The sequence below is a fragment of the Malus domestica genome, chromosome 10 (assembly GCF_042453785.1).
Source record: "Malus domestica chromosome 10, GDT2T_hap1".
NCBI lineage: Eukaryota > Viridiplantae > Streptophyta > Magnoliopsida > Rosales > Rosaceae > Malus > Malus domestica.
In genome coordinates this window covers 8,311,858-8,382,184 of record NC_091670.1, presented here as the reverse complement: position 1 = coordinate 8,382,184, position 70,327 = coordinate 8,311,858, and the positions used below count along the sequence as shown (strand labels likewise).

At 37.5% G+C, this 70,327-nt stretch overlaps 8 protein-coding genes and 1 long non-coding RNA gene across 12 annotated transcripts in view; 5 read left to right on the top strand and 4 right to left on the bottom strand.

Annotated features, from left to right (window-relative positions):
• The window catches only part of LOC103453786 (uncharacterized), a 3,374-nt gene extending 175 nt beyond the window's left edge, over positions 1-3,199 (bottom strand). The window contains exons 1-5 of the mRNA XM_008393364.4: positions 2,716-3,199; positions 2,221-2,390; positions 1,909-1,972; positions 320-392; positions 1-178 (exon numbers count right to left, since the gene is read on the bottom strand). The exon at positions 1-178 is cut by the window's left edge and continues 175 nt beyond it. Coding sequence (XP_008391586.1) covers positions 58-178; positions 320-392; positions 1,909-1,972; positions 2,221-2,390; positions 2,716-2,929 — 642 coding nt within the window. The 5' untranslated portion in view covers positions 2,930-3,199 and the 3' untranslated portion in view covers positions 1-57. The remainder of the gene's footprint in view (positions 179-319; positions 393-1,908; positions 1,973-2,220; positions 2,391-2,715) is intronic.
• A 506-nt stretch (positions 3,200-3,705) lies between these two features.
• LOC103453785 (zinc finger CCCH domain-containing protein 19-like) lies at positions 3,706-16,145 on the bottom strand. The gene is made up of 10 exons (XM_008393363.4): positions 14,535-16,145; positions 14,375-14,454; positions 12,876-13,063; positions 10,081-11,002; positions 9,849-9,976; positions 9,447-9,506; positions 9,319-9,369; positions 7,195-7,265; positions 6,327-6,481; positions 3,706-6,172 (listed from the first exon to the last, which is right to left on the bottom strand). Exons 1-10 carry the CDS (start codon positions 15,836-15,838, stop codon positions 4,014-4,016), a joined length of 5,118 nt encoding a protein of 1,705 aa, XP_008391585.2. The 5' UTR covers positions 15,839-16,145; the 3' UTR covers positions 3,706-4,013.
• Positions 16,146-17,366: 1,221 nt separating this feature from the next.
• LOC103453784 (zinc finger protein GIS2) lies at positions 17,367-24,752 on the bottom strand. Its single transcript, XM_008393362.4, has 4 exons — positions 24,506-24,752; positions 20,486-20,699; positions 19,779-19,871; positions 17,367-18,149 (listed from the first exon to the last, which is right to left on the bottom strand). The coding sequence occupies exons 2-4, from the start codon at positions 20,611-20,613 to the stop codon at positions 17,588-17,590; spliced, it is 783 nt and encodes a 260-aa protein (XP_008391584.3). The 5' UTR covers positions 20,614-20,699; positions 24,506-24,752; the 3' UTR covers positions 17,367-17,587.
• An 8,351-nt stretch (positions 24,753-33,103) lies between these two features.
• LOC139188539 (uncharacterized) lies at positions 33,104-34,000 on the top strand. The gene has a single exon (XM_070806130.1). It carries the CDS (start codon positions 33,104-33,106, stop codon positions 33,998-34,000), a length of 897 nt encoding a protein of 298 aa, XP_070662231.1.
• A 5,241-nt stretch (positions 34,001-39,241) lies between these two features.
• LOC103453816 (endoglucanase 24-like) lies at positions 39,242-43,095 on the top strand. The gene is made up of 4 exons (XM_008393397.4): positions 39,242-39,949; positions 41,496-41,795; positions 41,955-42,116; positions 42,303-43,095. Exons 1-4 carry the CDS (start codon positions 39,521-39,523, stop codon positions 42,909-42,911), a joined length of 1,500 nt encoding a protein of 499 aa, XP_008391619.3. The 5' UTR covers positions 39,242-39,520; the 3' UTR covers positions 42,912-43,095.
• A 2,038-nt stretch (positions 43,096-45,133) lies between these two features.
• LOC139188905 (uncharacterized) lies at positions 45,134-48,166 on the top strand. Its single transcript, XR_011572312.1, has 2 exons — positions 45,134-45,373; positions 47,511-48,166. It is a non-coding gene; the product is annotated as an uncharacterized lncRNA (long non-coding RNA).
• Positions 48,167-53,529: 5,363 nt separating this feature from the next.
• Positions 53,530-58,751, top strand: LOC103453790 (fructose-bisphosphate aldolase 1, chloroplastic). Its single transcript, XM_008393369.4, has 7 exons — positions 53,530-53,893; positions 55,173-56,786; positions 57,097-57,366; positions 57,479-57,588; positions 57,699-57,789; positions 57,937-58,206; positions 58,297-58,751. The coding sequence occupies exons 2-7, from the start codon at positions 56,613-56,615 to the stop codon at positions 58,573-58,575; spliced, it is 1,194 nt and encodes a 397-aa protein (XP_008391591.1). The 5' UTR covers positions 53,530-53,893; positions 55,173-56,612; the 3' UTR covers positions 58,576-58,751.
• Positions 55,175-55,915, top strand: LOC103453791 (uncharacterized). Its single transcript, XM_070806129.1, has one exon. It carries the CDS (start codon positions 55,175-55,177, stop codon positions 55,913-55,915), a length of 741 nt encoding a protein of 246 aa, XP_070662230.1.
• Positions 58,752-59,320: 569 nt separating the features above from the next.
• Positions 59,321-62,962, bottom strand: LOC103453788 (B-box zinc finger protein 18). 4 transcript variants are annotated; one of them, XM_008393366.4, is made up of 6 exons: positions 62,723-62,962; positions 61,861-61,957; positions 61,640-61,755; positions 61,305-61,547; positions 60,987-61,081; positions 59,321-59,572 (listed from the first exon to the last, which is right to left on the bottom strand). In XM_008393366.4, exons 1-5 carry the CDS (start codon positions 62,813-62,815, stop codon positions 61,004-61,006), a joined length of 627 nt encoding a protein of 208 aa, XP_008391588.1. In that variant the 5' UTR covers positions 62,816-62,962; the 3' UTR covers positions 59,321-59,572; positions 60,987-61,003. The 4 variants fall into 4 exon arrangements, with proteins under 4 accessions (XP_008391588.1, XP_008391589.1, XP_008391590.1 ...); XM_008393367.4 differs by having other exon boundaries at positions 60,996-61,081; positions 62,723-62,922; XM_008393368.4 differs by having other exon boundaries at positions 60,987-61,075; positions 62,723-62,922.
• Positions 62,963-70,327: the final 7,365 nt, after the last annotated feature.

The following is a 70,327-nucleotide window of genomic DNA, read 5'->3' as shown; positions in this document are numbered from 1 at the left end:
AAGAGAGCGAGGGAATGAAGGGTATAGAAATTATTTCTGCAATAAAAGGAAGAGTTGTTACTTGGGCCTTCTACGGTAAGGGTATAGAATGTCATCCACACTCTGTTTCACGTAGTTGCCCGCTCTATTCACATTTCTAGCAACACCTGATGCTACTAGTACTGCATTCCTCTTAAACCTGCACATATAAATATAAAGTTTTTGAACTATAAGGTGAAAGATAATAAACAAGACCGGAAATTAAATTAATAAACCATGTGAAAAAAGTCATTGACAAGTGATAACTCATATTCACTGCTAAGTCGAGTTTCTGCCTTACCTGCGGAGGTATTCATCTCCTGCTGAGTGTGCTGGTTTGTAGGTTCGAGGTTGAGGAATAGGCCGACTGTTTTCTGGAGAGGAGACACAAAAAGTTATCAACAAGATTGCTGTAAATGCTATAAGAATATTCAAATCACTTTGACAATTAGTATTCATATATTGAAAAAGTTTGCTGCTTCACCAGAAACACCAGTAAGAAGCATAAGCTGTTAGCATATGAACTAATCAATTATTTCATATTCTTCTAAGACTCCCCATCACATGTTAGTCTCTCTTGTGGAAATCAATCTATATTGAAGTTGCAATTGTAGGGATTCAAACTAAGGATCTCGTTCTTTGGCAAAGTTTGCCAGTTTACTACCATTCCCAAACATTAAAGCTGTTCAGTGGAGACCTAATGTGATCTAGCTCTATTGGATACATAGCCCAATCAATGTGGTGCAGTGCAAAACACTCCCCCTCAGGCAGATCACCTCTTTTGGGTGATTACACATGTGACATGGGGTCCCTCTTTTGGTGATCAGGATTCACGAGTTCTTATATCTATTAAGGTGACCTACAGTTTGTGCCTCTAATACCATGATATAGTTTGTTGAGTTACCACTATCCCAAAAGCATCGACTGTTAGGAAGTGAGGCAAAGAGTTATTGGATGTTCTAAATAGACACAATAAGAAGTTCTAAAAGACGCTAGGCTAGTTGGGTGGTGGGCTGGGGCCTAGCTCCTAGGTCGCTAGACGGGGCTTAGGCGGATTTAAGCAAATTTATTACATATCATATAAATAAGTGCCTATTTATACTTAAAAAAGATACATAATTGTATTGAGATACATAAATTGCAAAATAAAACAGTATATAAATTATAAGGGAAAGTATTAAAATATATTGAACATGAGAAGCAAGTATATAATGAGTGTTCACTCGAATATTCAACAAGTTTGTTACATTTTAATGAAAAAATAAATTGCAAAATGAAAGTTATCAATTTTCTGTATAAGTGAGAGTCGCGACCTCGGCGGGTGCCGAGTCGGGTCTAAGCAGGCTAAGCAGGCGGCTAGGTGCACTAGGGGGACTCCTTAGCAGTTCTAGGCACCCTTTCTTAATTTTCAAACGCTTAGGGATTAATCGGGGTAGTGACCAGGCGCCTAGTGCCTAGGCGGCACTAGGCGGGGATTTTTAGAACAGTTATATATCTGACTTTATACATCAAGCGAGAAACTATAGAGCAAAATAAAGAACAAAACTGGGAAAATTCATTCTGACAGTAACCAAACATACCCTTCGAGAATGCAATAAAATCACACTGCACATTTTCTAAGTTGAGCTCTTCATAATGAGAAGAGAGAGAGAGACACACACAGGGTATATGCTGACAAATAACGTCACATCACTAATCTAATTAACAAGAATTTTGGCATGCATTTCATTTGCAGGACGGGTTTAGAACATGAGACATTTTAGTATCAGAAACTAAGTGCCCCATGGGAGAGATGTATTTGTTCAATATTCATGGAATCAAGACCTTATTGGCATTCCCCCTCCCCCTTAACAAAGTTAAAAGAAACATAAAATGAAAAACTTGATATACCTTCACTATTATGAGCAGGAGCCGGAGCATGCGTATGGACTGCAGGTTTTTTGTCATACAGTACCTGACACAAGCTCGTTATGTCACATATCAACCAAGTTAACGAGAAGATTGTAAGCATAAAAATATGAATATTATGAAGTATCAATGAAACTAGACTTTTAACTTAAACATAAGGATATTAGTCAGATAACAAAGTGATGATATTCCACCAGATAAAATTCGAACAGTCTTCAAGTGTAAAATTATATGTAAAATGAGTTTTACAATTAGAGAAACAAGGAAAAAGAAATAAGAGTCAAGATATAACACCTCGAGACCAACACAAAACGGCAATTCTGCTTGTTTATTATGTGGATCAGCAGGAGTATCTTTTCTGTCCAAGAAGACCGAATAACCAACGCAGGCATATTTAAAATCAGCAAGTGTCCGGTCTGCTTTAGACGCCTCCAATTCAGTTTCTCCCACAATGTAGCTCGGAACTGGGCATATAAAACCATAAATAATAATATATCTTAATCTTGTTGATGCATAAAAACAAATATAAAGTTTCAGATGGTCTCTCAATATATATGATGAAAAATTGAAAACCCGAAAAGATATAATCATCAAATTAACTACTAAATACTCCATAAAGACACAGCCTTTTCTTGTCAGTACGAAAAATATAAGCATCAAATGAGCGTGTAAATGTTGTAGCAGAACTAAAAGCACCACGATTTGATTTCTGGGTGATTGGATTAACAAAACCATCAAATTCATTCATCAATTTGGAGAGAGAGAGAGAGAGAGAGAGAGAGAGAGAACCTTGTTGGAGGGTTTTGGAGAAGCCGACGCAGGTGGGGTATTTGGATTTGGATTTCTGGGTGGAGGAGTAATAGAGGCAACCCTTGCATGACTTTCCCTTGGTCGATGACCCTCCTCCGCCTCCGCCTCCGCTTCCGCTTCCGCCGAGAATAGGATTGGGGTTAGGTTTTTGGATTGGGATTTCTCCATCTCCGCCTTCGCCGTTCTTATCCATTTCTTTCTCTCTCTAACAAAGACTTTCAGATTATTATCTCCGGAATCGAATCAATGAGTCGGCTGAGAATCGTATGATTTCTCCATCTGCTATTTATTTGTTGCTCTCTCCTTTCTTTGCTCTCTGTTTCTCTGGTGGTGTTTTGTTGATTCAGTTTTTTCACTTCCCTCCTTGTCATCTGCACTAGATTGTCCTCCACGGTTCGGTGCTGATCCTACGGTCCAAAAATAAGCGGTAAAACATGTGTAAATTTTTATGAACTTGTACGACTTCGATGTTACTACGAAGGTTTACTTATATCATATAAGTTTTTCTTTTCACTCACTAGAGTTGTAAATGACACACTGCAAATAAAGAGTTGCACATTCCTTTCATTTGTTATGTTTATACGGTGCATTTATGATTTATTTCTTATTAACTTGCCCAAAGTTCCTTGGGACTATAAAATCACTCACTCAAACATACGTCTTACAAGAGTTTAAAGAATTGACAAATGATATATAACGAGTTACGTATGGTGTTAGCTTAAGTTGCGAGCGGTATTCAATTGATGTGTTAGAATTGAGTTAGGCCTAGAGTTCGATTCCCTCCAATTTAATACCTAAACTTCTGCCTACTTGATAGAATTATCATTGCAGATGTGATTCCCCATATCCACACGACGTTGTTTTTATCACATTGGAAAATCTAAACAGTACCGAAGAATGCACGCAAGCCCAAACAAAGCGAGACACCAAATGACGATTTTGACATGATCTACATTGAGGATTCCCCAATTATCCAACCCGTGATATGTCATTAAAGAGGAAATACCTCACACAGAAAAACATGTAAACAAACCCTACAACAGACCACCGGACCACCGGACCACCGATCACAATGCCGAGTTGTATGAAGAACAAGTATCGGTACTGGGATTTAAAAGGAAAAGAAGAAAATATACCATATAATAGTAAGGCTTTTGATGAAAGAGCTGAATACACTAAACTAAACTGCCCTAGTTATGTAATTAGAAGATTAACAAAACAAAGGGCTTATGCAAAAGTCAAAACTATTTAATCGGAAATTTGCTGTACACCTGCTGCTATGTGTTCCCAAACTTCTTACTGGTCGGGTGCAGATAATCACACGCTGCGCCCTTCTTGCAGTGACCACTCTCAAAGAACCTGCACACTTTTAAAGTAGTTCTCCGCAAACCTCCTCCCCCACCGCCACCACCGCCACCACCACCGCCGCCACCACCTCCACTGCCACCGCCACCGCCACCACCGCCACCGCCGCCACCGCCACCACCACCAAATGACGACTGCCTATTCCAGGGCTTGCCACCACCATAACCAGAATCTCCGCCATGTAGGCCGCGATCCCTTTGATTTGAGAACCTATCTCCTCCATTCTGAGTTTGTGCACCCCAACCAGGATTTGTGTTCCCAACTGCTGTCCCTTGACCAGATGGAGCCCAACCTGGATTTGCAGGCGGTCCTTGAGCAGCAGGTTGGACCCAATTAGGCGCTGCATTTCCAGGTACTGGACCTTGACCAGGCCCAGCCCACCCTGGACCCTGTCCCGGAGCTCCCCAATTCATGTTTGTATTTCCCGGCACTTGTCCTCCCCAGGCCATGTTTGGATTTTCCCCAATTGGCGCCCAACCTGCGTTTTGATTCTCTTGCCCCGTTCTTGGCAGAGAACTTTGGTTATCTGGAACACCCATGCTCCAAGGCAACTGGGGTGATAGTGCTGGAGGCTGAATGTATGATTGATTAGCCGGAACTTGGGGTCTCCAAGGATCAGACTGGGGAACACCAGAGAAGCCTGATGAAGGGAAATTTCCAGCTGCATTTCCTGTATTAATAGACGGGGCAGCATTGTTGGTAGATGGAGCATTACCCCAGTAACCATGGGCCGGATGTTGTGCAGGTATAGTAGTAGCACTAATTGGTTCTATCCTTTGGGATGGAGCACCTGTCCGGTGTTGAGTTTCACTCCCAGATACTGGGCCTGAACCAGTCATTTCCTGTTTTGGAACTGAACCAGAAGCCCATCCTAGAGTATCACCACCAGGTGAACGACTGGTCACAGACTGAACCAGATTTTGCAGATTTGAAACAAGATTTTTCACATCTGGCACTTGATTCATTGAAGCATTTACTTGACTCTGCATTTGAAGACTATTTGTGGAGCCCAGAAGTGGAACACTTTCAGACTTGGGTGCTGCATTAATCCCATGAAGAGAGCTTGAGCGATCATTTCCAGAAACTCGCAGTGCACTTTCTGGAGTAGCTACTGTACTAGGTCGCGGCACTCCATTGCCACCCAAGACAGAGCCAGTTGGATGAACAGGGGTGGGTGACCAATTACTTTCATAAGCTTGACCCCTTGCCCCACCTAATGGAGTTCGGGATGGAGTAGGCGAGGGAAAGTTTGTTGTGCTCCACCCATCTGAAGAATACTTGGGGACCTCCACTGATGATGGAGTACCCCTGCCTGAGGAAGGATTAAGTTCGTTTTGAGACCCCCAACTTCCTCCTCCAGCTTGGCCTTCTGTACCCCGCTGAAAGAGACCTCCTTGAGGCTTCCCAGAATGTGCAGGTGTGAGATGTGAATCTTGCACCATTTGGGCCTTTAGAAAACTACTGTCAACCGGTGAAGTGTCTTTCTGGAACTTTCCAGCCAATACATCAGTTACCAGGATAGAATCTTCTTCCTTCTCAGTGTTTTTCCAAACTCTCAAGTTGGCAGGAAAATAGCCAGTGCTGTTCCATTTGCGCAGCTGTGCCATGGAAAATGGTCCCTGAACTTTCCCGGAAGGATCTTTGTAATGCCATATTTTTTCTGCATCATTGATGGTGGCCGTAGATTGCGTTATGCTAGTGGAGAAATGTGCCACTGAATTTCCCGAGCCACCACCAGGAGATGATTCAGATGGTACCATAGACTGCGTACTCCTAACACCTGTTTCTAAACTTGAAATATTTTGTTTCTTCTCCCATTGGTTTGTTTTCAGTGTTTCTCTGTCTCTTCCTTGACCCCATGAATCATTCACTATCTCACCAGCTCCAGTTGTATTTTCTGCTTTGTTGTAGAATCCCTTATTCGACATATTCCTGCTTAACTCCCGATTCGGATTGGAATAATTCCTTGTCCCACTCCAGGAATCATTAAAAGAAGATCCTCCTCTTCGTGGAGAGATTGGATCCCTCCCCTTCCTTCCAAAGGCAGAACCTGTAGATCTAGTGTAACTATCTGCATGGATTGAAAGCTATGTTATCAATGATTGAAGTAATGATTGGATTATACCATCATTCCAGTTAAAAACCTATGATTTAATTAATGACAGAGAAAATAGCACTACAGAATTAAAGGTACAAAAATTTCAAAAAAAAAAATTGAATGGGACCTTGTCTCTTATCATCTCCTTCGTCTTCCTCCTCCTCAGATTCATAACTCGGGTCCATATTTGGATCTGCATGTATTTCTGGAGTTTCCTCTAGTCTACGCTGGCGTTCCTCAGGTGTCTTTAGAAGCTGCAACTTCTCTACACACTCTCTAAGCGTGAAAAGGAAGTTAAGGATTACATCATATCCATTCCTAGTCATCTTAAAGTACCATATAGAACATAAGCACCTCTAAAAAAATATAAAAAGTAGTTTTAAGGTTTTCTTTCCAAGAAATCAAGAAATTAATAAGATTGTGTTATATTAACAGTGAAAATGTGTTTCAGCATCAACTAATGAAAATGGAACTATCAAATAAAACATAAAGAAAAAGAAGACCTCAACTGGTTTAAAGTATCCGTTCACAATTCACTCATTACTTCTAATCATAGCAGGAAAAAAAAAAACACATGAGAGAGAGAAAGGGAGAGTTCACTTTCCGCCTTTACCAACATAAAGTTTTTAAGTTTTCTGGAAATCACTAATATAAGAAACAGGTCAACTTATATCGAAGGCCACAGCCTTGGAATAGAGCAAGAAAATATAAAATTACATCAAATAGCTCAGACTGCAGGAAAGAGAGTAGTGCATAAGGTTCCAACACATTCAAACAGCGCGCACCAAGAAAAGGGAAAAGATTTCTGCACATCATATTTCACCTCTTGCACACCCGTATTTTTTCTAGCCATTGGATTGAACAAAAAGGGTAATCAAGGGCCAAAATTAATATGGGTGTGTAGAACTAGAAGGTAAAAAAGGGTCTGCAGAAAATCACTCCCCCACAAGAAAATTGTGCACAAAAATGTATTAAACATGAAAAGTAAAGGATATTCCTTCCTGCGCCCTTTTTCACTAGCTCGATCGCGAAGATGACTGAGTCTCACTATCTCTGTTTCTAACCACTATCAGAATAAAAAATAAAAACAAATAAATAATCCATCAAAGAAAAGCAACAAAAATTATTGAATTTAGACCTACAAGATTAAGAGTTGAGTCAACACTAAAGGAGCCAGATTCCATATTGTATCCAAGAAGAGGAAGACAAAAACAATCATTTTTAAAGAACAAATCTGGTCGAGATTATTAGAAATTAATTGGGGAAATGCAACTAGTTCTTGCCGATATTCCTATGTTGCAGACAAGTTAGGTCTTTGATCTCCTCATGAAAACATTAAAACTCCGCTAGCAAATGGCATAGGATGGCTGCAAAGAACTCGAGCTGCTCATAAGTTCAAGATTGCATTGAGATTGTTTTATATTTGAGTTGATCTGGAACCCAACCATACAACAACAACAAAGCCTTTTCCCACTAAGTGGGGTCAGCTATATGAATCCTAGAACGCCATTGCGCTCGGTTCTGTGTCACGTCTTCCGTTAGATCAAAGTACTCTTACGTCTTTTCTTAAGAGTCTCTTCCAAAGTTTTCCTAGGTCTTCGTCTACCCCTTCGGCCCTGAACCTCTGTCCCATAATCGCATCTTCTAACCGGAGCGTCAGTAGGCCTTCGTTTCACATGTCCAAACCACTGTAACCAATTTTCTCTCATCTTGCCTTCAACCATAGGGTTACAAAAATCAAGCACCTGCCTATCTCAAGCTTAGGTATTTAAGCAATGTCACTCTATGTTATACAGCATTTTGAAATATATAAATGAGGGGCTAAGGCTAATACAAGGATCGACAGCTTGATTAATTAACAAAGCTCAGCAAGTGAAATCAAGCTTGAATTTTGGGATTCAAAGGTCGGCCTTTACATGTTCAAGACCAATTCGAAGTGCAACCATGTTGCTCGACATCAATAGCATTTAGATGTCCAGTTAAGTTGGAAAAAGGAAAAAAGTTGCTTCACCTAGGCTTTGTATGCAACCGTTTAAAGAGAGACCTACTTACAAGTAGAAAGGAAAACCATCACAACGTAGTGCTAATAGCAACTTGTACTCAACCTTAGACACAAGTTTACTACATGGTGATGGTGTAACCTACCCCAAATACCTTCTAAATTGAAAATCATAATAACACGAAAAAATTCTCTGTTGTGTCTTAATGTGTGGTACAGATAAGAAATACCAAAGTCAATTACACTTGGAATCCATGACTCCATAACCTCTATAATCAAGACCACTGTTGTAAGCAATATGCGAAGCAAGGTTTCGCTTTACAAGCCAATACCTAAAGTTGGAGAACCAAACACAGAAAGAAGCCTACTTGGCCTAAAAAGACAACAAAACAAACCTAGGTTCAGATTGCTTGCCATGGCCTTTATTTCTCTGGTTCTTACAACAATGAGCCAGTCACCCAACACACATGTGTGGAGTTCAACAAACTCTTTCTTTATCACTTTTGCAGATTAAAGGCTACTTATTTTATCTTCTATTTCTTGGAGGAAGGAAAGCTGTTCTTAATTACCTTTTATCAGTGGTTTCTGCATTTTTTCTGGCCAATACAGTTCCATTATATTGTATGCAGTTCACAGCTTGTATTTTTTTCGACTAATAATAATTTAAAACTAGTTATTTTATATTCAAGTATATTATAATTTTCTCCATAGAGGACACACAGCCGAAAATTCCTCTCCATAGAGAACACTCAGCTGAAAATTGCAGTCATGATAATATTTTCTTCACCATCATCATCGTCCTGGCATCATCATATTTTCTTTTGCTTTACCTCTCAGTGCAACATAACTTTCCTATGTGCACTCCAAAACTTTATCCTGGCAACCAAATCTACAGCCATCCCTAATTCCAATGCTGTAAAATAGATCTTAATTTTGAGATGTACAAAATTACCAATCAACCCTTGATGCGATATGATACATGTGCAAGCCTAAGCATACATGCAACATGTGCAAGCCTATGCGTACATGGAACATGTCCAAGATGCAAATAAAATATGTAAAGAAAAAAATTAACAAGCCTGAAAACTATTTCAACGGAAAAAAAGGGAAAGAGTTTTACATCTTTGACTCTGACTGCTTGGAGCACCGTTGCTTTCTCTTGAACATCACCCTGCAATCAACAACTTTCTCAGGACAAAATGAAAATTAACATCAACACACAAAAGTAACAATAGAACATAGAAATACCACAGTAAGCCGATTGATAAGTCCACATTTTATGCTCTGACGCAGTCGCTTGCATTCGTCCTAAAAATAAAACAACACGGAGATATATCAAACAATTGACATCCAAATGAAAGTAGAAACCAAAAAAAAAAAAAAAAAAAAAAAAAGAAAAATTCAATCTCTCCCAATAAAGAGGTCAGAGAAAACTACACTTTCCATTGGATGTGAGAATTAGTCACATTTCCCTTGTAACATATTTTGCCCAATGGCAAGCATTATCTGTCTTCCTAACGTTATTTCTAATAGAGGCCATCCCCTTGAGAACAAGAATGTGCAAATCATGTCTCTTTAAGAGCCACAATTATGTTATTTTTTAACCGAGTTTGGAATTGAAATGAAATAGTTAGTTATATGCTAAATCACCTCAGTGAAATCTTGGTTTGAGATGATATCAATTGAAATGATCTCTGTCTTGTTTAAGTTTAATATCTCCAGCAAGTCGTCTGTCATCCTTTTACCAACTTTATATGGCTCAGCACCTTTGCATGTACCTGTTCAGGAATCATTTAAACAATGAACCTTACAATTCTGCTGGTTTAATGCCTTCTTTGCTCAGGCCAAAAGTACAATGAAAGACAATTAATCAAATAGTTACCTATAACTTGGACCAGCCTATACAAATCTTGCTTTTGACCACTACCAGAAATTCTAATTCTGACAAACGAGCCAGCAACCTTATCTTGAAAGTTATCCAGATCATCAAGTAGATCTTCCACTAAATTACGCCTTAAGAAAATTAGATTAATGTTGTGCAAATCAATGGCTGCAAAGTCGTCAATATTAGATTGAGGTCCTTTCCCATCACCCTTTTTACGTGTTTTACGTCTCTTATCTTTACTGGCCTTTTCCGGGGTATCAGAGTTGCCATCAACCTCCAACTGATTGCCTTCGGTATCAGCAACACTCCCTCGAAGATCATCAACGTGAGCATCCTCTTTTACAAGAAAGTGGGATTCAAGAAGCCTTAACATTTCAAAATGCCCAACACGTGGTTTCCCAAATATATTTTGAAGCCTTATATCACAAACTATCTGACTTTTTCGGCGAGGGTCACGAAGTTTGTTCCTTTTTATATATTCTAGCAAGAGAGCCTGAACATCAAACTGAGATAATGCAGACTCGTCACCATCTCTCATGTGCATAACCAACTCCAGAATTTCCTTTGATGCCCACCCTGTACTGTCACCTGCAGATGGGCCTTCAGAACCAGTTGCTGTAGCTGGACTTGATGAATCCCTCCCCTTTGCACGGGTTCTCATTCGTTTTTTGGACTTTCTACTTTTAGAGTTAACTAAATCCAAATTTTCAGAGTTGTCTGAATCAGAACCTCCACCATCATTAGCATCATAGGGTTCATCACGTGACTTCTGTTTATTAGCACGTCCAGTTGAACCTTTCCATGGATTCTTGGCCTGAACAAGGTCATCAAGCGTTAGGGATAACTTCTCTTTTAAGTCTATCCAATAATCCTTGAAGAGGTACTCCCAGCTGCTTTTATCATCAAAATTGACTTCATCCTGCCCAAGCACAGCAAAAATAAGTATAAACTGAATGCCACCGTGAGCAATTAAACATGTGAAGTGAAAATAGTACATGTTTAAGGACAAATGGTTTAAAGGTAGAAAATTCCTGAAATAGTTCCAAAATGTTCTAAACTCTAAATGATCAATCTGTTATTTGAGCAGTAATAACAGTGTGTAATGTAATTATCTCATTAGGATTAGTAGCATGGAGTGATGTAAATCTATATGAGCAAAACTCTGGTTTAGCCTTTTATATTCAAAATAACAACAAAAACTACATGATAAATTAGGAAGAACCTGGAATTATAGTTATACAGCTGTATTGTCATCCTTTTGACAACAATAACAAATACTGGACAGACTTTACAGAAAATTTGGGATTGGGTGTCATTTGAATTGCATGAAAACAAAAAAATATGCGCCATTAGGACCACACTTTTTTTTTTTTTTATAAAGAAACAATTGTATTAAGATCAAAGGATAAGCCCGCGCTATTTTAATTAGCAGTTTATCCTACTTCCTGCAGAGGGCTGGACAGCTTTTTCATGTATACATGAATGCTAGCATTCCAGGTGGTCATAAATGCTATTTATCAAGATTTCAAATAATTTAAACTACCTATTAATAGAACCCTCTTACCTATTATTAATAGAACCCTCTTTGTCAACCAAAAGAGGGTTGAAAAGACCAAATAAACTTCTATCACCAAAAAAAAAAAGATGGGAAATAATGTAATTTCACAAAACTAAATCTTGCTGTTTTTTATTGAAGCCTCACCTACATGTGATTTTAGCATATATCTAATATTAAAAAAATAAAAAACAAAAACTTCTCTTCCCACTCCCACGTTCTCTCTCCTTCCTTCCTTCCCATTTTAAAAACAAAAATAAAAAATGTTCACATACACCAAGTGTGTTGGCATATGCTAGTAATAATAATAATCATCATCATCATCATCTAAACTACCTAACCCCTCTTTGTCAGCCAAAAGAGGGTGAAAAGAAAATTTGCACCATCTACACAAGCAATGATAGACATAATCCCTAAGAGGGTGAACATATGTAACACCTCAACCATTTCACATGAGCTTTCCAGCCACATTATATCTTATCTTCCCTTCTTTCTTGTTCATTTTTGCACAAAATTATAACCAGGCACTTTATTATGCCTTAACTTTCGAACCAATGCATGGAATTACAATTAGATGTTTTATTCTTGAAGCCATATTTTCCAACATATAATAAAAGAATTCTTATAAATGAAAAGAACATTACAAAACAAAAATACTCAATCAAACTAGTTTCCCTTAAATTTATTAACATGTCCAATGTATAATTCCAGATATATGACCTGCACAAACTCATTACGTTCTCATTAATTTCTTTTCTCTTCTTTTTATAGGTAACACGAAAATTTTATTTTTAAGAAAAAACAAGTGGAAACAGTGTTCATCGAGTGAACTAGGGTCCGCAAAAAGGGAACTCAAACAAAACAAGATGAGAACAGGGGAAAATAGCTTATCAAGACAAACCTCAGACAGCAACAAACCTAGGACAAAATCACCAGGGAAACCAAGATACTGCTGATTCCCAGTTCACATCCACAATTAGAAGAAACTAGGGAAGTCACAAACCTTATTACATACAAGGCCCACAAAGACCACCCATATGTACAAGCTTTGTTGTTTCTTTTTATCCTTTTGGCTAACTGATTTTTCAGGATGTAGCAAAAATAAATTTCTCAACACACTACCTTCACTCACTAAAACACTCCCAAGAAAGATATAACCCTTGACCCTGATCATGACAATGCTAGCAAAAGGAATATAAAAAAGTAATTAGGGAATAACAAAAGAAAGAAGGCAAACCTTGTCCTTGTTTCCTTGCTCATTCTTTTCAATCATCATGACAGTTTTCATGCATGTCTCACAGAAGCCTTTGTTTCCTCGAACACATAAGATAACAGCATCTTTGATACAGCCCTTGCACAAGGAAAAGGTACATGTATAACACATGTAGTGGGCAGTCTTCTCACAGTTGCTACAAAGGTGCCAACCTAAAATACATTTGTTAATACATCAGATACTGCCCAGCAATCCAAAAGAACTAAAATAATTTTCATATAAGCAATTTTATATTGATGTTAAGTGATGAACCCCAAGTCACACATGTAAAAGAACTGGTGCTTATAAGATGAAGAGTTCAAAATACAGCCATAATGCCTGCAATCTCTCTCAAAAAAGACATTGGCTACTAGATAAACTAAAAGTCTAAAACCACACGAAAAAATAAAAAATGAAGCAGACACACATAATTTCCAGGTTAAGGCTAGAGTCTGAACTAATGTAAATGATGAAAACTTTTCATGAACCCTTTCTTCCAAAAACAAAAAAAATGGTTGACTCGTCTTTCCCTGAGCATGGGTTGCTAGGGCACTTGGTAAGAGTTTGGTACTTATTTTGTTACTTTAACTTAACCGTACACGATACAGAGGGGGTCAGATTTAGAAGGGTGTAACATTTTCAGTGAGTACGAAATTCAAAATTTGGCAAAGTAGGGCTTGATATTAGGTCTGATATATTTCTCCTCCTAAATCTTGAGTTTTATTTGACCTGCTTAACTTAAGTCCCCATTCCATATTCTAACATAATCATATGAGCAGCTGTAACTCTTTCTCTCTCTCATTCTTACTGTAAAGCCATTACAGAAAGAATACAGTTAGCTGAAGGCACGAACTTCAGTGCTCAATACACAATGTCCTTCAATTCCTTAATTAGCTGTCGATCATAGGTCATGACATCAGCAATTGTTTCTCCCTTTGTCATTATAAAAGAAAATCTAAACCAAGGAACAAAAAACTGATCCCTATCTGCAGAAAAAGTAATGCCCTCCTCTTGGTAACACCCATATCTCAACAACTCATGAATACATTTGTAAACGATTTCAATTTTTTACAACTGCAGGTACTTGTAGTCACAACTCTAAACAAATACAAAATCACTAGGAAACTAACTACTATCTTCAAAGCACACAAGCTTCCAAGGACAATTAACAAGTAGTCACTCAAATAATCATGTTCCAGGTCGGTAATTACAACCATGCAGCCCCAAATCAACTCTAACTAGACAATAACAAGAAATTTCAGTACAAACTGTCCAATACTTCATGATACTGAAAGTAAGCAAAACAATATCTCTTTGAAAAAAAAAATTCACCAAAACTATCAGTATTTTAGATATATTTTTCAGATAATTTAAGAAAACACTGACTCAATCATCACTGCCACTAAAGAAGCACTAATGCAGCTACAGTTTGAAGCTACAAAACAGCATGCTAAACACATGAAGGATGGTATGCAGCAATTTACCACAATTCCATCGACCCTTAGCCCGAAAGAAGGCCTCATCACGATTAACACATGAAGGATGGTATGCCTTGGGACATCCCCTGAAAACCACCGATTAAACTAATCAGTTAACCAATCACAGAAGTAAAGAACCACAAGCAGTAAGCAAGGTTTAACTGACCTGCGGTCACAAAGCACAAGCTCTCCCCCATCAAAGCAAATGAAACAGACATCCTCTTCCAATTTCTTCTTTGAAAGGAGTTTTCCTGTGTCAATAGAACTCTTCACACGCTTCCTCTTCCTGCCACTGCTGGCCCTTTTCATCTCCTCCTCCTCTTCCACCTCCATTTCTTCTGCTTCTTCCTCTGCTGCCCCTGTCTCCTCTGCCTCAGTTGTCTCCTCCGCCTCAGTTGTCTCCTCCATTACATCATCACCCATATCCACCTCCCCCACTGTGTCAGTCTCGGCCAACATGTCTGCCGCATTCTCCTCATCATCTCCCCCTGCGTCATCCTCATCTCCTTCCACTTCGGCCTCAGCCTCCTCTTGCTCAGCTTCGGCCTCAGCCTCCTCTAACTCCGCTTCGGCCTCAGCTTCCTCTCCCACTGCCTCGTCCCTATCCTCCCCTCCTACCGCCTCAGTCTCAGCCTCCTCTCCCCCTGTCTCGGCCTCAATCTCCTCTCCCTTGGCTTCGCCTGTCATTTGTTCTGTTTTGTTCGTCATTGAAAGCACAGTCTCCTCAGCCGTTTCAGCCACATTAGACTCCTCGGCCTCCTCCTTGTCCAAGTTAACCACAGCAGCTTCCTCAGGCAACACCTTCTCCTCTGTATCCAGTGCCTTTTCATTCACATCCCCAACCTCAGTTTCCTCTGTGGCGTGACCGTCAGCCACATCCATCTCCTCCACAACCTCAGTTTCCTCTTTCACGTGACCTCCGGCCACAGTCATTTCCTCCTCCACCTCAGTTTCCTCTGTCAAGTGACCTCCAGCCACATGCATCTCCTCCTTGACCTCCGTTTCCTCTGTCACGTGGCTTCCAGCAACATGCATCTCCTCCTTGATCTCCGTTTCCTCTATCACGTGACCTTCTACCACATTCGTCTCCTCTTCCACCACCAACTTCTCTCCCGGGTCAGCAGCAGACTTCTCCATCGCCGCCCCTAAATCCTCCACTGCGTCAGTTTTAATAGTCTCATCAGCCACCACCACTTCCTCCACCACATCCTCCATATCCGTACCCCCCTCCTTACACCCGCCTCCAATCCCATCCCCATCGCCTCTCCCTACTGAAGCCGGTACCAAATCAGATTCTCCGTCGAACCTGAGCCCCGAGCCCCCATGCTCGGGCTCGGGTACAGCCTCCGGGTGGCATTGCGGCTCGCTGTTCCGGAGCTCCTCACCTGTGTGAGGCCACGGCAAAGCGTCGTCTTGGCGTGAAATCGAAGGCTCGCTCACCTTGGAAGCATCTTCCTCGTCCGCTTCCATGGCAGTTACTGAAATTGGAAATCGGAGATTGAAAACCCTAATATCGAAAGAGCTAGGGTTAGGGTTTTAAGCTCCCCGGTTCCCCTGAAGGGTTATATGTCGTCGTTTTATCGTCACGCAATAAAACGGTTGTATAAACTGAGGAGAGCAGTAGCGAAGGAGAAGGAAGCAACTGCCACGACGGCCAAAGAGAAGAAATGGCGTAAGCAACAATGGGTTTTTTTTTGGCGGCTCGCTGGTTTGGGACGTGGGCTGATTTGCGTAAAATTACTAAAAGCTCCAAAGTCACACCTACACCAGACCTAAATCGACTTTTCAATTTTAGGACCACCGTTCAATTTATATTTGTTACGTATTTAAAAAATACATGGTTTTTTTTTTTTATATGTGATAAATTGATTACATTAAGAAAATCTCTCATACTACCTGCCTTCTTTTGATAGTCCTAAACCTGGTAAATTATACACAACACAAAAAATCAAGTGTTTAGATTAAGCCTTAAGGCTCTTAACAAGTTTGATTGATAACCGGCAAATCCGTTTGTAACCTCTTAACTAATGGGTCGGTTTGAGTAAACCAACGAATACCTATTTCAACAAGTTAAGAGTAATGCTAATCTAGCAATTTGACATACCTATATACAAGAATCTAACATGAACTACCCCCTATTGTAAGTTCTTGTCTCATGTGGTATCACTATCACCATATGAGGGTTGCAATCCCCCTCCCCGTTTTCCTTTAGCAATTTTCTCTCGCATAGAACTTAAAATAGTAATATCGCTCATAATAAATATTTAACTACTTGGAATAATGAAATTTATGTTTTAATTATTTTTTCAAACTCGAATTTCGCAAAATTCTTTTTCACATGATAGTGGTTTTATTGTCTATTATCTTAGCAAATTACATATAATAATTTAATTTGTTGGATTTTGACAAAAATTTCCAAGAAAACTTATAACCAGATCAATGTTGAATGATTTTGATTCAAGTGGTTTGGGCCTAAACTCCAACATGTCATCAACCTTTCTACATATTTTCATATTCTAACACATCAAACTATCTTAAACTTCAACATGTCATCAAACTTCAAAGTTTAGCTACTAATATATGATAACTCAAATTAAGATCAATAACTTCAATGTTCCATCAACCTTAAGTGTCACGACTTATCGGTTTATAAAAATTTAAAACCGTAAGTAAATCGATTCATTATCGTTCAATTAGATTGTTTGACTTTTTCTTTGCTCAAAACCAAACCAAATTGGCCACTACGATTTAAAATGGCCAATTGATCCGTACGTTAGCTTATTAAGCTTCCGGTTAAAAATTTTGGATGTTCTCAATAGTTCTTTTCTACTCATACAGGAAGGTAAGAACTACTATTTTTATGGAGGGAATCAATTTTTTTTTTTTCAATCTTTGGTCAAAACCAAACTAAATCGACCACTACGATTTAAAATGGTCAGTTGGTCCGCACATTACCATGTTGACCGTAAAAAGAACAAATTAGGGGTACTAACAAGAGTGAAACAAAAATCTGCAGGCGTCACAACATAAAATGCAATTACGTACAACAGTTTATATTTGCAGTAACTGCCGAAAGTTCAGTTATAATCGAAATAATCTTCTAATACAACATCAATTCAACTCCTCATGCTCTTAAAGTTTCAACCTTCAATCTAAAACCTAAACCGGAAATGCTTGCTCGAGATGACAGGTAAATGCCGGAATATGATCTTCCACCTATCAGTACCTCCTGGGGTAGCGGTCCATGAATCTTCCAGAAGGGCACTCGTATGCCAGGTGCCCTCGTCCCCCACAGTTGTGACATATCATCAAGGGGCCCATGCAATCCCTGCTCATATGGCCAAGTTGCTGGCAGTTCCTACATACAACGTCACGGTAACTGCCTCCGCGTCCACCCATTCCACCACCACCACCACCTCCTCCACCTCCACGCTCTCCCAAAGCATTGGCCCTAGGGCACTGTCTAGCCACGTGGCCAGATACATTGCATAAGTTGCAGATGGGTTCATTCGGGCAATCACGTGCCAGGTGACCTGTCTTCCTACAGTTGTTACATGCCTTCTCATTTGTGCAGTCAGCTGCAATATGACCCTGCTTGTAGCAGTTGTTGCACAACCTCAAGTCCCCAGGTGGCATTGGGGGAGCTGTGCAGTCTCTGGCGCGATGTCCAGCCTTACCACAGGTGTGGCAAATGCCTTCATTTGGGCAGTTACTAGCCATGTGACCCGGTTCCCGGCAATTCCAACATAGTGACTTTGTTGTACACTCTGAAGCAATGTGCCTAGTAGAATGTTCGAATTACACAATTAGAAATGAAAGGCTCCCGTTAAGCATGCAGCATTTAATTTTCATTTTAAAATAAACAGCAAATAAAAAAATATCTGCAGGAGGCAGGTCCATCATTCCCGTGAGATAAGAAACCACGTAACCTTATTGAAGCAACGACATGACTAGTTCAACCATCAATGTCACCACAAGGTGCTGCTAGTCTGGTTTAAAATAAAAACAGAACATTCTGAATCATCTAATTATGTCTAAAACCTAAAGATCTCTAAAATTTTAACTTCCCGTCAAGAGTCTCACAGAGATAATGCTCAAATATTAAAGCAATCCTACGAGCCTGGAGAGTGGGGACTGAATTATTGCTGGGGAACATGCATATTTCTCTGGGATTGTAGGTATTTTCTTAAATTCTTTTGTCAATACTCTTGAAACACAGTTAAGAGAGAAAGGGAGATGAAAGTGGTAGTGTTGGCAGCCATACATTGTCCAAAGTAGTGCAAGGGAAAACAGATGCAACAGCGTATTAGAGGCAGAGGTGACATACACTGAAGGGGACAAAGACAATAAGTTGACAACCGATTCCAGTAGCTGTGGGATGGTGGGAAACTGATGAGGCATAAAGTGGCAGCTCTGGTTATCTCAAAATGGTTACAAAAATAGTGCCATCATTACACCAAGCCTAATGGTGCTACAGTACGTGTAGTTTATAGCTAGCACTGTATGGTGGCAATAGTGGTTTAACCATTGAAGACGGGAATGGTAGAGGAGAAGATGCTGTTATAACTAAGAATGCAAACTGTTTTTTTTATTATGGAGGTGAAATAATATCTGAATAGAAAAATGGGGATAGAAACAACAGTTTTAAATTATTGGAATTACTTTGATGGAAATGGACCGCTCAGTAGCAGAAGCAATGGCATTTGACTTGCTGCAAAAAGGAGGGCGAAGACAGAACTGCGATGTAGATGCATTTTTAACAGAAAAATTACATACTCAGGATGTGTATCTCTAGACTAAAAGCATTAAGGCTTTTTAGTCAAAATAGTCCCTCAGATTTACATAACTCCTCACTTTGGTCCCTAAGATTTGAAATCGAGAGAATTGGTCCCCGAGTTTGTCCACAATCAATCATTATGGTCCTTCCATGATAAATCTCCATAAAATAAGGATAAAATGACAAAAATACCCCAGTTTTTGTCAAATTATTTTGGCCTATTGTTTATTAAATTGAGGGTATTTTTGTCATTTTGATCCTTATTTAACATAATTTTTCACCTAAGGATCAAAATGATTGATGATGGACAATCTCAGGGACCACTTCTATTGATTCCAAATGTTAGGGATCAAAGTGAGGAGTTATTCAAATTTCAGGGACCATTTTAGCTAAAAAGCCAAAAGCATTAACTAGCTAGATTCTAACTTTTCATGGATTTTAACTCTACAAATTCTGGAACCCTAACATCTTCAAACCCTCCCAGAAAGCAAAAGGTGCAAAAAATACAAACACCATAATTTAATAAACAGATTCCTTCAAAAGTAAAACGATAAGGCAATAATAAATAATGGAGAAAAAGAAAATAATGGAAAATCATGATGTCCAATTATGAGGCAGAATAAGTTTCCGTACCCAGGAAGACCACAATTGTGACAAATTGCAACATTCGGGCATTCTCTAGCAAAATGACCTGGCCGTTTGCAGTTCTTGCACAGATTGTCTCGGCTGGCAAAAAAACAAAAAATACATTAAGTTCTTATCAGAAAAACAACAGCATTCCAAATTTCAAAACATAACTAGTTAATGAGGGTCACCTATTAAATTAACTCCATGATTTTGAGTTATAAAAAAATCAGAGCATCAATAGAAGAAAGAAAAATTCAAAACATGAGACTAAGCACTCTGAGAGTTAAGCATCCAACAAATTGCAAAACAGCACGGAGTTGACACATGCACTGAGATAAATGTAAATGATAAAACAAAAGGTAAAATATACACAACTTTTGTGCACCGCTGGCAGTCCCTCTACAACCAAAAGGATTTACACTGAAGTATGTCATTAATCAATCAATATGATTGGTATTGGTATTTGAAAGCTTTACAAAGCTCCAAATAAATGTCCAACAAAGCAAAGAAAATAATTATCCATAGGCAAAATTATCATATATCAACTCCATAAAGTTTTCACAGGTATATTCAAGTAGTGGTCTTACTCCAACACATACGGGTTGATAGTAACATTCGAGACCATCTCCAATGGATTGAAAGGTTATTTTCTCCTTACCAACCCAATTTTATAAGGACGAGAACAAAGAAAAAATAGTCAAAAGCCATAAAACCTGAAACCCCGACGTCCTCCATCTCTCCTGTAAGGTGCATCACGGTAGGAAAAGCGATCAGAACGGATCTTCCGATCCAAAGGGCTCCTGCTCCTGCTCCTGCTCCGGCTCCTGCTGTCTGAACTCATGTTAATTAATTCTTAAAAAGACCTAGCTCCACTGATTGAATGAAAAACACCACCACAACCAACACCACACAGCCGCTGCCTCTTCCCTGTCCACATCACAACCACACCCATATTACAACCACACCCAAGATCATACCATGAGTCAAACGACTCAAAACCAAACCAACTACATTCCCTTCATAACAGAAAACACCAAATCCCAACATAGTACAGAAAAGTTTCAACAAGCAATCCATCTCACAAGAATTATTTACCACCACACTCAGAACCCAGATACTAAATACCCGGTTTCTCAACCACATCCTTCAAAAGAAAGTCAATCAGGCATTCCCGTCAAAACTTAAGCTTACATCAACCAACAGACACTCTCTAAACTCCAACTTCTTGAAACCATCTAAACTGATTGATCATTAGATAGTAACTTGATCTTGTACAACAGTAAAGCAAGGGAAAAAGTATGCTCATTGGAAAATATGAGTGTTAGGTTGCAAGTAGGTCTAGGGCAGACACTCTCAAACAACTAGAAGTAAATCACATGGTATAAGTCGAGAATTTCGAAGAGAACCACAGGGAAAATCAGAAAGCTGGCAACATTTGTCCATTGTAAAAATCTGCAGCAATTCCTATGAAAAATCAACATTAAACTTGGAGACCTCATGGTGCTTGAAAGTTGGATGAAAAGTTCCCTATTTTCAGACGAACAACATTTAGCATTGGATGTTTAGAGCCTCCCTGTAAGACCAATTTTTCTTTGTAAAGCATAGGTATGTACAGAAATAACGTTAGCATTAATTTTAATTACCCGCGGGAGATGATAAGCTCATATTTACATATATTTTACATCAAATTCACTTGTTTTTTCTTAGTTAGTTCCTTATGTTTTTGAGCTATTTACTTTGTCTTTGTGCTTTGTAGGATTTGTCAAGTAAAGAAAAGAAAAATAGCACAAGTGGGATTTTAAGTAACAAATTCGTCAAAACTGCCTGTGCAGATTAGCTGACTTTGGAAGCAAGTTGCGAACAGCTCAGAATGAATTAGAGAATGAGCCTTACATGCTTGGAAAGCTACGGCTGTCTATTTTCTGGAGCATTTCGCGGATTGTTAATATCATTTTTCTAGAAGAAGTTATGGCCGTTTTAACACTGAAAGGTTACCAAAAGGCTGAGCAGTTTGTAACTGCAATGAAAGCAATAAACCCATTAAATCTAGCAACCAAAACTGATGCAGCCAAGAACAAGTCAACGGACACTTATAATAGGGAATGGAATCAAAGATGAGGATTAAGAGAGAGTAATTGGCATAAAGGCTACCCAAAGAGTTACAATTGTTTTACCATTTCCTCTCACTTATTGTCATCACTAAATGGCTATTAGTGGGTGAGTTAAGGAGAAGAAAATGATGCAGCAAGAATTGGTTTAAAAGCAGCATTGGGGGAGAAAGGAAAGAGGAGGGGGATGCCTCAGTTGATTTCTTTCGGTTCTATCTTCTCAAACTCATGTCTATCTTTTGTTTTTATTTAAGGATTGTGTGTAACTAAATTTTTAGTAGTTAGGGGCTGTTTTGAAGCCCCCAATATGATTGCAAGTTTGTTATGACATTTCGTATGAATTACTTTTATGAATGGATGAAAATTGGTTCACTACTTGTCTCATTGATGAATTCTTTGTGTTTTCTACGGATGCATACTTAGTACGCATATCTAGGATTCTAATGCTATGAATATGTGTGTGCCTGCCCTTATCGAATGAGGACCTACATATGTTCTAGAGTAGTACTTGTTAATTGCGATTAACATGTGAACCAATTTCTAGGATAAGTAAGACAACGCCAATAGTTACGATGCCTTGTGATGACTCAAACTCTTTTCGTTCTTAATGATTTCTACTTGTTAAATCTATGAACACGCAATTCTAGATTGCATGCTAGGAACTAAGTTAAATTCAAAACGCCCATTCTCTTAACATACTACATAAGAAAGAGTAATAGGTTAAGTCTAACATTGAGCCAACTTGAGCATCTTCATCCGGAAATAAAAGGAATTTGAATTAAACATAACATGTTTGCATGATTATTTGGTGGTGGATAGCAATTCCCCTAACTCGTTTTTCTTAATTTGTGAACTACTTAAAATTTGTTTCTGTCCTGTTTTTGTTTGATTTAATTTAAATAGCAAATCAACTCCAAAAATCCCAAACATTTGTAGAAGTGTAGCTCTATGTGTCTAGTGTCTGCATATAAAATTTCGTAGACTTTAGATTAGTGTAAGTCGGTCTAATAATTATTTTTCGGTGGCTGGTCAGTAGGGGCAGCAACCAGTTTTTGTGACATTTTAAGTAGTTAGATAAAACAATCTTCTGCGGGAAAGACCCTTATTTTCATATGCTACAATTGACAAATCTTAGTGTTAATAAGGAAAATCAATAGGACATTTGTGTGCTACTTTGTGGTGTGCTTTTAATCCTATCAGGAGACTCAATATACAATTAATATATTATATTGCATATCAAATCTTTCTTTGCCTATCCATATTCAAGAAGCAAAGCTCCTTATGCAACCAACTTAAGTGGTAACTACCTCTCTCATCCATCAGCCATAAAAGCCTTCATTTAAAAAAAATATCTTCTGCATATGTCTCCCAAAGGCACTCTGATGTGTTAATCATCATCTAATCTGGTCTTGCAACAATATAAATTCATGGTGATGTAAGGAGTTGGATGTGTCTAATGACACTATGAATATGGTTGGAGAAAATCCAATCACATCTTCCTGATCAACCAAACAAGAAAATAAAAAATGGAAACAACATTGAAAGTGGAAAATAGAGATTGGAAGAGATGCAGAAGGTGCAAGCTTACTTTTGGGAATTAATTTTTTTATAAGATAATTTGAAAAAAGGTAATTTTGAGAAGATAACTCTTAAAACCCAAGAAATGGTTTTATTTAATTTCTTGATTAAAAAAATCCAAATGTGATTTGAAATGGATGAACGGAAACCAGTTCCTTTTGATAAATATCAAATGTCTATTAGTGGTAAACAACATGCTTTTCTTAAAAGGGGCATGTTTCAGAAAAGAAGTTGAGGGTGAGAGGAGATGCAAAGACTTCCCATGCAAATCTTAATGAGCCAAGAACCAGTTGACCATAGTTGAAACAAATTTGAAAAAAAAACAGAACCAAAAACAAAACACGATGTAGGCAATGCAATATTTGTATTTGGATGCGAAAATTAAAAAATATTTTTAAAAAACACGAGGACACTCGTAATTTTCCAACATAACATTTTTTTGTTCCAGCTTCATACGGCCTAAAAACCTCATAATTCAAATTCAGAATTCAAATTACCGTCAGGAACAAAAACTGCACCATAGCAAAAAGCTAAGCAATTACATCCCAAGGTACTGTTTGAATTTCTTCAATACATACTTCCACCTTTCTATCAAACTTAAGCCAGCCCTCAGTTAGTCACTTCGGAAGAAACGAAATGACACAAAAAACTAACCACAGTTTCTAAAACAATTTAGTTTCGGTCATTGTTCAAACAATTTTCCATAACCTAGCCCCGCTGTGGGTCAAAACATCTACTGTTTGGTTCCATCGATTCTCTCATTCCAAGAGCATGCATATTCAATTGACACTCTCACAAAATTCAACCTACATGTATGTGAATTTACACAATATATAGCTGTAACATCAACAATACATGGTCTGAGCGATTCAAAATCACAGAAAATTCAGAGCAGACGAAAACCCAATTCAAATTCGACATTTGACCAAAGTAATGTAAATTAATTCAACTCAACATATACATACCCAATTACACAACGAAATTAGCCCTAACCCTAGAAATGGTAAATAAGGGAAAGTGCAATGAAGAAGAAGAACAAGAAGGAACCTGAGCCAAACAGCTACACAGACGGTGGTGCTACTGTGACTTTGTATAGCAGCGACGAAGTGAAGAATTTTGCAGAGAGAGAGAGAGAGAGAGAGAAGAGAGTGCTCTCAGCCTCTGAGACTGCGATATGTAGACGGAGAGCCGCAGAGCGTCGATTGTGATTTTGGGATTGTTGGTTGCGGCTCGACTGGATTTTATGTAATTTTCCGTACAAGCCCATTCTCAAGTGTTGGGCTAAGTCACTCTCATTGAGCATTACCCACGTCTCTTTGGGCGAAGGTATTAAATATCGATAATATCGGAAATATCGATAATCCAAAAATACGAAAATTTCGATGGAAATATCGGGATGTTATCGATATCGATAAAAATTGAATAAAAACCACGGAAATTGTCAGAAAAACTTAGAAATTTTTATTGAAACTTTGCAAGATGTTTATTTAGTCAATTATCTATTAGTTTATCACAAAAATTTGGAAAGAAATGCATTGCATGATAGATATAACTGATTTAAGTTAATTATATAGCGAGCTGGCAAACATTGTGAGTAGAAAATATGTAGTAATTAATTAAAGAAGTTTAAACACACCTGTTTAGGCCCAAAATAATAGTTTGGGCCGAGGGTAGAATCACTCTCGGCCCGAGAAGCCGTGCGACGAAAGGGTCATGGAGCGTTCAGCTCATGGGCTTCCAAGCCTAAGTCGGTTAAATCAGAACGCAAGTCGAGTCTTAGTACAATAGGGACTCTCGACGAGATCAATAATCTAGAAAGCGAATCCGGCTCAGTTAAGGACTAGATTCGTAGTCCTAGCGGAGATAGGACTGATCGAGGGGATGTTAATCCGGAGAAGGAAACCTAGTCCGAATAGGATTGGAACTCGGGCTCGATGTTCTACTACTATAAATACAAGACATTCAGCAACAGAAAGAGCCCCACAAAATCAATACAAAATTGCCCTGCGCAAACTCTCACAACTTGTGATTTTTCTTTTTCCTTTTTCGCTGACACATCTTCCGTTGGCATCAACAGCACTGTGGAAGCAACCGGTGATATCTTAAGTCGGCATAGATAACTCTGTCACCGTAGAGTCAGTCGGTTTCACAGTATCTTCCGTTGGCATCAACAGCACTGCGGCGAGAACGATTGATTACCTATCCAAGTCTCGGTCGAGAAGGGTTTCTAAATCCTTATTGGTCGAGGTCATCTCATCAGCCTTCTCGGTGAAGTGAGGTGTTACAGTTATTACATTCGGCACATTGAAAGCCGAATTTGATATTGAACTTCGTAAGAATAGTAACCTTGTCTTCAGGTTCGAGAGCCTAAGAGGCCGAGACGTGTTCCTTTCTCGGCCGCAATCGCAAGACGCAGAAGTCAGTAGCGCGACCCAACGCAACATCAACAAATTTACTCCTCGGCCGAGCTCGGCCGACGAGTTGGCACGCCCCGCATTCACCGAAGGACGTAGTTAGCTCATTAATTACTCGGCCTGCGAGCCACGTAGGCTTGGTAGTTTTTAGGGTCAACAACACCATAATCATTTATGTATGATGAATTAGTACAATATTTTACACTTTATACATTGCATGGTAAGATACATGAGTGACTTAGCAAGGTCTAAAATATCGATGATATCAGAAATATTGGTAGTCCAAAAACATGGAAATTTTGATGGAAATATCAGGATATTATGGATATTTTAGACCATGGTTTCCGCTAGGTCACTCTCGCTTGGTTCTTTTTTTCTTTCTTTTTTAATTTTTAATTTTTAATTTTTTAATGAAAAGATGATAGCTTAGTGGTTAGATATTATAATAGAGGGGCGACGAAGTTCAAACCCACGCCGAGATGCAATAACATAACTCATTTTCTTCACTGTGGTAAATAGTCACTTGCGTTTTAATAGAAAATTTAGAAAGAATATGAAAAACAGATGGAAAATACAATTACCATATTGCTTTTAAGAATTAAAATACAAAAAAAGTATTTGGCCTCACCTATATGAAACACTATATTGATTTTTTTTATAATTCTCAAAAATATATTTCAAAATAGTAAAAAACAAAAGATACATTGTAAAACAAAATTAGATCTTTAAGATAAAATAATGTATGATGCCACCGTCGTCACTATTGCAGCTGCCACCACATTATCCACGGCACCACCCACGCCCCATTACTTGGGGATGAGCAACAGAGGTAAAGTGGAGCTTAATTTTAAGAAACCAGAGCAAAATTCGCGGCGTTTAGCATTATAAAATTGCTTGCCTTTGTTGGTAAAAACGTACTCAGGGAATTTCCAAGCGGCATATGATATTTTTCCAAACAAATTCACAGACTATTGCCTCAAAAGGTACCGCCTCTACCAGCTTCGTAAAGTAATCTACAATTACGATATCAAACCTGACCTTGTTCTTTCATCACAGAGTGCGCCGATCAGGTCTAATCTCATTGTGCAAAGGGTCAAGGGCTAGTCATCGATGTCAAACGTTCTGAGGGACGATGAGGATGAGTGCTTAAGAGTTTTCAAGGTTTACATTCTCTGGATAACTTGTGAGCGTTTGCCTTCATCGTCGCCCGAAAAATATTCATGTCGGATCTTCATCATCATAGATTGTGATTATGTGAAGCGGTTTGGTTTTCACATACCCCTATAAACTTCTCTTAGAATGACCAAACCTTCCTCTGGTATCACATATTGTAAGTAGGATAGGAAAAAATCACACTTGAATAACCTGCCATTGATAATGCAATATCCAGATGACCTAAGCCGAAGTTTCCAAGCATCCAAATTGTCCCTCAGGAAAACACCTCCTTTTAGAAAGTTGAAAATGGGGGTCATCCAACTCAGTTTGGTAGCAATGTTCATTACCTCAGCCGTCTAACCTTGAACATTATGATTCTTCAAATATTCGATAGGAACCATTCTCTTGGTATATTCATCGTCTGTTAAAGCTTGGCTAGTGAATATGCTCTTATGTTCTCTAACCTTGTACTCGGCACCCTTATTGGAAGCATTGAACTTAAATCTTAGAGCATTATCTAGATTGGTCCTTTTGGAGTGATTCAGACTAGATCTGCTCCACAACCTTGGCGATTGGATGCCTCATCCACATAAAGGACCTAAACAACCCATCCCTCCATCAAGATGGAAGCTTTGTTCTTAGATGGTGATAGAGTCCAGGGAGGGCTCTCAGCAACTCCATTACGAAAAGAAAATTCTGAGATAAAGTTGATATTGGTCGAAAGTTTAGTGCGAACTCACCTAGCTCGACCAATTAGGACGACTATTGACTGACCTTGAAAATATGGCCCCAGCTTCTGCTATGCTGTTTAACTTTAAGCGAGAGTCTGAAGTTTTCTGTTTCGAAATAGCGTGTTCTGGGCCTGCTAGACCTCGGCTTGTGTAATATACAAGGTATTGGATATTTTCAACCTCCCAAGTCAGCACAAAAATAGCAGCCAAGTATTGTGCGTATAAGAACTTACTCAACTGACAGGGTGTTTTTACACTTGATAAATATTTTAAGATGTCGTAATCCGTCCATGCCACTTTACCAATGTTTGAAATTTCGATATTATCGGCGATATTTCGTCGATAATATCGTTTTTGTGAGACACCAATATTTTCACACGTATCCACTGAAATATCATCCAAATATCGCGATATTATCAATAATATCGATAATATCGCAATATTACTGATAATATCGCGATATTTTTAGCTGGTGCGAATCGGAAAAGACATCGGAGTTTCTACAACTCCGGTCGACTGTAAAAGAGCACCCTAGACTCCGATCTAGGTATCAAAATGAAATACAAGACGAGAGGAATGTTTTTATAACTTCCGTTTGCCATGAAACGGTCGAAGGTGTTCGGAAAGTTCCTCGACACTCACGGCCTCGCCAGAGAGTTCATGGGTTCCACTGTCCTAGTTGCACCGAGAGAAAAGGAGAGAAAGACGAGGTTTAGATGGTGATGATGATGTCGTTGACGGAGTACTACGAAGGGCGTAGAGGTCACGGGAGACGGAGATGGTGCCGACGAGGCAGAAGGCCCGGACGAGGAGGAAGGCGAGGGAGGAGCAGAAGGCCATGTGGGAGAATGATCGAGAGATTGAGGTCTCTATGCATTTGTGTGGGAGAAGGGAGAAAAGAGAAGGATCGAGAGAGAGAGAGACTAAGGTCTCTGTGTGCGTGTGTGGTGGCGTGTGATGTGAGAGTCTCTGACTCTGTGTGTGTGTGTGGTGGGTGGCGTGTGAGAAAAAAAGAGCATCCAAATAATTCAAAACCCTGACAACTTTTACAACTTGTACAATTTTTGACAAGACAAAATAATTAACTTAAATCAGTTAAATCCATCATGCAATGCATTTCCTTCTAATTTTTTGTGATAAACTAATAGATAATTGACTAAATAAACATCCTGCAAAGTTTCAATAAAAATTTTCAAGTTTTTCTTACAATTTCCGTGGTTTTTATTCAATTTTTATTGATATCGATAATATCCCGATATTTCCATCGATATTTTCGTATTTTTGGACTACCGATATTTCCGATATCATTGATATTTTATACCTTGCACTTTACATAGCCACTTTACAGAGGTCAGGCTATATATCCACATCTGAAACTTGTATATCGATGCATGCTAGTGGTTTCCAACTTTCCTCACAGGGCGGCAACTCTGCTGCCACCAACAGTTGGTGTATAAGACCTTCACGCTCACTGACCTAATCTTTTTTCTTTCTTTTTTTATGTTGCGGTGACTTGAAGGCATGATCATTATATTTTTTATTTGATCGTTTGGTTATGTTCTCTTTTTTATCAGTTACTTAATGTAGTGATCGATTTGGTTGTGTGATGGAGCATGTGCCAAATGAGCAAAGATGTTCGAGTCTGCTCACTACTGTTCAACGCGTTGTGTGGTCATTAAGTACGTTCTAAATTATTCGGGTTAGTATAGGATACCTTACTCACTATGTGCGTGTAGAAAATCTAGAAAAAAAATAGTGATCCCTGTAATCAGTTGTGTTTTCTTTGGTTCCTTCAATTAAATTTTTAAAATTTTTGGCCCTTCAACTGTGTTACTTGTATGGCTTCAATCATTTAGTCACACCACTTTATATTTGGACGTCTATTTGAGGATAAAATGGCTAGTGCATGTGTATCAAGCTGTTTAAGACATACAAAATAATTGACAAAATGATTAATATAATACACGTGACATAACTGAGGATCATAAAATTGAGATCAAGCAATTTACAAAAATTATGGAGAAGGGGGAAAAACTCCATTTGTTAATCCAATTAGATCAATCAAAAGGGACGCGAATGAATTGTGGTTTTCGGGACAGATATAAAAACTTAATTTGTTTGTTTATTTAATTGGATGTCCTTTACCAAGATTTTTCTTTCAACAAAAATCACCACACTTACATCTAATAGGATTCAAAATTTTAGAACTTTTGAAAAGAGCTAGTACCATAATGGAAATCAAACAACCTCGTGATCCTCTTACCCAAATTCAAGGCTCTCCACTCTTTTTTCCCTTCCCCATAGAACCCCACCAAATTCAAACAACCTTGTGATCCTCCTTACCCAAAATATGATTTAATATAATAGAGACTTTACTTATAATTGCTTGAATTTTTATTGGTACGGACTTGAAGAATTTCATGCTATCATGTTAACTCACTAACAAAATCGTAACTACATGACTAAATTAATTTGCAACAACCAATTTTAGAGATGATATTGATTAATTTAAAATTGAAATACTAAAATAGAAGTTAGGTCAATTTCAAGGATGATAAAAAACCTTCAATGAAATTAAGGGAAATTCCTACGTTCTTGCTGAAGGAGTAGGATTCTCTCTCCTCATATTCTCATCTCCTTCTCTCCCATTCTCTCACACATTGTTTTTTGTCTTATTGTTTTTTATAAAAAAAATCAATATAAGATGTTGACGTGATTTAACATTAACCGTTCAAACAAAAAGAAAGAGAAGAAGAGAGAGAATAGGAGGAAAGATAATTCTCCTCCCTTGCTTATTAAGTTTGACAGTTCCAAGCAAATTATATCCCACAAACAAAGAACTACTTGCCTTTCAAAAAAAAAAAAAAAACAAAGAACAACTTTTGCCAAAAAGGCATAAATTATTGAGTGTGTAAGCACAGCACCGCCTCTCTAACTCTAAGGCCATCTCCAACCGAAGGGTCCAGAGGGCCAGAGGGCCGAAAATAGCCCTAAAACCGTTTCCAACCGAGGGCTAGGCCAGAGGGCTCGGGAATCTGGGAGGGCCCCACGGGATCGGAGAGGGCTGGAGGGCTGGCTGCTTTCGGCCAGCCAGCCAGCCCCGGGCTGGCTATTTTTTTTTTAATGTTTCTTATTTCTGTCGGTTATAACCAACAGAAATAACATTTTGAATTCAAACTTCCAACGGCTAGCGCCACTAGCCGTTGTAAATCCTTTTTTTTTTTTTATGAATTTAAACCTTTTTTTTTTCTTTTTTTTTCTATAACTTCCTATAACTTCTATTTTACAAAATTTGTTTCAATTTTTTTTAATTCTATTTTTTTCCTATAACTTATATTTTACAAAATTTGGTTCATATTTTTTTCATATAACTTCTATTTTACAAAATTTGTTTCATATTTTTTTTTTTAAATTCCATTTTTTCCTATAACTTCTATTTCACAAAATTTGTTTCATATTTTTTTTAAATTCTAATTTTTTTCCTATAACTTCCTAAGCCATTATACAACATTAAATTAAATTAAGTAACATGAAACAACATTAAACAATATGAAACAACATTAAATAACATTAACCGACATAAAAATTATACAACACTAACCAACATGATTTTTAAATAAAATTAAGTTGTAGTTTTTAAATAATAAATTATGTTTGGCCCTCGGTTGGAGACGGTTTTTTTTTACAGGGCTAAAACGAGCCCTCTGGCCCTCTGGCCCTCGGTTGGAGACGGAGGCAAATATGGCCATGTACTATTCATTAAAATATTAATATCTTGGAGAATCTTGGAGGGCCAGAGGGCTAAAACGAGCCCTCTGGCCAGCCATCGGTTGGAGATGGCCTAAGTGCCTTGGACAAGGAGATAGGAATCTTACTGTAAAGGTACTCTCTACTGTACATTTGTTATAAAGAAATTTGTAACTTTAGGAATTCATATATAGTGATCCGAGCAAATAACATAAAATGTACATGCAAAACAAGGTTATTGTTGTAAATGATGGATATGTTTGCCCACATGTGTATAGTAATGTGTATAGTAAAGTATCACATGTGTACTATATACTCATAAGCTAAATAGTAATGTTTTGTAATTTTCCATTGAAGTAGCTCTATAAATAGAGCAATTCAATTGTGCAAAGATTAGTGAATGAGAAGAAGAAAGAAAAGAGAAATATATCTAATAGCAATAATATACATTACTTCCTCTGCAACAGCTTGTGTCGGTATATTACTCTGCAACTGCTTCGTTCCTTCACCGAGTAGAGGTTATCTCTCTATGAATTTTGCCTATTTATAACACGTTATCAGCACGACTCTCTAATCTTTTTCTCATTTCCTTTCACCGAAAAAAAAAAATGTTTCCTCTAAGGTTTTTTCTGTTCTTCTTCTTCCTCTCCCTCAATTGCTGGGTATACCCTCGCGAAGAACTGTTTGCACCATGTTTACTTCTAGTTCTCCAACTAACTGTCACTTATATCTTTGATTTCTTGTTTGGTGTAGATATTGACTACTAACCCACTGATTATTTATGCAATCCAAGATTGTGCGGTTCTATCGCCTATCTTGGACTGCAGATCTAATTTTACTGCAAATTTTAAGTGGAGCGGTATAATCGCCCGCTCTATCCTGCATATTTAAATTTTCCCGTTATTTAATTTTATCGCAATTTTAGGTGGTGTGAAATAATCACCCACCCTGCTTTACATATTTAATTTTATCGCAATTTTAGGTGGTGTGAAATAATCACCCACCCTGCTTTGCATATTTAATTTTATTGCAATTTTAGGTGGTGCGGTATAATCGTCCACCCTGCTTTGCATATTTAATTTTATTGCAATTTTAGGTGGTGCGGTATAATCGTCCACCCTGCTTTGCATATTTAAATTTTATCGCAATTTTAGGTGGTGCGGTATAATCGTCCACCTTGCTCTACATATTTAAATTTTCCTGCTGTTTAAAGTAGTGCAGAATAATCACCCATCCTATACTTATTTCGATGAGAATGGTGCGGTATAATTGCCCTTCTCATTAATTGTGTAAATCTCGAGCCTGAAGTTTCGAGTACTTATCATTTTGGCCTAAAGATCAAAAAAATTTGTAAGAACCAGAAGTTCTAACAATATATTTCTCCAGTACACATATTACTGCAAGTTCTTACACACCTCATTTTTCTTTCAGAAAAGAAAATGGCAAACTTAGCAAAGCTTGATTTTGCTGCCCTGGACATTACTGGAAAGAATTACCTTACATGGGTACTGGATACCAAGATCCATCTGGAAGCAGCAAATCTTGGAGATACCATCAAGGAAGAAAGCAGTTCATCCTCTCAAGATCGAGCAAAGGCCATGATTTTTATTCGTCGCCATCTTGATGAGGCACTAAAGAGCGAGTACTTAACGGTTGAAGATCCGTTAGCCCTTTGGAATGCCTTGAGAAGCAGATACAATCACCAGACAACGGTGATTCTTCCAAAAGCTCGCTATGACTGGACTCACCTAAGGATCCAGGATTTCAAATCAGTGGCTGAGTACAATTCGGCGTTGTTCAGAATTACCTCTCAGATGAAACTCTGTGGGGATACTATCACTGAGGAGATGTTATTGGAAAAGACTTTCAGCACATTCCACGCCTCTAACATGGTACTGCAACAACAGTATAGAGCGCGAGGCTTCACTGAATACAACCAGCTGATATCTGTGCTCTTGGTGGCTGAACAGAACAATGAGCTTCTCATGAAAAACCATAATTCCCGACCTACTGGATCAGCACCGTTCCCAGAAGTGAATGTTGCGTCCCTTGAAAGAAATACCATATCCTCCCGTGGCAATAATTACAAACGAGGACGTGGTCACAAGCAAGGTCGGTGGAAAGGAAAAAGCAAGAACCATGGTGTCCAATTTCACAACCAGGTTCCAAGGTATAATCCAGGCCCGAGCTTTAAAAATACCAATCGCCAGAAAGGAAAAGCTCATGTGAACACTCCTAGAAATCATGAAGGAGGTTGCCATAGGTGTGGTGGCAACGGACATTGGGCGCGTACTTGTCGCACCCCAAAGCATCTGGTGGAACTATATCAAGCCTCCTTCAAGGAGAAGGGTGTCGAGATCAATTTCCTTGACCAGGCTAAACCAATGGAAACCCCTGATCCAGTGACCAATTTATCAGGACAGTTAAACACAACCCACCTGGATGCTACAGACTTTATTAATGAAAGAGGGAATGAAGTTTATGGGTCCGATTGAATTATTTATGTTTAATGTACTCATGTTATTTGTACCTGTGGTTTAATGCTCGCATTTTCAATTCAATAAAAGTAGTATTCCAATATGAATAAACTGCTTTTTCTTTACTCAGAGATCATGGATAAAAATTATGGTTATTCTCAAAACAAGATCAATGGCGGAGACTTTTGTCTTGCAGATAGCGCAACCACGCATTCAATACTTCGAGACCGAAAGTATTTCTCGAATTTGGTACTTGCAAAAGTAAAGGTAACAACAATATCAGGACCATCAGATGTAATTGAAGGCTCAGGAAAAGCCCAGATTATGTTACCAAATGGAACAATATTGTCTATAAAGAATGCATTATATGCTACTCGGTCCATTCGAAATTTGTTGAGTTTTAAAGACATACGTTTAAATGGATACCACCTTGAAACGAAAAGTGTAGAAAATGTGGAATATTTATGCATTACCTCCAACGATACCCAGAAGCGTATATTGGAGAAGTTGCATGGTTTATCTAGTGGATTGTATTGTACATACATAAAGACAGTTGAGGCATATACTGTCACGAACCAGAAGTTCATTGATTCAAAGGTTTACATGCTTTGGCATGACCGTCTAGGTCATCCAGGATCCACCATGATGCGTAGAATCATTACCAACTCTAATGGACATCCATTACTGAGCAGACACATTAATGTCCCGAATGATAATCCTTGCAAGGCTTGTTCCCAAGGGAAGTTGGTAATTAGACCATCACAACTAAAGGTTGATGATGAATCCCCATCATTTTTGCAAAGAATTCAAGGGGATATTTGTGGACCTATTCAACCACCTTGTGGACCATTTCGATATTTTATGGTTTTGGTTGATGCATCTACCCGATGGTCACATGTTTGCCTATTGTCTACTCGAAATGTAGTTTTTGCGAGACTTCTTGCTCAGATAATTAAGTTGCGAGCACAGTTCCCAGATCATCCCATTAAGTCCATTCGACTTGATAACGCTGGTGAATTTACGTCTCAAACATTTGATGATTACTGTATGGCACTGGGCATTAATGTTGAACACCCTGTTCCTCATGTCCATACTCAAAATGGTTTAGCAGAGGCATTTATCAAGCGGCTTCAATTAATAGCCCGCACTCTGCTCATGAAAACGAAATTGCCAGTTTCTACATGGGGACATGCCATATTACATGCTGCATCATTGGTTAGATTGAGACCCATAGCCAACCACCAATACTCATCAATACAACTCGTGTTTGGACATCAGCCAAATATTTCACATTTACGAGTTTTTGGTTGTGCTGCTTATGTGCCTATTGCACCACCACAACGAACTAAAATGGGACCTCAGCGCAGATTGGGAATTTATGTGGGTTTTGATTCACCATCTATCATTAGATATTTGGAACCTTTGACTGGTGATGTGTTTACAGCTCGTTTTGCTGATTGTCATTTTGATGAGACAATTTTCCCGTCGTTAGGGGGAGAAAAGACCGTTCCAGAAGAACGACAAGAGCTAACATGGGTTGTTCCCACCTTATCTCATTTTGATCCAAGAAGCACTCAATGTGAAAACGAAGTGAAAAGAATCGTTCATCTTCAAGGTATTGCTAATCAAATGCCAGATGCATTTAATGATGCTTCGAAAGTGACACAGTCATATATACCGGCTGCAAACGCACCTGCAAGAATTGATGTCCCTGTTGGACAAAATAAAGTGGCAGCAAATGATTCATCCAGTGCACGCCTGAAGCGTGGTAGACCCCCAAGTTCAAAAGATTCAGCTCCTCGAAAGAGAAAGATGAGGGCCCAATTGAACCCAAATGATATCATTCAAGAAAAGGAATTGAATGATAAATCCACAATTCGTGACTCTGTACTTCCAGAAAAAGAAAATGTCCTTGATGAGACACATGTCCCTGAAGAGACAGAAGTACATGAAAGCAAAGAAATATCCATAAATTATGCATGTACTAATGAATTGTGGGATCGAAATGAAATAATCATCGATGACATGTTTGCATTTGCAATAGCCACTGAAATCATATTAAGTGATGATATTGAGCCCCGCTCTGTTGATGAATGCAAACAGAGACAAGATTGGCCTAAGTGGAAAGATGCAATCCAGGCAGAATTAAAATCCTTGGAAAGACGAAGTGTTTTTGGACCAGTAGTCCAAACCCCGCCTGGTGTGAACCCCGTAGGTTATAAATGGGTATTCACAAGGAAACGCAACGAGAAAAACGAGATTGCAAGATATAAAGCACGACTCGTTGCACAAGGTTTTTCACAAAGACCTGGAGTTGATTATGAAGAGACATACTCTCCTGTAATGGATGCAATTACGTTTCGTTACTTAATAAGTTTGGTGATTTCAGAAAAACTTGACATGCGACTTATGGATGTCATCACCGCGTATCTATATGGAGAATTAGATACTGACATATATATGAAAGTCCCAGAAGGACTTAAGTTGCCTGAAGCAACTAACAAACCACGGGGTATGTTCTCAATCAAATTAAGGCGATCACTATATGGGCTGAAACAATCTGGGCGAATGTGGTATAATCGTCTCAGTGAGTATTTGATTAAAGAATGATATGCCAACAATGTCATCTGCCCTTGTGTGTTCATTAAGAAATCAAATACTGGATTTGCTATAGTGGCAGTATATGTCGATGATATGAACCTAGTTGGAACCCCCGAAGAACTCAACAAAACTGCTGAATATCTGAAAAACGAATTTGAAATGAAAGACCTTGGGAAAACAAAATATTGTCTAGGCCTGCAGATCGAGCATTGTGTTAGTGGAATTTTGGTCCATCAATCAGCTTACATTGAAAAAATACTGAAGCGATTTGGCATGGACAAGTCTTATCCACTTAGCACCCCAATGGTCGTTCGTTCTTTGGACATTAAGAAAGATCCATTTCGTCCAAAAGAAGATGATGAACTGGTCCTTGGTCCAGAAGTACCATATTTGAGCGCAATAGGTGCTTTATTGTATTTAGCACAATGTATTAGACCAGATATAGCTTTTTCAGTTAACTTGTTAGCCAGGTACAGCTCTGCTCCAACAATTCGTCATTGGAAGGGAGTCAAAGATGTTCTACGATACCTTCGTGGGACAACAGATATGGGTCTCTTCTACTCAGACAAGCCCACAAATGAACAAATCCTTGTTGGATACGCAGATGCTGGTTTTCTCTCCGATCCGCATAAAGCCCGCTCACAAAATGGATATGTGTTCACTAATGGAGATACTGCAATTTCATGGCGATCAACAAAGCAAACGCTAGTTGCAACATCTTCCAATCATTCGGAAATAATTGCTTTACATGAAGCAAGTCGTGAATGTTCTTGGTTAAGATCAATGATCCATCACATCCGGAATTCATGTGGTCTACCTTCAAAGACAGACACTCCAACTGTCATCCATGAAGATAATGCAGCCTGTGTCGCCCAGATGAAGGAAGGATTTATCAAAGGTGATAAGACTAAACACATATCTCCAAGATTTTTCAGCGCACATGAGCTTCAGAAGGCTAAAGTTCTTGAGGTCAGACAAATCCGTTCCAATGAAAATTTAGCAGACTTGTTCACCAAATCTCTACCAAAGTGCACATTTCAGAAGTTGGTACAGGGAATCGGATTACGTCGGCTTACAGATTTGAAGAATGCGGAATCAGGGGGAGATACAATTCAGGGGGAGCATCCATGATACATGCATGTTGTACTCTTTTTCCTTCGCTTAGGATTTTTCCCACTGGGTTTTTCCTATCAAGGTTTTAACGAGGCAACCTAAGCATGCTCAACACCATCCGGGTAAAGTTGTACTCTTTTTCCTTCGCTATGGTTTTTTCCCACAGGGTTTTTTCCAAGCAAGGTTTTAATGAGGCAACTGATGTTGATATGTGGGCATCCAAGGGGGAGTGTTGTAAATGATGGATATGTTTGCCCACATGTGTATAGTAATGTGTATAGTAAAGTATCACATGTGTACTATATACTCATAAGCTAAATAGTAATGTTTTGTAATTTTCCATTGAAGTAGCTCTATAAATAGAGCAATTCAATTGTGCAAAGATTAGTGAATGAGAAGAAGAAAGAAAAGAGAAATATATCTAATAGCAATAATATACATTACTTCCTCTGCAACAGCTTGTGTCGGTATATTACTCTGCAACTGCTTCGTTCCTTCACCGAGTAGAGGTTATCTCTCTATGAATTTTGCCTATTTATAACAGTTATCCTATTAAAAATCCACTAATCTATTCTATCAAATTACTCTAGCACACTTTGATACATGATGAAATACGAAACATACCCTACTCTCATATGTTAATAGTCAAAATAGTATTGTCTTGCTACTTTATATTACGGTTTAATGATATTCATATTCACTTGTAAGTGAAAAGTTCTAAGTTTGATTCTTACCAAAGACGAATTTGAATCACAATTTTATGACTAGCTAATTGTGAGGCTTAGTCTACTCTGCAACCCCTTAGTGTAGATAATATCGTTTGTTAAAAAAAAAAATTGTGTTGCCTTAGAACTGGAAGTTAAGCATTTGGATTTTAAGATTTAATGTTATAAGCCCAAAATATGGATGTAATTTTGACCATATAACACAACCTAATCATATGATTCAAACTTTCTCTAGGTGCAATCACAATATTGAATAAAACTTGAATTAGATCGGTGGTAGACATTTTATAACGAAATAAAACCTCATGATTACTTCTTTGTTAGATATGTAAGTTCCAAACATATGTACAATTGCAAATCATAAGCATAAAGTAATTTCAAATATTTATTTGCTTCACAAAGAATCAACTCAATAATATTTGAGTTTACAGTCCACACTTATAGTGAGTCTGAGTATACCCACTCGTTTTTACTTTTCTAGTGTTGTAATTTGCAGTAGGAAGCAAACTTATTAAGATTCTCCAACCGAAATAAGGTTACAACAATAATAATAAAATCTTATTTTATTAAGTAAGGTCGGATGTAAAAATTCTAAAAAACTACTACGCTTTATTTTATACTAAATCTTTCATTAACTCCAAATACTCTATGTTTATTTTTAGAATCTTTTTCAAAGTTTTCTTTAGTCTTCATTTATCCCTTTTACTTCTAGTCTCGGTCTTATAGTCCGGCGCACTCACTTTTATTTCAGCAACTGTCCCCACACAAAAGCATCGTATTTAAAAGTGAAGTACTGTGCACTCTCACATAATCACAGAATCCCTATTTGTGTAACGCATGTGAATTCACTGACACTCCGTCTACTCACCTGTCGGCGCTCACACGCCTCCCTCCCCTCCCTCTTTCCCTCTTTCCCTCTCTCTCTCTTCCCTCCAAATCCCTCTCACCTCCCTTTCCCGTGACACCCCCTAGACTGACTGCACATCTATATAAAAACCTACCTCCCAACAAACCGAACCAAAACCAGAAAAAAAACTCACACTATTTATCAGACACTACAAAAACTCACCAAAACAAAACCAACCCAGTTTCCAAAACCATGAAAAAAACCCTCTCCTTCCCTCATTTTCTTGTTTCCGTTTTTACCCTAGTTGCCCTCATCGAGCTCCCAAGCTTTGCATCATCAAGCCATGACTACCAAGAGGCATTGTCCAAGGCCATACTATTCTTCGAGGGGCAGAGGTCGGGGGTCTTGCCTCAGGACCAGCGCCAATCATGGCGTGCCAATTCAGGACTCAGTGACGGGTGGACGTACAACACAGACTTGACCGGCGGCTATTACGACGCCGGTGATAATGTCAAGTTTGGTTTTCCGATGGCGTTCACGACGACAATGCTGGCTTGGAGTGTGATAGAGTTTGGAGATTCAATGCCTCCCAATGAGCTGAGGAACGCTCTCGTGGCAATCCGCTGGGCCACGGATTACTTGCTCAAGACTGTGTCTCAGCCTAACCGGATTTTTGTGCAGGTAACTGGTAAATAAAGTAAATTTAATAATTGTGGTTGTGGTTATGGTGGGGTGGTAAGGGGAGTGGGTGGAAAAGTTAATGTGTCTTCGTCTTGGTTGAACTAGTTATATACATGTGACTGAACAATGCTTCACTCTTTACCTTTAATTAGCAATTAGTAGTAGGTTTTTTTTATCTGCAAATTACACTTTAAAATGTACACGTATGAATGCTTAATTAAAATATATGCACATATTTCAAATTAGAATTTTCTATAAGAAGAAATCTTGATTATGTGTACACAGTCATAGATGTGTCTTGATTGAAAATAGTAATGTGTGAAGAACATTGTTTGAATCCTTACACGCAAGTAAGAAGTCATTTTTTTACTTGCAAATTAATATAACAAAAAAAATCATCAAACTAATCTGAACATACATAGTAAATTGTAATTTTGTAAGAGCTAAAGTTTTCTTCATATAAATACGAATAGGTAGAGGAATGTAGGTTGTGTTCTGTGGTCTCATTTGGATCCTCTCCTGAGCTAAGGAGAGGATCCTCCTGATCAAGGAAGGATAGTTGGATTTTCATCCAACGATTATAATTATTATAACTTTAAAATGATTCTTCTGTTTATAGAATCCAACGGTCCACGTTGGTCATGATATCTTCTCCTTGGCTCAGGAGATGATCCAATTCCGTCTCATGTAGTCCACTGGGTCAGTGTCTCATTGTGTTGTCAGGTTCTGGCCCCGTGGCCCCAGTTTTATCCAGAAAGAATCTAACAAGTTTCTTTTGATCCCTTCCCTTGGAATTGCGTGCATGGCATTGCATTGCATTGCATCTGTCTGCCTATAAAATTTGACAAAGTTTACAACAACAGAATCCCAGACCCTGAATTTATCAAAACTTAACTGTGGAGGAAAGATAAATTGAGTTCCCTCCTTTCCACAAGTGTACTCTATTTGTTGGTTTCCAGAATTTGAAGTTTAACATATACATCTGATGAAATACTTTACTTAAAAAGTTTTGAAGTATTTATCACTTTCTTTTTGCTGCATTTACATAGTTGTGATTTTGTCATAGTTTTCTTCTCAACACATTGGTTACTAATATATATATATTTATTTAATACATTCATCATTTTAAAAGTTAGATATACGATAAAAAAAATTATATCTGACTATATATTACCACCTTAACTCTAATATTCATCCAAAAGAAAATTATTCGAATAAAGTGTTTAGAAATAATTATCACAAAGGAATGTGAACCAATTAGTCTTAAATAATTATCATCTATGGGTGGACGGACGTCCATCCCACTTTTTGACCCTAAAGTCCGTGAGTTGCATCTTGCCTGCATGGGACAAACACTTGTCTCATCAAGCTTTGTGCTCCATATGGATAGGACACAAATAGTCCTCAAATTTCTTAATACAAAATAAGTCCGAATATATAGAACAGTTTGCCCATTGTTACCGATTCAAATAATGTTTATGTTGCTAATGACAAGCAAAATTTGGCCATTTTTTGTGGGTATAACTTTGTTTTCATGAAATAATAGGTTGGTGACCCAATTATAGACCATAACTGTTGGGAAAGACCTGAAGACATGGACACAACTAGGACTGTATATGCTGTGGATTCGCCCAATCCCGCTTCGGAAGTCGCAGGTGAGACAGCAGCGGCCCTAGCAGCTTCGTCGATGGCATTCCGATCATCCGATCCTGGGTACTCGGACACATTGTTAAGAAATGCCAAGGAGGCCTTTGAGTTTGCTGATACTCACAGAGGTGCTTATAGTGATAATTCTAACATTAAAGATGGTGTCTGCCCATTTTATTGTGATTTTGATGGTTATCAAGTAAGTCTATATATATATATATATATACACACATACACACACACACACACGCATATCTATTTATTATTTTTTATTTATTTTTAAAACATAATACATGCAACATGCATCCACTTATTTTGAATTGTACTTAAAATTAATTCATCTTGTGATGTTTGGTAGGACGAGTTGCTGTGGGGGGCAGCATGGTTGAGTAGGGTCACTCAAGATGGTGGTTACCTAGACTACATACAAAACAATGGCAAAACTCTTGGTGCCGATGACAACATAAACGAATTTGGTTGGGACAACAAGCATGCTGGCCTAAATGTTCTAGTCTCCAAGGTCAGATTAAAATTTCTCAACATATATATAATATGAAATCGAATCTTTGGTTATATTTTTGTACCGATTTTATAGCACATTCTTTTAAAATTAACACGATATTAGCCCTTAAATATAATTAGAAAATCTGAATTTTGAAATTGACTTTATCAAAAGCATAAACTTTTCTTTTCTTTTCTTTCTTAGCAAGTCTTAGAAGGCAACATGTACAATCTCGAATCCTACAAATCATCGGCAGATAGCTTCATGTGCACGTTAATTCCGGACTCATCATCATCCCACATCGAGTACACTCCCGGCGGACTCATCTATAAGCCGGGAGGCAGCAATTTGCAGCATGTAACTTCCATCACATTCCTATTACTTGTTTACGCGAATTACCTTTCACGGACCTCGCAGTCCCTAAACTGCGGCAACATAAACGTCAGTCCAGCGACCCTACGCCAAATCGCCAAGAAACAAGTTGATTACATTTTGGGTGATAATCCAATGGGATTGTCATACATGGTTGGCTATGGTGACCATTTTCCGCAACGCATTCACCACCGTGGCTCTTCGTTGCCATCTATCAAGGACCACCCCCAAGCCATTGCTTGCAAGGAAGGCTCAGTGTACTTCAACTCTTCAGGCCCTAACCCTAATGTTCTTGTGGGTGCCCTCGTGGGAGGTCCAGGAGAAGACGACTTTTATGGGGATGATCGTGCAGACTTTAAGAAATCTGAGCCGACCACTTACATTAATGCACCATTTGTTGGCGTTTTGGCATACTTTCTGGCTAATCCAAACCCTAATTAGCACAAATTGGTACTTGGACAAGGATGTCATTTTTTGTAAATAATTCATATATCAGGATTTCAAAATTAGGGAAAGAAGAAAGATGTCTCTCATCTTGAGAGCAAAGAGAGAAGAGGCTTAATTGGTCTTTGGAAATTTAATGTATACTGTTCAGGTTTTTGAGTAACAAAAAGTTTTTGTGATATTTCTATAGAGAATAAGAGAGATTTATTACATGTAAGATGCATATATTCTTTTGATTGCCCTAGTGGTTAAAATATTTATCTTCAATTCATTACGTTTCACATTCAAACCCCCTTCTTATAGGTTAATATAGAATATCGTTTGTATTTCAAAAAAATATATGAAAAAATAACAATCTTTCACTTTGTTAAGAAATTTGTCCATATGCTTCCCCCCCCCTCTTTTCATTAACACGTGCGTACATAGCACCATGCATGTGTGAATGTTGCTAGTATAATTTAAACGTGATCACTCTTGGTTAACATGCATGATTCGTCCAAAACAAAAAGAAATTCTCTCATTACTCATGGATGTTTCAGTTACTTAAGCCCAATTATTTATACATTTCCATCCACTCTGTGTTCCAATATAATTAGACAGTCCTAGTGCTTCATTAGACAACTGCATGTGGATTCGAAAATCAAACAAGAAAAATAATTAAAATTAAGAAACTGCTTACACTTACTTGTCGCAAGTTTTAAAAAAAAAAAAAAAAACAATGATCACGAAGACAAACACTGCTGCCTTCAAATATATTCTCTCTTTATTTTGAAAATGCTGCCTTCAAATATATTCTCTCTTTATTTTGTTTTCATGGTATTTGCTTAATAATCCAACAAATGAAAGAGGTTTGTCTTCACTGATCAGGTCACCGTGCCTGTGAATCTCTGCATGCACATGAAACATGAAAACTGCCAGTATGGCTCTCGAGTGAACAACACGGGCATTTTTCTTTTGTGATAGAATTATGATTAAGCGCCTCGGGGCTCATTAACAACAAAACCTATATTTGGCATTCTAATCGCCTAGATTTGGCATTATCCAATTATCAATATGCAAATCAACCAGAAAAGATATAAATTATATAAACCATCCTCTTAATTAATCGTTCTCCGAATTCTCAAATTGCCAAGGGATTTTTTTTCTACTTGAAGAAAGTTGGGGTTTCACTATAAAATCAATTGCAATATGAGAAGTAGTCCCTAAAGTAGTCCAACTTACTTATAAGCCCATGCAAAGTCCATTCTTCCATCAATTAATGTGGGATTCATTCTCAACACGTCCCCTCACGTGTGGCAAAATTTCAAGCCTAACATGTGGACAATACAAATGGAGTGACGTGGGGCACGTGTGGCTGTTGGGATTCATATATGGGCCAACCTGCTCTAATACCATGAAGAAAGTTTAGATTCCACCACAAATTAAATTGGCAATAGGGGGAGTAGCCTAACTGACTTATAAGCCCATGCAAGGTTTCTCCTCCCATCAATACAGAAAGTTGAGAATTCCAATTAATCAAATTACTGCATACTCAGATGCAGACTAGATTACCGATATTGACACCAGGAGATCAATCATTGGTTATGTAGTGTTTTTGGGTGAATCTCATCTATTGGCAATCTAAGACCTTGGGTACCGGTGGGATGCCGGCCAAAAATCTCCGATAGTCAAGTTAGTAAGTAATATTAAGACTCAAGTAGTAAGTAAGAGAATAAGCAAAGAGTCTGTATAGATTGCGTTATATGTGACCAAAGTTATGCCCTAAATGCGGGTATTTATACTAGTCGGGAGAGATACCTTTTAGGACATGAAATTCGTATTAAACGGGGAGAATTCAAGAGAATATCTAGGATTAGATATTGTTTCCTCTTAGGAGTGTGATTACTTGCAGCACCACGCCAACCCCTAGATTGTAGAAATCTCCAAGAATATATGGAACCTATTTGATTTGGGTTTCATGTCTTGCGGAATAAGAATGGTCAATCTCAGCGAAGTTGGCAGACTTCGCCTACCTTTCCAGAGTACAACAGGATGTACGTGGTGGCATCACTAGTCCGTTTGAGCAGCGTAATCCTACCAAAACTATTGAGCCCATGACCAGATTTTTGAGGTACGCGTATTTCGATCGACCTTACTCCAGCCTTGAAAATTTTATGGTCCCACACCAACCAAGCTCAATTTGTCGGATTGTAATGTACTATTGATGTCGTCGACAAGAGTATACCCCACTCATCACCAATTTTACCACCAATGACTGACTCCACATTGGCCGCATCAAAGAAGATCTCTAGAAGCTCACCCACCAGCTTCTGGAGAGGACTTTTTCTTGCTACTATCCGAGCACCACTGTCTCCACCGAAGATTGTATCAAGAAAAGCCATCGGCTCAAATGGAACCGGACTTATGGAGGTGGTGAGTGATGCTCTCGAGGGTTTAAAGTTAGATGTCAGTCGGGTAAGGTATGCTTTCTGTTCATTTTTTTTATTTATTTTTTATTTACTATTCATATATATATATATATGTATATGTATATATATGTATGTATAATTATCAAAGAGACGGACCAACAACCTACTCCAACAATACTGATATTGTCCACAACTTAGTAATTGGAGTGGGATTAGGGTATTTAAACTCTCTTTTTTTCTTCATAGATACGGTCGATATGAGACATTTCAACACGCCTCATGTAGCTCTGATACCATGTAGAATTATCAAAAAAATAGGTCAATGACCTACTCCAACAACACCGATATTGTCCCCAACTTGGTAATTACCACATGTCCAATGTGTCAGGTGTGAGGTTTTATCACAAAAGACCTCGGTATTAGTTGAAATGGAATTATGGTATTTAAACTCTTTATTTTTTTCTCATAAATACAGTCGATGTGAGACATTTCTACAATATATATTGTCTTAAACATCTCTCTATTGTGTAGAAGAAGGTTCTGAGACAATTTTCTTAATTTGTTGTATCTTTATTGTTAGACACTATATGTATCAACTGCTTTTTAGACTGGCTTGGTATGTCTATTATCGTGTAACTCTTATATCTCACGTCTAAGAAGTTGATTAATTTTTCTCTTTATTTCTCAAGTCACAAAATTATTTTTGAAACATGGTCAGATAGTATTGTATATATGTCTATCTTTCTCATTCTGTGACTTAACCAAATAGACTCACACTATAAGAAAAAATGGATTAGGTGACGCAATTGTTTGTGGTGCCTAAAAATTCATTACATTTGGGTAAACTAAGTGAGGCTTAGAAATCGTCATATAAGAATTTTTGCGGGACACCAAAAATATTTTTGCGTCACATAAACATTTTATATTTGTCACAAACTATTGTGTGAGAAATTTTAACCACTGAATTAAATATTACCATGTAATGAAACTTTTAACATTTATCACAAAACAAAAGAGAAGGCCACGTGCTATGCAATTCATCACATATAGTATTAAAATAAAAAATAAAAAATACTGAAGTAATAATATCAAAACCCTCAAATTGTGAAACCTATTTCATTCAGTTCTCACCTCATCCATCTTCAGTTCCCTTCGTTCTTCTTTCACATCCCAGTTCGACGACCAACCACCTGGTGGTTTCCACCAACAGTGCCCTCGGCCAGTCTCTCACCCTATGTTGCTCGTTCACGAACTCTCTCCTCTCTCTGACTTAGGCCCCATTCGGTATTACTTTTTAACAAAAAACTGCTTCACTTTAAAGTTAAGCAATAAAAAAAGTGTTTGGTAAAAGTAAAATATCCTATTTGTTTTAAAAGTAATGACATCTAGACAACAGTTTTTAAAAGCAGTATGTAGGTTGCTCTTAAAAGTTACTATAATAATAAATAAATAACTATAAGGAATGTTTTCAATTGCTGTAATACATTCATTAGTTTTTAAAAAATGACATTATTTAGCCTTCCACGTACGTTTTATCTCTTAGAGAATAAAGTAACCATTACCACCTACCATCACCATTGTTGCCGCCACCATAATTAACTACAACCTCCACCACTGTTACCACAACCACAACTGCCATTACCGTTACCATCGCCACCATAACTGTAACCGCCACCACTACTACCACAACCACAGCCGCCACTACCATTCTAGTCACCACCATTATAATGCCACCCCACCACCACCACCACTGCCACCACAACCACTAGCGATATCACCGTCCCTACTACCATTGTTACCTCTGCACCCAACCACCACATCCCATTATTAGCACCACCACCATGCCTCCACCATTGTTGCTACCATCACCACCACCACTGTCCCCGCCATTGCTGTTGTCGCCTCCACTCCTACTACTATATCCATTTTGTATTGTATACAATTATATCACTTTACATTAAAATTCTTTTACACAGTTTTGCATACCCATAATACTTTTAAAGTATAGTTAATCAAACGCTCATTTACTTTACTTTGTAGTAGATTATTCTTAAAGAACAGCAAAAATAGCTTTTCAAAAGACACAACAATCCTAAACTGACCCTTAGTAAGATCTAGATTGGAGAAAGAGAAATTCCCTTTTTGTTATACTTCTTTTAATATTTTTTGGATTTTCTTTTTCAATCAGATTTTGTACAAGTGTCATTGGATGATGAATTGGAATCATGGTTGAGAACTTTGGAGGAAAGGAAAATTTGGTAATGGTGTAGGTGTTTTTCTCGTCTGGATACATTTGGTTGTTTTTCCTCTATGGCTTCAAGTCCCGATTACCTTATATGAGAGATCATATCAAGCTTCCATAAGATAGTTTCCTGAAATTGCAATGGGAGAATGAACAATTAAGAGCTCAATTGGATTTACAAAAAGATGATGAAAGTTTGGTATTAAAGTTTAAGGCCGTTCTTGTTGCAAGTTAGAGGCATACCAGCAATAACTCAACGAAATCTCATCTAATGAAAATGTTTATCTTGAGCTAGAAGAACATGATTTGGAAGAGGACTTATTTCAATAATTATGTCTTTTATGGTAGTTTCAAGCATGCACATGGTAGACCTCTTCTCTTAGCACCTCAATATGTCTTGGACTTCTCTTTTGTTACTACCTTAAGCTGTCTATATATAGGTGTGTGTGCCTTTCATGACAAATTGCTATTGTTGAGATATGTCACCATGAATTAGATTGATTTTGGGATGTTTATGTTAATTTTTGGGATGCACACTTGGTCAATGTATTTGATTTATGTGCGTTAATTGTTGATTAATGAAAATGTTCAGTATTACCGTATATTTGTTCTGAATTGCAATTCTAGATTATGAAACAGGAACAAGTAATTAATTTGTAACATATCTTTCCTAAATATGTATTTGATTTTAACATATGTGAGAAAAGATGCGCCACATATTAAAGGAATATGTGACGATTTTAGCGCCACTTAGTGTAAATTATATCATTTTGGGATCAAATTGGGTGACGATAAAACCATCACTTTATAATTCTAATATGAGACGAAAAAATAGGTCATTGACCTTCGTATTTTATGACGCTTACTTCTTCACTTATAAATCTAACTAGCCTTCATGCATGCGCTCACGCGCGTGCAGAAGGCATTTTTTAAATCACGGCGTACTACGCACGACTTACACGTTTTAAATGTATTTACATGTGTAAATTGACAAAAGGAAAGTCAAATATTTGAAGTAAATAAATAATCTTAGATCATACTAGAATAAACCCCTCATAAACCAATTAAAGCAGTTGAATTCACATAATAAATCGGTCTCTATAGAATTTACAATAAGAATAGAGAAAATAATATTTAATGAACAATTGATTGAATCACATTATTGTTAGCCTATTGTGAGGCCAAGTCCACCCTCTCTTTCTTAGTGTAGATAATATTGTTTGTTAAAAAAGCAATTATTTGACAACTAATTTAATCACATTATTATCCGTGTGCGAAAGACCTTTTTTATAATCAGCATTACACACCTCTTACGATGTTTTGAATGTGTTTAAAAATAGAGAAAATAATATTGAATGAACAACTAATTGAATCACATTATTGCTAGTTCATTGTGAGGCTAAGCCCACTCTCATCCTCCTTAGTATAGATAATGTCGTTTGTTAAAAAAAATGATCATTTGACAACTAATTTAATTACATTATTATCACCATGCAAACAACTTTTAATTGGGAGTTTTAACGAAAAGCCCACAGTACTGTTCACTTTAACGAAAAACCACATTTTTACACTAAAAAGTCAAACCTGATACTATTCACTTTACCCTTTATTTTGTCCTTATCATTAAAACTCAAAGTTTTCAAGTCCTTTTCATTAGTTTTCTTTTTTTTTATAACCAGGTTTGAGAGAGAAAGAAAGGCAGACGGAAAAACAATGAAAATGAGGAGAGAGAGAGAGAGAGAGAGAGAGAGAGAGAGAGAGAGAGAGAGAGAGAGAGAGAGAGACGTGAGGGATGAGAGATGAGAGAGAGGGGGACAGATGGAACCCTAACATTTTTTAATCTTATTTTTTTGTCCAACAACCCATTAGTTTATATTTTATTATGATCAAATTACCAAATTACCCTTGCATGATTTGATATATTATTTTCAGAGGTTTTGAATTTTTTTGGCTGAGGGATAGTTTGGTCCAAGTATTTTTGTCAAATGGGATGACCCCAAAATTTTGTCGCCATCCGTGAGCCTCTCGCTTAATATATAATAGATATATGACAAAGTCATCGTCACGTAAGGAAAATAAGCGGCGGCTGTAAAATTCGCCACGTCAGCTATCCATGACAATGTATAGGTTTATAATTGTGATGCTGAAATTTTGTCACACATGATCAACCAAGACGAATTTTCATATTTATATCACGAATATTTGTCATCACAAAAGCCCTAATTCCTTGATATGCTCATGAAACCCACGGGACTAAGTATTCAAACGACTAAAGGTGAGGCCACCCCTAAACAAGATTCCCCTCAAAAGGCTGCCAAAAAGAAAATTGGCACCTACCAACTTAAGAAGCTAAAATAATACCATTGAAGTATCTAGTAGTAGGATGCTAACGTTTTCTTGATGAGTTGTTGGTATATTGATACCAATATTTTGCTTACCAATATGTAAGAGCACTAAAAGATAGGTAGATAGTTTGTGTTGCCTCGTGCCACCAAATATATTAATGGGTCTCATTGCACCGACTTCGCAGGTCCTAACTCATGCCATTATCATAAATAGTGTTTTTTCTTGATCAATCAAGAGGCTAATAAATAGTTTGTCACATTTTGCAACATTATGAATTAAAAAATATTTGGAGTAAAAAAATTATATTTAACTCTAAATTTGACTAATTTGGTCTCTAAGAGCAACTCCAGCCTTGCTGGTTGCTCGGGCGTCAGGCGAGGAGAAAGGGCCCTCGGGCCGGTGGGAGCAAATCCAGCGGGGAAGGGCCCGAGTGAGGGTGGGAGGTCGAGCGAAGGGGGGGTGGGGAGTCGACGGGCCTGTGGCCCGAGGGTTTTGTATTTTTTTATTTTTTTTGTGTCAGAGAGAGAGAGAGATAGCTTTTGTAATTTTTTATTATTTAAACAAACATAAAAAACTATTATTTTTATTGCTTATTGCCAGGGGGGAGGGTTCCAATGGTGTAGATGTAAATGGCAATTACTGTTTATTAATGGTAATCACTATTCATTTAAGGCAGTTACTGTTCAATATGATGGATTGAATAGTGGATTGCCAGGGGGAGGGCTCCATGGGTGGAGTTGCTCTATTGCATCGAAAAAGTTGGAGTGTGCTATTGACTTTGGATCTTTAAAAGATACAAAAATTATACTTAAGTTTAAGATTAATTTAATCCCCCTCTCAAATGCACAAGAATTAATAGTTAAAAGTCAAATTTGACCTCATATGCATTTGAAATATTATAACTTGCACCACAAGTCAAATTATAACTTTGTGATTGAAGATAGCCTTACATTATGATTGGATGAGAGAAATAAACTTCGAATTTGAATAAAAAGTCAAAATTTGTAAATTGACATGCACAAATTCCCTTATTTGGATTCATAAACATAGGAATTTAGAATTTCCGCGTGGAAAAAACTTAGAATTTGGGACCTCTAATTCCTAAGTTTAAATTTCATGTAAATATGTGTCATTTTCCAATTTATATGATTGAGAGCTTAAATATAACAAATAATGCATTCAATTCCATTGTTCTTTTAGGTTAAGCAAACAAGAAAATTCACAAATTCTAGAAAATAAAATCCCGTCAATTCAATTTCCATTATTTTAAAATTCCTTATTAATCTTAAATTTCTTTATCCAAACATAGTGTTAGTCATTCTTTGTTGCGGACAATTACAATAGCTGTGAAGAATTTTAATTTTAATTTTTTTATAATTTTACTAAATAACTTGTGCTTATGTGACCGAATGTTACTTGTAGTAATGAAAATAGAATGCTTAATACAAAGAGGCAATAAGTGCCCCAAAAATGTGTGGCTCCTAGCTACTAAGGCAGGGTTGATGGTGGAGTTTGTGTCCTATCTAGATGTACATCGACAATTTGCTTTTCAATTGATACAATGTGATCAAGCAATGCATGAGATGTCATTCTTCGTTGTTTGTTTGCAAAATTTATCAACACTTCTTTGGCAAAACCAGACCAACCCACTTATCACTTGTCTTTGGCTTCGGTTAAGTCATTGTCTTTTAGGCTAGGTGCGCCCAGGCCACTTTAAGCCTGCTCAACCAACAGTTTAGCTGGTTAAACCATACTATTGTTTTGACCCACATCCTTGAGGTATCTCGGAGTTGTACCGGTGTTATCTTCAACTGAATCACTTAGGTTCGTTGAGGGTGTTGAGTCCAATGAGCCTATCAAAGTGTACGGTTTATCTCAAAAAATCTAGATACAATTGAAAAAATCATCTATCTACGATCAATCACTTCTCTGATGTGAGACGATTGTATGAGATTCTTAATAATCCCTACCTTGATGAAAACCATCATCTAAGCCAAGCCCCCACCACATACCATCTGAACGGTCCATGATCTCTTAGCACAATCTCCGCAGTGCAACTCCTCCCAATGAAATCGGAAATTTTCTTAAAGTAAATTGTAGCAATGTTCCTTCAACTTTAATCAAATTGGAGCAATGATCTCTCAACTAAAAATCCATCACCATTGGTCCCTCAACTTATCAAAATGTGTAGCTATAGTCTTTTTCATCAATTTCGTCAAAATTTTGTCAAAATAAATTATGTTAGAATAATCATTTATATAATTAAGGTCCCTCAACTCATCAAAGTGTGTAATTATGATCGTTTTCGTCAACTACATAAAAATTTTTGTCAAAACGAGTTATGTTGGAAAGACCATTGCTATAATTAGGTTAAAGTTAAGAGACTATTTCTCCAGTTGAATTAAAGTTGAGAGACCAATGGTAATGAATTTTTATTTAAGGGACTATAGTTGCACGTTTTGATGAGTTGAGAGACCAATGGTAATGAATTTTTATTTAAGGGACTATAGTTGCACGTTTTGATGAGTTGAAAGACCAATGGTAATGAATTTTTAGTTGAGTGACCATTACTCCAACTGAATTAAAGTTAAAGGATTATAACTATAATTTACTCATTTTCTTAAGTAGCAGCTAACTCCACTCTTCAACCAACTTTCACCGTAGTCGGATGCCTCGAGGGAGCTACTCCAACAATTAGGTTGTCGATAAAAATTATCAGCTAAAAGTTGGGTTTTGAGGATGCATTTGATACTTACCATTTTAAATTATTTTTACAAACATTTTAACTTTAAAAAAATTCAAATTTCAACCAAGTTTCTTTTAGAAATGCAAACCGAAAAACTCGAAACTTCACCACTCTTTTAAAACTCAATTAAACCTCTTTTCAAATGTCTTTTTCATAAATGATTTATAATAGGGTAGGGATGGGCGTAGTTTAGGTTGGATCGGTTTCACTCCAAAATCATAACCAAACCATTTACAATAGAGCAATCTGATTCGGTTTCAGTTTTGACTAAAATTACTAAGGAAACCAAACCAAACAAACCAAGATTGAACAATTTGATTTGATTTGGTTCAGATAGCTTGGACTTAAACTCATTTATTTTCTCTTTTTCATTTTTATTTCCAACTTTTTAAGCTCAATTACAATAACAAAAATTCAATAGTTGGCTACATTTTTTTCTTCTAGCGAATCAAATCAACCTATACCATCAAACTTAGAGCTTAGTAACCAATACAATTACAACTCAAAGATCTTCAATGTTCCATAAACCTTCAAGTTCAACATCTTTACTTTTTAGCCAATACAAAGACTACGTGTGTAAAACAAAATCATTTAAATATCAATATGAAAGTGTGATCCAGTTCAGTTTAAATGGGTTTGCGAAAGCTCTAATGTGCAACCAAACAAATTTATTACGGTTCAATTCAGTTTTTGGACCGTTTGACTTTTATTTTAGTCGTCAAAACCAAACCAAACCAGCAAATAGTCTGCACTCATCCTTACAATTGAATGTTAAGAATTGAATTCACTTTATTATCGAGTCCTTTACGTTTATTAAAATATAGGTATGAAAATCATTTTACTTATCAATTTTTTTCATATCTCGTCACTAACACATAAAAAATTAGAAAAATTGTGAGTTCCTCTTTACAATCAGTAATCAAATACCTAAAAATTTTGATTTAGATCAACTAAGGGGTAAGTTGATCCAAACAGCTGCAAAGCTGGACATGTGTATGACGTGGCTCCCAACAAATTTTGTCTTTTTTTTTTTTTGAGGAACACTCCCAATAACTTTTGTCCGGGTATAAGTAAAACAACGTAGGAAATCCCGGTAAATGAAAAAGTGAATGAAACCAAATCCGATAGACTTGTAATTCGTACGAATCGTTATTCGTTTCTTGGGTCGTCTTCTTCCTTCCACAGATTCCGTCTGTTTCTTCTCCCCTATCAAAATTAGGGTTCACAATGGCACAAGGTACGCTCCTCAACCCCCAAATTTTACTCCATCTTCGTCGTTTATTAATTTCACGTTCCTGTGAGTTTACGGTTTTTCTTATTTTTTGAATCTGAAAAGGGTTTAGGGTTTATGTTCAATTTTGCTATTTTATTTCATTTTAATTGTGGATAAGCATCTGAAACTTCAAACTCTACTTCCTGTGGAATGAAAACCTAAAGCTTTTTAATTTGAAATCTGTATTACTTAGTGCAGAAAACAGTAGTCATATGTAAAGTAGAAAATGATATGTTGCAGTATATTCCTGTGTGTATTTATGTAAAATGATTGTCTATGTGGGAATGTTTTGCGTTGATTGTTTTCGTTTTGGTAGTTTTCATTGAAATGTTTGAAAAACCTTCGTCTCGCTTTGTTTTGTAATGGAGCATTAATTTATAGGGGAAACTTAGGTGATGAGAGGAAATTTTGTAACTGATCGAGGCTTAGACATAAAATGATAAAAATTTCCATCGGGACAAATTGGGGTTTGATCAATGCATAGATTATCGAGTGTAATCATTTGGAGACTTTTTGTGTTTTACTGGTACAGTTAGACATTCTTGCAAAACGCGAGTAGTTTACTCCAAGGTCGAATTTTCAGGGGAATTGGCTTCTAATGTAGAAAACTCCATTCGCCTTCTTGCTTGGTTTGTTTAGTTCCCCTTACTTTATTGGAACTTGCATTTTGAAGCTTGAATTTACTCAAAAGAAACCCTTGGACAAACCACAAATATGGATCAGCTAAAAGAAACAGAAGATTGGTCAAGGCATGTTGTGTGCACTACCATTCTATTGTATTCGTCGTTAATAGCTGTTTCCGGAATCTGTTGGCCTTTTGTTCCAGTATTAGTATGAACTTTCATGTCTGTTATATTGATTGTATTTTTTTCGGTATTACATGAATATGTGAATATCATGAATGAAGCCATGTTAGGTTTCTCAGGTATGGTCCAAAAAGGCTGTTTCCGATGATGTCTGACCAGCATACTGATGTTCTTCCAAAATGATTGGAAGCTAGGTTTTTTTTTTTGTATTCAGCTTTTTGCGCGGGGGCTCTTACATTTTTATTTTTGGGATTTTTTCTTTTGCTCTAAGTTTTCATGTCAGAATGGAAAAGGGACATGAAATTTGTATGTGAACTTTAAATTGAACGTGTATAATGACAGAATTTAATCACAATCACTTGTCAGCATAAATTGTTTTGTATTTGAAAAAGCATGGCTTGTACTTATTTCTACTTACTGTTCCCATTAAATTGTAGCTATGGATGTTGGAGATGAAGTGAGGGAAGGCACTATTCAGTCTCTTATCATGGATTCCCTAGAGTCTATTAAGAAAGGCGAGGTACTTTCTCCAGAAGACAATGCTTGGGTTGATTCGTGCCTGATTAATGAATTTGACGTTTTCGATGACAACTGGGATTCTCTGAAAGGTGCCTTAAAAGAAATCCTTAATTCCCAGCCACCCGAATCACTCAGCTCTTCCGCACTTGTAACTGATGGTTTACCCGGGGGAACCGACATTGAGGTACTTCCTTCTCGTGAGAGGGCAGAAACAGAACAACTCCGAAGAAGAATCCGAAATGCTGTTCTTGGTATTGGTGAAGAAGCAGAAAGAAGTGATGAAGATGATGATGGTGACATGCCAACCGATGAGGATACGAATAATTTGCAGTCATCAACTTTTACGGGAAATCCATTTTTGCCAGGTTACAAAGATGACCCGAGAATGACCGAAAACCCTGAGTTAGGAGCCGATATCAGCTCTTCGTTATCTGAGATGGAGCCGTCAACAAAGGATATTTTCAGGGTTTGGGATTTGGATGTTCCTGCGGAGGAAGACGACCTGGTAAAGCAGTTGACCAAGGCCCTCGAAGAAAGTTTGCCTCAACCGGTCGCATCAACTTTTGATGATTCTGATGTATGGAAAAGTATGAAAGTAGATTCGGTCGATGATCTGGTTTCTGGGATTGCAGATCTATCTTTGGATCTAAACTCTTGTTAAACATCTTATGTATATTAGGATTTCGTTATTCGTTGTGGTGTTAATAATCGACTTCCCGTTGTTTCACAGTTTCACCGAAACACTGCTTGTGCAAATCATGAATCTGCTACTTGGTGAGACCCATTAAATTAAACCAACCTATCGCCGTGGTCTATGTGGCGGGGAAAATCACCAGAACGATCGGAGAAGCTGACCCGTAGTGTTGTCCACCGTCCACGTGGGATTCCCGTCTCGTCGAGCCTTACGTTAAACCGTAGCCATTAGTCAGTAAGAAAGGGGAATGACAAGCAAGAGAGATCATACCATAACAACCTCATATTTGCTTCCCCTTTGGAGGGAGGAATCTCTTGAGACGAGTCTGTTTTGGACGCCTCACATTGTGAGCGTCATGCTTTTGTCTGTTTGCTCAACTGAAAAAAAAGGGAGAGATATGATGGCTGTTTTTTACAAGGTGAGAAAAAACCCTCGTGTCTGAACCACGCACGCAGCCGGCCAAGTCAGCAGGTTATCATCCACACGGCGGGCCGGGATTGGCCGGAGCACAACAGCCTCAAATTTGACATCTTTTTTACACACAACAGTTATAAATATAGAGAGTGAGTGCATGTGTGGCAAAGAGCAAGAGAGCTTTGCCAGAGGAGATAAGATTATATTAAACTTTGCTCTCTCACTAGGCTGCCACTCTTTGTAGCTAACAATGGCTTCTGCATCTCTCCTCAAGTCTTCTCCGGTTCTCGACAAATCTGAGTGGGTGAAGGGTCAGACCCTCCGCCAGCCTTCCGCCTCTTCGGTCGTCAGATGCCTCCCCACTGCCCCGTCTGGTCTAACCATTCGTGCCGGTTCCTATGCTGATGAGCTTGTTAAGACTGCTGTAAGTTTTACAACATTTTAGTTACTATAAAATTTGTACAATATCATTATTCTCTCTAGAATATATACGCAAGAAAATCTAAAAATCTTGAAATGTTATCTTGTTAAAACAGTTCGACACGTTTCTAGACTCGTAATCTGAACTATTATCTATTGATAAGGTAGATTTTTGTTTGAACATGCGGTACAAGTTGATAGTCTGATAACGTAACATACTAAACTGTTTTAGTCACGAAAAGTTTATCTTTAAATTGCACCTTTGCCTGTTGAGGTCTGAATTTGATGAGGTGTGGTTTTTGTTTTGGGTATAGAAAACTGTTGCATCCCCAGGCCGTGGAATCTTGGCCATGGACGAGTCCAATGCAACTTGTGGCAAGCGTCTTGCCTCAATCGGGTTAGAGAACACTGAGGCCAACCGCCAAGCCTACCGTACCCTCCTTGTGACTGCCCCTGGCCTTGGCCAGTACGTCTCAGGTGCCATTCTCTTCGAGGAGACTCTCTACCAATCCACCGTTGATGGAAAAAAGATCGTTGATGTGCTCGTTGAGCAAGGCATCGTCCCTGGGATTAAAGTCGACAAGGTAAGTGACTGAAACGTAAAAATTTACATACCAAAGCAAGCATTACTTTAATGTAAGCATAGTATTAGTACATAAAACTTATGGTAGCTAAATGTTCTGATTATAACAACAGGGTTTGGTGCCCCTAACGGGTTCCAACGATGAGTCATGGTGCCAAGGTCTTGACGGTCTTGCCTCTCGCACAGCTGCCTACTACCAGCAGGGAGCTCGTTTCGCCAAATGGTAAGGATCAAACCTGTAATCTCCATGTTATGTTGGTAATTATATTCTTGCTCATTAAGGTAGATCGATGACAATCAAATGTAACATAATTACCAACTCTGATGAACTAGGCGTACCGTTGTGAGCATCCCCAATGGCCCATCAGCTCTTGCAGTAAAGGAAGCAGCATGGGGTCTTGCCCGCTACGCTTCCATTGCTCAAGTAAGAGAACTGATATCCTATGCAAGTTATGATTTCAAATTGATTGACTAATTGCTATTAAGTTGCTACTTAGACCACAGGGTTTTGTTTTGTGTCTAGTTAGGATGTGTTTCTAATTGAGAAAGTGTTTGCTTCTTGATTCTTTAGGACAGCGGGTTGGTCCCAATTGTCGAGCCAGAGATCTTGCTTGATGGTGAACACACCATTGAAAGGACTTTCGAAGTGGCCTTGAAGGTCTGGGCCGAGGTTTTCTTCTACCTAGCTGAGAACAACGTCTTGTTCGAGGGTATCCTCCTCAAGCCAAGCATGGTTACTCCTGGTGCTGAGGCCAAGGAAAGAGCCACCCCTCAACAGGTTGCTGACTACACCCTCAAGCTCCTCCACAGGAGAATCCCCCCAGCTGTCCCCGGAATCATGGCAAGTGTTTGAAAAACTTGACGCTAATTAAGTGTTTCTGTGATGAGAATATATTATGTACTGATGTTGGAATTGTGTTTTGTTGAGCAGTTTTTGTCTGGTGGACAATCTGAAGTTGAGGCAACCCTGAACTTGAATGCGATGAACCAATCACCAAACCCATGGCACGTGTCCTTCTCCTACGCCAGAGCTCTCCAAAATACCTGCCTGAAGACATGGGGAGGCAGACCGGAGAACGTGAAGGCAGCTCAGGATGCTCTGCTCATCCGTGCCAAGGCCAACTCACTTGCACAGCTGGGCAAGTACACCGGAGAGGGAGAGTCAGAGGAGGCAAAGAAGGAATTGTTTGTCAAGGGCTATGTGTACTAAGTAATTTGTACCGACGCTGTAGATGATGAAGAACAAAGGGAAGATGATGATGTTGATGTTAATGGAGGAACCAGACATGCATCTCTAATGTGTGTAATGCTTTATAGCCATGAAAGACTATTTTTGTTGAACATTTTATGCACCTTTTAGCAAGTTAATAAACTTCTTGGTGATGAGAGAGTTAGCCGGTAGTTATTCAATCAGATATTACAATGCTTGTGATTTGCATATTCAGTTCATAAATTAAACTCAACCCCGAAAAAAGCTCGAATTTTTCAGTGATTTCTCCCACTCTAATTCACTAAGATAAATAGTCGAATCATTAGACTACATCATAATCTACCAAGATAACCTAGTTCGAATCATTAGACCACATCATAGGATACATCCCCGCCATGTGTTTCTCAGGATAAGCCTTCAACTTGGGCTCTCAGGAGAAAACGTTTTTTGCACATGTTGCATGAAACGGGTGCCCCGCATTCATGGTTGTATGGTAGCACATGATGTAGAGAATGTGAGACGCCCATTTCATGCAACGGGTGCTGCAGGAAAGTTTCTCTCCCTCCTTGGATCGCCTTTGTGTACAAGCACTCTGGTAAGAAGCTAACATAGATTTAGTAATCCTGATTAATTTCTCATTTGAAAGCCAAATCACGAGTTTTGGGAAAAGCATCCAAATTCATTTGAAGTTGGTTCACATTTTCTTCCTCAGAATTTTAAAAATGTCATCGCAGCGCAAGACCAATGTCAACAACGGTATTGTATTTCGATAACATAAACATTGAACAAACTGTACTAATAACTCACTTTTCTGTCTTTCAAGCGATACACATTGCTTTCAATAATACAAAGGTAGAGATTTTCTTCATCTAATCTACTTTGCACAACGAACGTGAGAGACTGATGCTGATCCAAAGAAAACGGAAAAGGTACAAGTAAGAATACAAGTGCACAGGTCAACAATCAAGATTCTGCAACGGTAATTTGTCCAGAACATCTGCAGCCACAATGTAGAGGAAGAGAAGGGTTAGTAAAATTCTCGGACAACGATGAGGAAGAACAAAGGTAATCTCGTTAGTTCAAAAACATGACCAGACAGAAAACAGAAATACAAATAGATGGGAATCTTAAACAAGTTGTTTATGTCTACACTCAACCAATTTCAAAACAAGTAACGAAACATATACAGCATATTCAAACCTTTGAAGATAAACTGAGTAACTAATTTTCTCCCCCGACTTATCTTTTCTTTGATCAAGGAAACAGTATAATGGGAAGCCAATACAATCTCCACCTCTTTATTTCTACCAAACCTTTAAAGACAGTAAGGCTAATATGCAAAGTGGAGGGAGAAGGCGACCACTCATATTCAGTTTGAATTCAAAGATATACCATGAGTCTCACATCATAGTTGAAATGAAGAAAAAAAATCCGCACAAAAACGACAATTCAAAGAGAGATACATGATTCATTCATAAAGCCTATGTGTTTGAGAAAATTCTTTTCTATCAAACCAGACTACTAGCAGTCAGATGTAAATAAAGTCTCCTCTGGGTTCCCTTATTAAGCTGACCTTTTGACAGCTAACAGATGACCTATACATATGTTATGTCATCACGGATTCATTATTGTCACATCTTATAGGTGAATCTTCCAGGTGAAGCATACAGCGGCACACGGGTTAGGGCTCACCTATCTAATTAACACCAACTTATGTGCTTGCTTAGAAAACTATTGCCAATTTGTTACTTTTTATTTTTTATTTTTATGTCATTTGATTATATGGAACCCTGCCCTTCCCACAAATGCATAACGGGTGCAATTTCCTTATAATGTCAACCATCCGTCTGAGTTCAAACTTATCATCCAAGTTCTTTGGGAAAAAAATGCATTACCAAGAGAAATTGCAGCTTTGTAAGCCTTAATTGTAACATTTTCTGCTAGCAATTAAAGTTGCTCAAAACCAAATATGGACTGCTGTTGGCATAAATGGATGGGTAGTTGGGTACCTAGAGAAAACAGTTTACATCACTTTAGTTTATTGACTCAAGTCCAAGAACACATGCCCACACTTGTTTATGTTGCATTCAAGAGTGAAAAGTATGGTAACCAAAAGTATGGTTCTTTGGGCCTGGTATAAAAAAATCCCTCCTTGTTAGTGACCCAATATAAGAAAGGTTTCACTCATTTTCTAGCATTTTGAAAGCAAAAATCTAATGCAAATACCCATGTATTTTACAAAAGCATGTGCAAACCATTGATCTGAGTAATCCTTTTCTTCTCTGAATTTAAACATATCAAAGTCATGCTAGAGAATTTTCCTGAGCTAAAAGCAACAATTTAACTTCATACAAGAAGATCTTGAAAACATAAAACAAATAAATGAGGACAATGAGATATGCCAAATGTACCTTACTCACTTTCCAGGCTACTTTCTGAAGGATTGAACAGGAACGACACTTGCAGATTCATCATTCACACCATTTAGAACACCCACACCCTGTTCCTAAATACGACAGCCAGATAAATATTGTTTTGATTAACCAGAATGCTTATAATGTGCAAATAATTAAAGGAACAGAACTACAGTTCACAACATTCAAACTGCACGTCAAAATGCATGTTCAGAAGACAAAGAATGCCTTGTTACTAAGAAGACAAGAATATGCCTTTTTAAAGAACCAGAACCAGCTAGTAAAATCAACATGGGGATATATATATAGATATACCTGGTTAGTTGAAGCTTGACCGCGTATTCTTTGGGGCCTGCTATTAAGATCAATGGGTGTATTGTCCATTTTGTAGTCACCATCAATATTGTTGTATAGGACTGCAGTTGGAGAGACATTGTGATTATGTTGATTCTCTCCTGTTTTTAAATCAGGCTGCTGATTTTGGTCCCTTTGTACCTTCTTTTGGTCAAGTGGTTGAAGCCCTAGTTCCTCTGAACGGCCAAGCTTATTCCCTGGAAACTATAGAGAAACGCCCCAAGAGAGAAAATAAATTAATCTCTGGAGGTCTATATATAAAACCTTAACCGGAACTCTCCAGCAGAGAGACAAACCTCAACTCTCTGTCTGAAGAGGAGATACCTCCCGTGGGTTCTTTTCCCACCGACATGTACAATCATATCACACTGCAGGCAAAGAGAACTACCATCTACCTCACAGTAAAAGAACGCTACATGTATGTTTTCCAAGGGAAAATAAGTCTTCAAAATCCTTCTACATAAGTTTAATATAGCTCACAAAAACTAAAATTTTAAAACATTGAAGTCTAGCATACCAGGTGCATTTTCGCAAATATCACAGCAAGGAACATCACTAGGTGTGGCTATCCCAACCCGTACATGTCTATTGGCAAGTTTATTACACAGATGGACCTGCAATTCCAACACAGAGAACAAAATCATGCCTCTACTATAATTTGACAGGAGAGCTATAAAGGCAAAGAGAGAAAGGGCTAAGAATTTAAATAAGCACGACAAATGTTCGGTAGTGATGATTTCCATAAACACAAATGGCAGCAAAACTTCAACATAAAGAAGCACACTAGACTTGTGTATAACACATGATATTCGAACCATGCTACATTCAGATAGCAAGCCATCACCAATCACTTCTCTAACCAAACATCTCAAAATTCATGACTAATATGAACTGTTGATTAAGTTAACCTATCTCACTTCCACAAATCCAAAAAGTATAGTATGACTCTAACAGCATCTGGGTGCTCATAATTTGATACGAAACATCGTATACTCGCCCGACAAGTACAACCAGTAAGCCCAATCATGCTGAATACGTTGTGATTTGTCAGGCAACAATATATCACAATAGCCAAAGTGGTGGATTGCCCTGGTGGTTAGGCTTTCCTCTTCCACCCACTACGTCCCGAGTTCAAAACCCTACCCCCTCCCCATTAGTGTAGATTAGTGTAGAATATTCCGCTTGTCCAAAAAACCCAACAACCTGTGATTTAGCTTGCAATAATCAAAATCAAGATTAACAACCAGAAAACAGACCTGCAAAACCCAAATTCCCAAAAAATTGCAAACTTTCAGTGCTAAGATCATTGGAAGGACTATACAACTAAAAGTCAATGTTTGCATATAAATAAAGGCAAAGGAAAAGAAGAAATGAAGAACCTTTTCGTCGCAGGAACGGCAGAGGGCGGCCTCGTCGGCCGCGCAGAAGAGGATGGCAGCGGCGCTCTCGCACACATCACAAAGCGTTCGCATACTGTCTTCCCACTTGTTCTCATCCCTCCTTCCTCCTCCAGAAAGCCATTGATTTTCTGGTTTCCTCAGAGACGGACAAAGGACAAAAGGGGGTGAGGGAGGGAGGAGAAAATGGAGTCACTTTATATATAGATAGTGGGCGGCTGGTACTTACTCTGCAAACGTGACGTTGACGTGTATGACAATTTGGTTTTTGTTTTTTAATTGCGAATTGTTATTAGCATTTCAAAAAGATGTGTGATATTCACACATTCTATTTTACTTCTCACATCATTTTTTAATTTTCGACCGTCTGATCGGATGAATTAAAGAAGATCAACGGACATAAATTATCAAGAGGTGTGTGAGAAGTAAAATAGGATGTGTGGATAGCACACCCATTTCAAAAATCTCATTTTACACTTTAAATTTTCTACATTGAGAAAGAAAAATATACTTGTTAGAAGTATAGAATGAGATTTTTGAAATGCCAATAACACTTCTCATGGTTTCATTACTATTCATGGAATGAATAGATTTTTGGAATGAAATTTCATTTTCCTTGATTTCATTACTATTTATGGAATGTGTTTCTCATGGTGGCTCCACTTCAATTTTCACTTGAAATTAAATCCTTCCACTACCCATTAATGGAAGTAGATATGTGGTCTTGCTTTCATGGACCATGCCAGAACATTTTTAATATACTATTGCAGTTTTAACGAATATAGTTAAACTACAATGCATTGAAAATGTACGCAATACAACAAAATTCACATAAATTACAACGTAGAAAAGCTACACAAACAATTAAAAAACTCACATCACCATGATTAAGTTTTATATCAAGTCAAGCCCAGACAGCCCAAAACTAACTAAAACTCTAACAAGCATAACGGTCATCGCCATGGGTTAGTCTTCAGTGGTCCTAATTATTGGATAGTCCGGTTTTATATTCATTAGATTGGCAAATAAGAAAAAATAATAGTTCTTGAATTCAATCATGATCGTTTATTTTCCGTACTACTAAACGGTCTAGAGTATTGAAGAAAAATTGCACCACGACATGAAGTAACTTCATCCACGAACGCCATCTAAATTTGGGGTGAATCTGGGAAAATTATGGTCTTCTACTGTGTGATAGCAATAAAATCTTCCAAGAGCAGAGTAATACTAGATGGGAATTAAAAAAATTAAGATTTTATGGGAAGGATTGGATTGAAGAGAAGAAGGAAACAAAGTAAGATGATTAATTACTCAAATATGAGCATCGCACGGCCAAGTCGCCACCAAGGAAATGTTATACAAGGGATTAATAAAAGGGAACTTTAACGAAAAGCACCCGGTACTGTTCACTTTAACGAAAAACCACATTTTTACACTAAAAAGTCAATCATGGTACTATTCATTTTACTCTTTATTTTGTCCTTATCATTAAAACTCAAAGTTTTCAAGCCCTTTTCATTAGTTTTCCTTTAATTCAAAAGTAAAAAAACCAAAGAAAAGCTGAAATGTTGAGAGAGAAGAGTTTGTGCTAATCAATTTTGACAAACTTTTGAATATGTTGGTAAATATATACACATTAAACAAATAAGGAGTTGTTTTTTTATACGGTAAAAATGTTATCATGCATTTCGAATATGTAAATACACAAAAGAGAAAATGTGTTGAAGGGAATGCAAAATGTTTTTTTTTTTCTCGAGATAATTTCTCATAAATAAAAGCCACCCCCCGCCCCATGCCCCCACCCCCAACATGCATACATGATTCTTGTTTGTCTACTCTTCACGACTTCGCCCGAATAGGGGTAGTTGATTTCACACATCCCTTTAGCCTCACCCCTCGTCCATCTGTTACTGTATTTGTATATATTTGCAGGGGTCAGTGAAGGCTATTTGGATCTGATGACTATCTCTTGGTTCGGCTTTCCTGGTGACGAATTCTGATTGTGGTCTACTTTTGGTTGCGGGTTTGTAACTTTTGTGTTGCAACGTCTTGGTCGAAATGACCACTTGGTTGTTTTCTCTAGTGTGATTGCCGGCAAGGCATTTGTGGTGGTGGCGGTAGTTGAAGTCTGCATTTGGGGATAGGAATTAGGGTTCTTTTATTTTTTATTTTTATTTTTTTTGTTCTTATTGGGTTGGGCTCTTTGTGCATTTGGATTTTCTCAATGTGCGTTCGGTTTTTGCCTTCCTTTGGGGATAGCCCTAGTAACCCTTCTTTCAGTTGAATGAATGTTAATGTTTTATCAAAAAAAAGGGATTAGGATCCAGAGACAGTTTTTTTTTTTACAAATATTTCTACATTCTATTTCAACCTTAGATTGCATAACATCCAAGGGTTTTAAATAAAGAAAATAGATTTTTTTTTTTCTGATGATTTTTTTTTTTTTTGAAGTAAAACTGAAATAGAATTAAAACTTGAAGAGAAATAAAAGCTGTAAAAAGAAAGGAAACGAATCCGCCCTCCATCTTCTTCTTCCTGTATTATATAATTACCCTAGTCTGAAATTCTAAATAACATAGTTTAAAGTTTGAAATTCAAGATGATAAGAGCAGATGTACATGATAATTTTTTTATTTTTTTTTAACAAATGATATCTTTGTGGTTAGCAATAATGTGGTTTAAATTCGCATTTGATAAGAATCGAACCAAATACCCCTCACTTACTAGTAAAAAAATATCATTAAATCGTAGCACTAAATAACGTACATGAAAAATAATTAGCCATGACATTAACACTTGGCAGCAGTTTTCATAAGATAATTATATGAAATAGAAATTACCCTTTGATATCAACACATTCTTAGATTGACAAAGAAATTTTCTTGACCATGACATAATTATTATTATTTTTTAACAAACGGTGTTATCTACATTAGGAGTGGGATATGTCTCGCAATGGGCTAGTAATAACGTAGTTCAAATTCGTCTTTGATGAGAATCGAACCTAAAACCTCTCACTTACAAATGAAGAAAAATATTACCAGATTGTAATATTAAGTGGCGACATAATTATTAATTGAAGTGTCAAGGAATACATATCAAGATTGATCAGTTAAAATGTACTTAAATTTTTTGGGTCAACAAAATCTAATCATTCAACCCAAAAAACAGGTTCGGTTGAGAGAGATAACTCCATGGATGATTGGCAGATTGTTTTCCTATCATAAAACTTAATTTTTTTCTTCCTGTTTTTCTTCTTTCACTCGAGCATGGAAGAAGAGTAACGATGACATTCAGAGAGGAAGGCAGGAGATGTTTTCAAATGTTTAACCTAATATTATTTTGTGAAAATATTTTCAATTAAAATTTTTTTTTATGATAAAAGTTTGAGTACTGTTTTTATTTTCATGCCATTGCCACTTCATATCTAAACTATCCTTTAATTAATTTGAGGCTTTTTTTTTATAATCACAGGCGCTACGCGCCCTTAAAGGTATGTTGTTTTAGTTTATACTTTTTGCCTCTAGAAGTTTTTTAAATTTGTAATACTTGATAATAAACTGTGATACATACTAAACTTTTTTTTTTTTTTTTTTTTTTTTTTTTTTTTTTATGGATACTAAACTTCTTGATTATCAATCTTTTTGTAACATGTCTTTCTAAATAAAAGAAAGTGAATGATGATGAAAGTTACGAATTTGTCACCTTATTTGCTCTAGGGGCGGATCTATTAAGGGATCTAGGTGGTCCTAGGACCACCCGGAAGCTTGGATAATTGCCTGTGAGAACTTCGGAGGACACCCAAGTTGTGGGCCTTGTGGCAGAGGAGAAGAGCAGCGGCCGCAATGTTCTGGCTTTTTACAAACCAGAAGGAGAAAAGAAGACGATCAATTTCTATTAAAAAAAACATCCTAAATCATGTGCTATCTAGGCCATGTGAGTTTTTAAGTAAAACGGTGAGCATTGATGTGTTGTATGACAACACCACCTAGGTCGTGTGGGAGGCTGATAGCCTCACCATTTTTTATTAAAAAAAACAAAGATTCGACTTTCTAAGAAAGTCCACCCCACCCAAATTAACTCCCTAATCCTCCATTTCCTAAATCCCACTCCACCCAATCGAAGTCCACCATCATCAGAACACCACCAATCTCTTCCCCAAACTTCATGTACCTATCAACACTTCAAGATCAACAATTAGGCATTTCAAGATCAATTTGATATTTATATTTATTCTATTTGTTTGAGAAATAACTTTTCTTAATCGCAAGGAATTAGTAATCTTGTTAAAAAAAGATGGAAAATGTTAAACTAAATTGTTGTTTGTATAAAAATTATGAATAAAAAGTTGTAATTTATCGTTTAATATTTCATTGGTATTTTCATCTTTTTTTTTTAGCTTGAATATTGGGACAACCCGATATTAAAATCCTAGATTCGCCACTGATTTGCTTGGGGTATCTTGTTCAATATTATCTCCTTGTAACACAAGCTTGTATAAACATGATTTTAATAACAAATTCAAGAACAAGATACCCCAAGCTATGAACAAGAAGGTGAAAAGACAATTTGGTATTTTATCATCAAATAAAATTATGGACAATAATATAATTTTGCACACACAAAATTTTTTTCTACTCTCATTCACATGCCATTATAGTATATCTCTAATTCTGAAAGAATAAAAATCAAAATGAAACCAAAACTATAGTATATCTCTAATTTTAACTTAATTGTAGCAATGATCATTTCAACATGACTCATTTTGACAAAACTATAATGGAGTTGACGAAAAAAAAAATCATAATTCACGTTTTGATGTGTTAAAGTTGAAGAACCATTATTATAATTTTCTCCTAAAACCATCCACTTTGACATATATTTTAGACCATTGAATGCAACTAGATCTATATCCAAATCTCTACCCTTTAAAAGATACTATATATAATTAGTTAAGACCAAGAAAATGGGGTGCAGAGGTGTGTTGGTGCGAAGCATCTGGAAGACCAAAACTGATCCACACCCGAAGATTTTGGTTTCACAGGTTGTTTGGTGGTACACCCACTTGTTCATAGCCACAAGTTCGGAAACACCAAACGTGATTCATGTATTGAAAGCTCCTTCTAATCCATTTCAAGCCACTTATCTCATATCTTCATTGACCCACGTGTCAACTTTTTTAAAGGTCTCTTTATAATTAATCAAATTATTTAAATATAAGTTGTATCAAATGACTGTTGGTGGCCAAGAGGAGTACAACTCACTCACATTTAAAATTATGGATTTCAACACTACCTTCTAGTGTGTTTGAATGATGGACTTGGTGGTTCGAAGTTTGATTGAGGGCACCAGGATCCTCGCCGGATCCATTCCCTAGAGATCTTAGGGATCCTGCAATTCTATCCGTTCATTGTATATCGTGCGGTCAGTTTTCGTTAGGTATTATTTACTTTTGAATTTTAAAATTTAAAATTTAAATGATTTCTGACCACACGATATACGATGAACGGACATGATTGTGGGATCATCCCTAGGGAATGGATCTGGCGAGGATCCTGGTCCTGATTGAGGAATAAGATGAAATTTGTGAATTTCTAGACAAATTTAACTGCAACTTTAGGCTTTAAACTTTCAATATATTAATGAGATATGCTATTCACACACTCATTTTTACTTCTTACAGACCCTTTGTTAATTTCTATCCGTTGATCTTTTTCAATTCATCCGATCCGACGGCAGAAAATTAGAAGGGTGTGTGAGAAGTAAAAAGAGGTGTGTGGATATCACACCCCTATACTAATATATACGAAATAAAAAATACTTGGCGTCTGCAATTTCTAATTTAGAAAATTTGAGAATTAAGGGGCCGCTTAATAACAATTTCGTTTTTAGATTTTAGTTTTAGTTTTCACTTTTTTTGAAAGCTAAACCAAATCTTGTTTGGTAACCACTTTAAGTTTTCAGTTTAAAAAAAAAAAGAAAACTAAAAACCAAATTCTTGAGTTTTCAAATTTTGACATTGAGTTTTCACTTTTTGGTTTTCTATTTTAATTTTTTAAAAACTGAAAGTAGTGACCAAAACAAGGTTTTAGTTTTCAATTTTCAAAAAAGTGAAGACTGAAAACCAGAAAATGAAAAATAAAAACAAAATAGTTTCCAAACGGCTCTTGAATTAAATACATAGTCGTTTTTTATTAAGTAAAAATATACGATGGTTTATTTTCTAGAAGGAAGACAACAATTACAAAGAAAAACTCGTCGAACACAAAATGCTACAAAAATATAAGGGAGTTGATGTCTCATTCATTACAAACTTTATCACTCATAACTTCATTTTCTTTTTTAGTAGAGCGATAGTATTAGTGGGTTAGATGTTAACTATTAAAGGTAAAGGGAACCGAACCCGCACCAAAGTGCATAGGCGTGATTGCTTTTCACTTTTGCAGTAAAGCTTCATCTACTCATTCATGACTTCAATCATTCCAAGTTAATAACATGGTGTAAAATGAGACTATGAACCGAGCTCTAGGGCTCCAACTCCAAACATGAGACCCAAGAGCCAATCATGAATGCCAAACCTCTAATCTACTTTAACCCCCAAATCATGACCGATGAATTGTAAATGTTTTAAAATTGCCGTAAGAGTTGTTGAATCTTGGGTGTGGATATAAAATTATGTAGGGATGTGATTAAAATTATAGATGCTCGTTTTATTTTCTCTATAAGAAATGATAAATATATGCTCTTTTTAACCTCTAACACAATTTTATTTATTATTTCTATTATTTCTGTTGATTTATTCAATCCGATGATGAAAAAAAGAATAATGAAAAATAATCTTCCTTTCTCTATTTCATTCTGGTCCTATAGAAATTTCAGGCCGGAGAAGTTTTCCATATTTTGGGCTGCTGAATTGTGGACCTGAGAGGAAACTGGAAAGGGAGACAGCCAGTGGAAGCGGTGAACAAGTTGAACTTTATGGGCCGTCTTAAAGAATCGACGGGCCTATTGTAAAAACTGTGGAAAATTTAATTCAAAATGAATTAAATTATTTTATGTGAAAAGAAAATTATATTTGATGAGTTGTGAATATTTATGAATAAAGTTGTGATTGTTCAGTTAAAGAGAAAATGTGCAAAATTTTCCTTTTAATTGAAGAGATGCAAGTATGCTGAAGAGACACTTTTGCAGATATATAAAGGCCTCATCTTGAGTAATTTTTTAATTAAGTAGTTGAGTCATATACGTTCATATACATCAGATCATACTTAGAGATTAAGTGAGTATTTGAGAGAGTTCAACACAATCGTGGTTTGCTCCGATCCAATACCCCCTTAAACCCCTCCAACCCACTCGAGCAATTAGGTTAAGGGAAGCCTAACCAAGAGGTCAGGCGGAATCCAAGGCTCGAGTGCCTGGATGGATGTGACGTTAGCCACATCCTAAAAAAATTAGCGTCAGGTGCAAGGACAACAACATTTCAAACGGTAGGGCCCGCGTGGCAGCCCACTTAGTTACTGTTTCACGTGGCATAATTTGGACCGTTTGATTTCCAAATCAACGATCCACGTTTTCCGGCTTTAAAAT

What these genes read in the sequence shown, in the direction of transcription:
- LOC103453790 (XM_008393369.4), top strand. Translation starts at nt 56,613, where the DNA reads ATGGCTTCTGCATCTCTCCTCAAGTCTTCTCCGGTTCTCGACAAATCT. An exon ending in ATGAGCTTGTTAAGACTGCT is followed by an intron (nt 56,787 to 57,096) that starts GTAAGTTTTACA and finishes TTTTGGGTATAG; the next exon opens with AAAACTGTTGCATCCCCAGG. An exon ending in GGAGCTCGTTTCGCCAAATG is followed by an intron (nt 57,589 to 57,698) that starts GTAAGGATCAAA and finishes CTGATGAACTAG; the next exon opens with GCGTACCGTTGTGAGCATCC.
- LOC103453816 (XM_008393397.4), top strand. Translation starts at nt 39,521, where the DNA reads ATGAAAAAAACCCTCTCCTTCCCTCATTTTCTTGTTTCCGTTTTTACC. An exon ending in CTAACCGGATTTTTGTGCAG is followed by an intron (nt 39,950 to 41,495) that starts GTAACTGGTAAA and finishes ATGAAATAATAG; the next exon opens with GTTGGTGACCCAATTATAGA. An exon ending in GTGATTTTGATGGTTATCAA is followed by an intron (nt 41,796 to 41,954) that starts GTAAGTCTATAT and finishes GATGTTTGGTAG; the next exon opens with GACGAGTTGCTGTGGGGGGC.
- LOC103453784 (XM_008393362.4), bottom strand. Translation starts at nt 20,613, where the DNA reads ATGAGTTCAGACAGCAGGAGCCGGAGCAGGAGCAGGAGCAGGAGCCCT. An exon ending in GGAGGACGTCGGGGTTTCAG is followed by an intron (nt 19,872 to 20,485) that starts GTTTTATGGCTT and finishes TTTTTTTGCCAG; the next exon opens with CCGAGACAATCTGTGCAAGA. An exon ending in CACAATTGTGGTCTTCCTGG is followed by an intron (nt 18,150 to 19,778) that starts GTACGGAAACTT and finishes ACATTCTACTAG; the next exon opens with GCACATTGCTTCAGAGTGTA.
- LOC139188539 (XM_070806130.1), top strand. Translation starts at nt 33,104, where the DNA reads ATGATTTTTATTCGTCGCCATCTTGATGAGGCACTAAAGAGCGAGTAC.
- LOC103453788 (XM_008393366.4), bottom strand. Translation starts at nt 62,815, where the DNA reads ATGCGAACGCTTTGTGATGTGTGCGAGAGCGCCGCTGCCATCCTCTTC. An exon ending in GCCGTTCCTGCGACGAAAAG is followed by an intron (nt 61,958 to 62,722) that starts GTTCTTCATTTC and finishes TTGGAATTGCAG; the next exon opens with GTCCATCTGTGTAATAAACT. An exon ending in GTCAAGCTTCAACTAACCAG is followed by an intron (nt 61,082 to 61,304) that starts GTATATCTATAT and finishes TGTCGTATTTAG; the next exon opens with GAACAGGGTGTGGGTGTTCT.
- LOC103453791 (XM_070806129.1), top strand. Translation starts at nt 55,175, where the DNA reads ATGGATGTTGGAGATGAAGTGAGGGAAGGCACTATTCAGTCTCTTATC.
- LOC103453785 (XM_008393363.4), bottom strand. Translation starts at nt 15,838, where the DNA reads ATGGAAGCGGACGAGGAAGATGCTTCCAAGGTGAGCGAGCCTTCGATT. An exon ending in TTATCAATCGGCTTACTGTG is followed by an intron (nt 9,370 to 9,446) that starts GTATTTCTATGT and finishes TGTTGATTGCAG; the next exon opens with GGTGATGTTCAAGAGAAAGC. An exon ending in GAAAAAGGGCGCAGGAAGGA is followed by an intron (nt 6,482 to 7,194) that starts ATATCCTTTACT and finishes CTTCCTTTTCAC; the next exon opens with GCTTAGAGAGTGTGTAGAGA.